Source organism: Schistocerca americana, chromosome 2, assembly GCF_021461395.2.
Source record: "Schistocerca americana isolate TAMUIC-IGC-003095 chromosome 2, iqSchAmer2.1, whole genome shotgun sequence".
Taxonomy (NCBI): domain Eukaryota; kingdom Metazoa; phylum Arthropoda; class Insecta; order Orthoptera; family Acrididae; genus Schistocerca; species Schistocerca americana.
In genome coordinates this window covers 868,588,462-868,660,550 of record NC_060120.1, presented here as the reverse complement: position 1 = coordinate 868,660,550, position 72,089 = coordinate 868,588,462, and the positions used below count along the sequence as shown (strand labels likewise).

General features: G+C 42.8%; 1 protein-coding gene across 1 annotated transcript; it reads left to right on the top strand.

The window, feature by feature from the left end:
* Positions 1 to 33,676: 33,676 nt before the first annotated feature.
* Positions 33,677 to 41,659, top strand: LOC124594496. The gene is made up of 2 exons (XM_047132872.1): positions 33,677 to 35,246; positions 41,649 to 41,659. Exons 1-2 carry the CDS (start codon positions 33,677 to 33,679, stop codon positions 41,657 to 41,659), a joined length of 1,581 nt encoding a protein of 526 aa, XP_046988828.1.
* Positions 41,660 to 72,089: the final 30,430 nt, after the last annotated feature.

Genomic DNA, 72,089 nt, shown 5'->3' with positions numbered 1-72,089 from the left:
TATCATACCACAAAGAAAGGCAAATATTTTCTATGAAGGGTTAGGAATGAAAATAAGGGAATTACCTTTTCAACTTATACGGCAGCTTCAAAGACATTTAAATCAAAACACCTTGTCATATTCTCGCTTTCTTTTACGAATTAACCCTACTTCCCCAGCTCTACAAGCTCTCTTAGCTGAAAGACGTTGGCACACCTGCATCTTGTAATTTATAGGCGAAAGTTGCTTGATCCTGTGCCGTTAACTTTTTCCCCGAGAGGACCATTTCTCCCCCAAACCCAATCCCTGTATTCATTTAACGACTCTCCCGTTTCAGGTTCCGAATCCTCACGATTTTTTCTAAGACACATTTGCATTGGAGTGCCTAAAGTCCATCACACTGTATCACTTCTGTTTTAATTGCCTAGTTCTTAATTGCCATGTGACGGGAGATTTGTTGCATGGTCGTTGCTGGTGTCTCCTTGATTATATTTACTAGCGTAGCTTTGATCAGAAATTCCGTTACGATCCTGTCCAAACTATCTCTGTCCAGCAAACCGAATGTGTTATTGAAGTTTACGAAAGAGATTACAATATTCCTGTTCATCATCGGTGTTGTTGTTGTCGTCTTCAGTCCAGAGAGTGTTTCGATGCAGATCTCCATGCTACTCTATCCTGTACAAGCCTCATCATCTCCCAGTACCTACTGCAGCCTACATCCTTCTGAATCTGCTGAGTGTATTCATCTCTTGGTCTCACTCTACGATTTTTACCCTCCTCGCTGCCCTCCAATACTAAATTGGTATTCTCTTAATTCCTCAGAATATGTCATACCAACCGACCCCTTCTTCTAGTCAAGTTGTGCCACAAATTTCTCTTCGCCCCAATTCTATTCAATACCCTCTCGTTAGTGTAAATAACAATTAAGTCTTTCTGTATCCCCCAAATTCAAAACATTAGTTTCTTCTTCTCTATGATCTTTGTTTAATTTACGTATGGACGTGAAGTTCAAAAGAACTTTGTCACGTATCTTTTCGAAGCTGATAGGGAACTATGTACCGTGGGAAAACCGGAACCGAAGAGAGTCAAAGGATTTGAGACGTGGTACTACAGAAGAATACTGAAAAGTATGTGGACTGATAAGGTAAGGAATGGGGAGGTTCTCCAAAGAACACACAAGGAAAGGAATGCATCGGAAACACTGACAGGAAGAAGGGACAGAATGACAGGATATGTGTTAAGATACCAGGGGATATCTCGAGGGAGCTGTAGAGGGTAAAACCTATACAGGAAGACAGAGACTGGAAAACATCCAGCAAAGAATTGAGGAAGTTGATTGTAAGTGTTACCCGGTGATGAAAAGGTTGGCACAGAAAGGGAAGACATGGCGGGTCGCATCAAAACAGTCCATAAGACTTTTGACTCAAAAATAAAGTGGGTGAATTATCGGAGATCAGGATTTTAATTAGGAGAGTAATTATACCAGTACATGCATTAACTATGAAGAAAACAAAGTTAGATGAACACGAGAATCAACCGAATTTTCGGATAGTGTTCCTACATGTCCAATATGGGGGAGATTATATCTGTCGGCTGCCTAAAGGGCACGAATGTTTTTTTGATAAAACCTTCTAGTGTAGCGCCTGGTAAAGGTTGTTGTGAATGGTGAATACTTTGCGGAGTTTCTATGGTACGCTTGGACTCTGCTGATATAAGAGAATTTCTCATGACAGCATAGTAACTTTACCGTCATTAGTTTTCCAAATTACAGCATAACTTAAGACGAAAATTTCTCCCCTGCTGTTCAGCCCGTATGTAGAAAAACCATTACGGAAATGGTAAAGTCATGAGTGGGGTAAAAAATTCGGAATGACAGAATATCAGTGCCTTCTGATGGCATAATTACAGAATTTGTCGAATGTAATGAATAATTAATGCATAACATGAATCACTAGCAAATCGAAGAAAGATAAAAGTAATGAGAAGTGGCAGAAATTATGTTGGAGACAGAATTAACCCTACAACTAAGGACTATTTAGTAGGGGAATGAAGGAATTGCCTGGAAGTGAAATGCTTAATCATAGGAGAAACAAGAATTTCAGAGGGAGACTGGCGCATGGAAAGTGGGCATTCTTTGCTAACAGAAGTCCACTAGCACAGCATGAAATGTATATCTTAATTTGAGGAAATAATTTTTGAGAATGCAGTAGTACGCCTGCAGCACAACTTTGTTGGGGAGGGGGGGACAGAAGAGAATCGAAGCGTTTGAGATGCGATGTTAAAGAAGCATGCTACAGTAAAAGTTAAGTGGATGATAAGATAACAAATAAGATGGTTCTCCGCAGAATAGGCGAGAAGGGAAATATGTGGAAGGCAGTCACCAAAAGAAGGGACGAGGTTATAGCATATATTTTAATACAGCAGGGAATAATGATATTCGGGAAGCTGTGGATAGTAGGGCAATACAAAAATTGAAATGCATAATTCAAATAATTAATGACGTTCAGTGCATTAGAAAAACTTATCAAAACAAAACGCTTCAAATCACTTTCAATTAAGAATATTGAGCCGCGTGTGGCTCACGTTGGTGCCGTTCATAGCTTGGCATCGTGTAATAGCGATAGTACCGTCTCGTTTTCTAAGTTTGTTCACTGGCGCCACTACGTTTGCTCGCCTTGTCTGTCCGTGAGTGGCAGCACCAGAACTTATCGATAGCGCGTACTGTGGTACCATCTTTGGAGCGGCCTCTAGTATTTCCGGGTCGTTGCGTGTCGAGCGAGCTGAGCTGGGACGGGGCAGCAGTGAGGTCCGAACAGCCACTACACGACCGACAGCTGGCGACACGCATGTACTGTCCGACGGAAGGATGAGGTCGCGAGAGTGCACGACCACGTCAAGGGCCGGATTAAGCGAGTTTTAGTTGAATGGACCGTGATATTCGAGTAGTGCAACCATTTCACCTGTGTGTGTGCATCCGCCTGTCGAAGTGCCCTCATGGCAATAAGTTGTCAGTTGACAATTTTGAACCGTGATTTATTTTCAAAGAATATTCTTAAGAATTTATTTTATTTACTAGCGATTCATCAAGAACATCAACACATTTAATCACACTATGTAAGCATGGAAGTAGTTGCCACGGAGTAACTGATGAAATCGTAACCAAATTCCTTTTAACAAATTGGAATTCTATTCACTTTAATAGTGCCTAAAAGAATTATTTAAAAGAAACAGATTTAAAATTATAATCAGAAAGCACCCTCTAATTATCAAAGTTACAGTTTATTCAGAGGCAGAAAGAAACAAGTTTCGACTGTATGAGCTTTCGGGCAGAGAACCTTGCCGCTCCCTTTTGACACGGCCGTAGTTACGACCGCTCACAACAGCCATTGAAAGACTACGCTAGTGCAAATCTGCAACACAACAGATAACTTTAAACTAAGAGTCTTTACAATTTAAACAAGCACACAAACGATGCACCCCCCTTAGGAGGGATGGAAATGATACAAAACTCTAACAATTAAAATATTAACCTTGCCGCCGAAGGTGCAACTTGACTGTAACTTCTAAGAAAAGTCTTACGGTGAAAGGGTGGCAACTTTATATACTAAAATAATCATTTAAATAAAATCCCATGAAATGCAATATTATATAAAATTCTACAAGGTTGGCCAAACAATAGTTAAGATGCTCTACAGTGCACAGATACCGCCTCAAGATCATAGGCAATAATATGAAAGATTCCATAGATCAAAATATATTTCAGGTATTAGGCCGTTACACTCCAAGCAATAAATTCGTTAACGCACAAAATCCGACAAACATGACAGAGGCAGCTACTAACGTACGGTAGAGTCATGGGGAGAGTACCGAACAACCCGAACCGCAGGTTACTCTAACCCGCCCCTACTCCACAAAGGTAAAACGGACCACCCAATTTATAGACAACCACCTTCCCGCGGGTGGGCAAACGGAGAAGAATGGTGGGACAATCTCAAAGCAAAACGGCTGGTGACCTCACCAAGAAAACAAGTAGAATTTAACAAGAGTAAATAAAACAACATACCAACAAACACTTAGCTTCTAATAAACTGCGATTTCTCGAGAAGGCCTGGCACAGCACCCCCAAATCGCTCTCCCGAACCGTCCGCTGCCAGCAGCTTCAACGGGCGCAGGAAGGCGCGCCGATTCCCGTCGCACGGCGTCGTAGCTCGCACCGGCAAGATTGATGTCGTGCTTTGACTCCTGTTGCTCTCGTGTCGACCGCGAAGTCACTACCCCTCGCTATACGCCGCGGCCCACTGGACTCACGTGGCGACCTCACATGCGCCGACGCTCAAGACGAACCAGTCATCTTATGTCTCAGTGCGCGACCGACCAACCGATCTATCCAACCACCAATGACCATTGCCTGAGCAAACTCGAGCAGACTGGCGGCCTAACGCGCAGACTCAGATGCAGGAACTAAGCCCAGACCTGGCGACTACTCGCTGAGTTCTCTTAATGGCGGAGTGGAAAGACTGTCATTTTGCCGGCTGTAAAGGTTGATCCGAACGACAGAGAGACAGACACTAACTGCCTAACAAATGCTGACGAGAGACAGACTAGCGAGCTGGGGACGAGAAACTGACCGACTGGTGAGCTCATAGCGCCCCTTAAATGCACGTGAACGGGCAACCTTTCCCCTTTCCCACCAGAGGGAGACACCAAAGCTGCGATTGCCACAGCGGCGCCACCGCCAGAAACGGAGGGCGACTGCTTCACACTACGCTCTGCGGCGCGCTCTTCAAAACAGCACTTTTACCACAGCTCAGATTTATACTGGGATCTTTCTCGTGTCTGACTTAAGTGGGGACGACACCATTGTAATTTTGAAGATAAGGTCTTACTGGTAATTTTCACTTTCTTCGTAATTTTTCGTATCCCTGCCTGTCATTCATTAGTTTTGGATGTATTGAACGAGGGCTGTTCGGAAAATAAGGTCCGATCGGTCGCGAAATGGAAACCATTTTTTTATTCATAACAGTTAGCCACCCCTTCCAGCTACCTCTCTAAATAGTCGCTGCTCCGACTCAGACATTTGTTGTGGTGTTGTAAAAACTTTCCAGTACCCTCATCACAGAAAGCAGCCGCCTGCTCTTTCCGACAATTCTCTGCGCTGATCTGCCATTCGTTGTTTGTACCAAAATGTTGCCTTTGTAGCCAGCGATTCATGTGATTATAGGTGAGCAGAGATGAACATCGGAGGCAACAAATGAAGGGCTGTGTTGTGGGTGATCAAATACTTCCCACCGAATACGCTGCAGGAGAGTCCTCATTGCCTCCGAGAATTGTCTTGAAGAAAGAAACGCATTACATTTATGGAATGTGGGCTGCCTAGCTTCAGGCGAAATCTCTCACCCGATCCACATACTTAGCGGGGGACACTGTTGTTTTAGGCATTTCTACATGATCAGTTTGCGCTCTGAATTGAAAAGAGCGACTTGAAGCGATCGGCAGATATACTAAAGACATTGTCCAACACATCTGTGCGAAGTTCCAAAAGACTTTCTCAGTGGTTTCCATCTCGGGCCTAATTGGACCTTACTTTCCGATTACGCCTCACAAGTGGGAACTCCTTGTTTAAATACCATGTTTGTTTTTCGAAGGAGGACAGTGTTACAAAATTGATTATCGTCTCATGAGTTTATTTGTAACAAGATATAGCTTCACTGAATCAGGGCTTGATGTTACTAATTTCGTAAATAGTCCAATCATGAAAAAAGTTATCCACTTACAATTTACCCTACGTCTATATTCATACTCCATTGTTTCTGAGTCAGTTACTCTAATGGAGTAGCAATATGAAGTATTCCATAATCTCTCCACCAATGCCCATTGGTCACTGTCTTTTTCTTGAACTGGCTGACTCTCTTGGTACCAAGTAAACAGCCGACCGGTGTGGCCGAGCGGTTCTAGGCGCTTCAGTCTGGAAGCGCGCAACCGCTACGATCGCAGGTTGGAATTCTGCCTGCCTCGGGCATGGATGTGTGTGATGTCCTTAGGTTACTTAGGTTTAAGTAGTTCTAAGTTCTAGGGGACTGATGACCCCAGATGTTAAGTCCCATAGTGCTCAGAACTATTTGAAATAAGTGAATAACACGTCATGTTTTAGGTTTACCATGTCCAAAATTTTCCTTCATTCAGTTAATTGCTGATGCTCTCTCGTCTTTAATCCAAACCTTTTTTCTTCTTTATCCTGCTATTGGCTCCGTGAACGTCGGAATAAATGTGTTGTATTGCACAAGTGTTTTCGTTAGCTTGTCTTGGACTATGGCGTTCGTTGCTTGTAGATTCTACTTTATGTCAATGAACTGGTTATCTTATGATTTATCGCTGGGGTTGTTAAAATATTCATGAAAGGTTCTCATCGAGAGTCTGACGTTATCAGTTGTTGAATTTGAGCAATCATTTTCGTCCAGATTTTCTTGAATCTGTCATCAAAGTTTTACACGTTTTTCAAAACACTAACATACAAGTACTGTACATATAAATATTAAAAATTATTATTGGAATTTAATGTTTATTTAACATTTTAGGTACTCATTGTAAGTATGTATAATATAATAAAGGTGCGGAGAACTCCAAGAGATGCATGTACAATGTATTTGTCAGAATTTGTGCACATGTCTGCACATATTACGCTGAAGGTATAGAAGTTTCACATACAGTGCAAACAAAATAAGCGTCAGTCATATTGAAGTTTTCTTATCGTTTGTGTGTCTGTCATAGCAAATGACTGCAGAAGTTTGTCTATCTATCCTTGCTGTTGGAAACGTCATTAAAAATTAATGCAGGTAAATGATGGTGGATCAGTGCGTAAATGCGTAAGGAAGGTGCGCAGTTGGAAAGCTGTTAGCCTGGGAAGACGTACGGCTCTTTTCGATCAATGGCAGGCAGTGGTTTTACAATCATGTGGGCGTATATGACTCTGCGGTAGTCTGGTGATATAAAATCATGTATCTCGCGGTAGATCAGATATATTTTAAACGAAACTGCAAATGAGCTCACTTCTTGCATGCATTTCTGCGCTTTCCTGTATACTGGATTTTGTGGACTGGCAAGACAGCCAATCCACTAGGACGGGAGGCCGAAGGGCACATGTTTAAGCTCACGCAGGATGGCGTGAGGTCTGGAACAGGACAAGGTCTTTATAGTAGCAAAAATAGTACGTAGCTTCTGGAATACTTAACTTTAATCCATAATTGGTGAACATCGCTCTGACGGTACATGCATCACAAGATAAATAGCAAATGATAATGGCGCCTTGCTAGGTCGTAGCAAATGACGTAGCTGAAGGCTATGCTAACTATCGTCTCGGCAATTGAGAGCTTAATTTGTCAGTGAACCATCGCTAGCAAAGTCGGCTGTACAACTGGGGCGAGTGCAAGGAAGTCTCTCTAGACCTGCCGTGTGGCGGCGCTCGGTCTGCAATCACTGACAGTGGCGACACGCGGGTCCGACGTATACTAACGGACCGCGGCCGATTTAAAAGGCTACCACCTAGCAAGTGTGGTGTCTGGCGGTGACACCACACTGGAAATACATCCACTACGTCACTTATTTTCATATTTCTCTGCTTCTCGCTGTAAGGTGTGTTTCACACTGCCTACGGTTTCTGCAGTACGGCAAATCGTCGGTTGTTCGATAACCAACACCCTACAGCGTTATATGTTTTTTTCCCACACACTGCGGCAAATAACCAGGAAACAGTAACAGCTGTCAAGTGTTTGCCTTGTCACTTCAGAGCGGCCGCTATACGTCAGAACTGCTGTGTCTGTCTGTCGTGTACTGAATCTATGAGTGCCCGGGTTCCCGGGTTCGATTCCCGGCGGGGTCAGGGATTTTCTCTGCCTCGTGATGGCTGGGTGTTGTGTGCTGTCCTTCGGTTAGTTAGGTTTAGGTAGTTCTAAGTTCTAGGGGACTGATGACCATAGATGTTAAGTCCCATAGTGCTCAGAGCCATTTGAACTGAACCTATGAGAGACAGCGGCGGTCTTCACACAATGTGGCGAAAGCTGAACGGCGAGCAGTTCTCGGACAAAAGCTGCGCTACTCCTCGAATTCATTATTGTGTGCAACGTGCTTTTATGGGTACATTAGATGCTGAAATGGACAGAGAGGAATTAATTCCTTCGGTGTAGGAAAGACCTGCGCTATGACGCAAGACCATAGACACACGTGGCCGGGGGGGGGGGGGGGGGGGGGGGGACGAAAATATGGAAAATCCACAAACAAAGCACATTACCGTGTCTAACAGTGTGTAGTAAGGCCGACGGCATTCAGAACTGCTTCCGTCTCGGAATGGATAAACACAGGCTTTGTATGGATTTCAGTGGAACTTTACACAATTCTTCGTGCAAATTAGTTGATAGCTATTAGTCACCCTTCTCTTCAAAGCAGACCACAAAGACACAGTAATACTGAGGTGGCCAGAAGAGATGCGACAGTTCATCATCGTGCTCACAAGACAGCTCTGGACAACGAGAACTGTGAGAACAGGGACTCTGGCGCCATGGGTCACATAATCATCACTGGGGATGGAACTAATGACCCAAAATGGTCACATAATTTTTGACGGTGACGCGACCTTGTAGAGTAACCATGAGCCCCATGAAATGCCACGAAATACCTGCCCAAATTATCGGCAAACGCACGCCGTGTTGGAAATTCGGCCAGAGGTTGGAAACATTGTTAAAAAACTCATCCAACCCAATGAAATTCTTTCATAGTCCAGGTTTTACGGCTTCGGCAGCATATTTTCCTATTAAGGCATGTGTATCACTGATTAGTAGTGTTGGAAATTCCCGCTAGGCCTCCAATTTCCTGCGTCTGGAGCTCCTTTTGTGTTGTTTTGGTGCTGTCAGGGTTCGCGAATGCGACATTCATTTCTGCAGTGGCTTTTACACCTGTTGTCCTCTTATTTCTCGTCACAATACTCTTCCATGAACGTCCGTCACGATTATTCAACGAAGACTTTTGTCTAAGTTGTGACGTAGCGGCTGACTTTTTTCCGGTTTCGCTGTATGCGGTATAAACTTACGGCTCTTCGGCTACCTTCGTTATAGAAGCGCGCACCATACGAGCAACAATAATTTACTCACGTTCGAATTTCTTTTACTCCGATATAATACAGTTTCAACTACACAGAACACCGCTCTGACCACGGCTAACACTTGCGACGTATTGATGATATTGCACATAGTGCCGTTCGTGGTCAATACAACGGCGCAACCACGACGCTTGGCTAGTATCTGCATTTATGTATAGCCACACATTTCCCGCGATGTTTCCATATTTTCGTCCAAACCCTGCATTCAGAAGTAACACAGCTACCATAGAATATCTGAAGAGAAGTGTCTACGACTGTCAACAACGAATTTGAGGTCCTAGGCAAAAGGGGGAAAAGTTACAAGTTTATTACCATCCTCTAGTCAGTAGGTGGAGTGTAAAATGTAAATCTCTGTCGTCTTTTCATCATTCAAATTACATATACGTCTGATACAAGCAGAAATTCTCCTGTGTGGCAGTACTGTTACGTACTGCTTTTCATCTGAAAGTTTGTTGACAACTTATAACATAGTTGCAGTGCCATTAAAAAAATGTATTCTTGCTTCTTAGTTCTTCAAACAGGAGCTTAAAAGCATCGAACGATGCTCTTTGTCGTGTTCCGTAAAAACTGAACTCTTAGAGGATCAATTTTATCCGTCTGTCTGTCCATCTGTGAAGACCCTTTCTTGTCAGTAGCGGGTAGAGATTTTATTTGAAATCATGTCGAATACAAAGTACTACATTCCCTTGATGGAGTAAATGCAATCAAAAGATACGGCTCACTCATCAAAGCCTATAGATGCCCTATCTATACACATGATTATGTTTGTACAGAACCTTTAGATAGTGAGTCCCAGGCGCTCTTGTCCAGTGGTTTTAGTAATCGGATGTATTCTCTGACGCTGTTGCCGTCGATCTCATAGACAAAGTATACAGACTGCATATATTCTTTAGGCGCTGGTCAACAGCATGTAAGAATTTTACAAAATGCATTACACTGTGCTGTTTGTGATAATATTTATCCTGCTACCGGTTTTGGTCTTAAACCATCTTCAACGGCAGTTATACAACATACAAAGTGACAAAGCAAAACAAAATAACATCAAAACAGACAAAGCCGTTGAATCAATGGAAATATTCCAAAAACTTATCGCAGATTTAACACATGTCACACATGCTTTAACATAAATTACTTATGAAAATCATAATTGCCAATGTAAATGGAATATCGTAACAATATAGCAGTACGATGGGCCATTCACAAAAGGACATCGTGTGATCTATAGCAATACAAGTCAGACAACTTCAACTCAGAATTGACAGTTTGTGATATATAGCAATATAAACCAAGGAAATTACAAAGTCAAGATGACAGTCTTGACCAAATTCAATAGACTTTGTCGTCGAATACTTCTCACAAACTTGAAATCTTAACAATTGTACAATGATTGATGTTACATAAAAACATAAACAAAATTCAGATATAATAAAAGAGTAACACGATCGATGGATGTAATAACATACAATACTTTACAATCCAATAAAAAATGTACACATGTAAAATACAAGCTACGAAGCACTCCATTACATTACAATCAGTCAAGCCATACCTGACGAAAATATACATTGCAGTAAATTAATATTAAGAAATAGAAATTTTTAGGAGTGAAGAAAGACAAAAGGAATGTCCAATATGTAGATTGGAAACATCTATAAGTAAATATCCTAAAATATATTGCAACCAAAACTGGTTGTGACCCTGAATTAGTACAGTAACTACATTAAAAAAAATCAAAGCTTAAGAGAAGTTAGGTAGACAAGAAATCACTTTGGAGAAGACAAAAGATAGGTCAAATTTGAGATTTGCTACAATTTCATATTGTGGAAACGTGTGTAATAAAATCAAATATTTATTTAAAAAGTAACAGTATAATTTCATTTCAAACTGAAGATAATTTAGGGCAGGAATTACACCACAGTATTCATTGAGGTACACGTGGTCTAGGGGTAGCATCTTTGATTCATAATCAAAACGTCTTTGGTCCCAGGTTCGATCCCCATCACTGCCTAAATTTCGATAAATAATTAGCATTGGCGGCCGAAGACTTCCGGCATAAGAAGTCAGCCTCATTCTGCCAACGGCCTTGTCAAAGAGGGTGGAGGAGCGGATAGAGGTTCAGGGCACTCTCTTGTCCTAGGGGTGGGAAATTGCCCCTAAAGGCGGAAGAATCAGCAGTGACCAAAACATGAGGATGCAGAAGGCAATGGAAACCACTGAATTAAAGACACGTAACGTGTATCCACAGGACATGTGGCCCGTAATTTAAGAAGTGTCATGATGATCTCTCCATTGGCAAAATATTCCGGAATAGTCCCCCATTCGGATCTCTGGGAGGGGACTGCCAAGGGGGAGATTACCATGAGAAAAATATTGAATAATCTACGAAAGGATAACGTTCTACGAGTCGGGGCGTGGAATGTCAGAAGCTTGAACGTGGTAGGGAAATTAGAAAATCTGAAAATAGAAATGCAAAGGCTCAATCTAGATATAGTAGGGGTCAGTGAAGTGAAGTGGAAGGAAGACAAGGATTTCTGGTCAGATGAGTATCGGGTAACATCAACAGCATCAGAAAATGGTATAACAGGTGTAGGATTCGTTATGAATAGGAAGGTAGTGCAGAGGGTGTGTTACTGTGAACAGTTCAGTGACCGGGTTGTTCTAATCAGAAACGACAGCAGACCAACACCGACAACAACACCGACAACGAGAGTTCAGGTATACATGCCGACGTCGCAAGCTGAAGACGAACAGATAGAGAAAGTGTATGAGGATATTGAAAGGGTAATGCAGTATGTAAAGGGGGACGAAAATCTAATAGTCATGGGCAACTGGAATGCAGTTGTAGGTGAAGGAGTAGAAGAAAAGGTTACAGGAGAATATGGGCTTGGGACGAGGAATGAAAGAGGAGAAAGACTAATTGAGTTCTGTAACAAGTTTCAGCTAGTAATAGCGAATACCCTGTTCAAGAATCACAAGAGGAGGAGGTATACTTGGAAAAGGCCGGGAGATACGGGAAGATTTCAATTAGATTACATCATGGTCAGACAGAGATTCCGAAATCAGATACTGGATTGTAAGGCGTACCCAGGAGCAGATATAGACTCAGATCACAATATAGTAGTGATGAAGAGTAGGCTGAAGTTCAAGGCATTAGTCAGGAAGAATCAATACGCAAAGAAGTGGGATACGGAGGTACTAAGGAATGACGAGATACGTTTGAAGTTCTCTAACGCTATAGATACAGCAATAAGGAATAGCGCAGTAGGCAGTACAGTTGAAGAGGAATGAACATCTCTAAAAAGGGCCATCACAAAAGTTGGGAAGGAAAGCATAGGTACAAAGAAGGTAGCTGCGAAGAAACCATGGGTAACAGAAGAAATACTTCAGTTGATTGATGAAAGGAGGAAGTACAAACATGTTCCGGGAAAATCAGGAATACAGAAATACAAGTCGCTGAGGAATGAAATAAATAGGAAGTGCAGGGAAGCTAAGACGGAATGGCTGCAGGAAAAATCTGAAGACATCCAAAAAGATATGATTGTCGGAAGGACAGACTCAGCATACAGGAAAGTCAAAACAACCTTTGGTGACATTAAAAGCAACGCTGGTAACATTAAGAGTGCAACGGGAATTCCACTATTAAATGCAGAGGAGAGAGCAGATAGGTGGAAAGAATACATTGAAAGCCTCTGTGAGTCTGAAGATTCGTCTGATTTGATAGAAGGAGAAACAGGAGTCGATTTAGAAGAGATAGGGGATCCAGTATTAGAATCGGAATTTAAAAGAACTTTGGAAGACTTACGGTCAAATAAGGCAGAAGGGATAGATAACATTCCATCAGAATTTCTAAAATCATTGGGAGAAGCGGCAACAAAACGACTATTCACGTTGGTGTGTAGAATATATGAGTCTGGCGACATACCATCTGACTTTCGGAAAAGCATCATCCACACAATTCCGAAGACGGTAAAAGCTGACAAGTGCGAGAATTATCGTACAATCAGCTTAACAGCTCATGCATCGAAGCTGCTTACAAGAATAATATACAGAAGAATGGAAAAGAAAATTTAGAATGCGCTAGGTGACGATCACTTTGGCTTTAGGAAAAGTAAAGGGACGAGAGAGGCAATTCTGACGTTACGGCTAACAATGGAAGCAAGGCTAAAGAAAAATCAAGACACTTTCATAGGATTTGTCGACCTGGAAAAAGCGTTCGACAATATAAAATGGTGCAAGCTGTTCGAGATTCTGAAAAAAGTAGGGGTAAGCTATATGGAGAGACGGGTAATATGCAATATGTACAACAACCAAGAGGGAATAATAAGAGTGGACGTTCAAGAACGAAGTACTCGTATTAAGAATGGTGTAAGACAAGGCTGCAGCCTTTCGCCCCTACTCTTCAATCTGTACATCGAGGAAGTAATGATGGAAATAAAAGAAAGGTTCAGGAGCAGAATTAAAATACAAGGTGAAAGGATATCAATGATACGATTCGCTGATGACATTGCTATCCTGAGTGAAAGTGAAGAAGAATTAAATGATCTGCTGAACGGAATGAACAGCCTAATGAGTACACAGTATGGTTTGAGAGTAAATCGGAAAAAGACGAAGGTAATGAGAAGTAGTAGAAATGAGAACAGCGAGAAACTCAACATCAGGATTGATGGTCACGAAGTCAATGAAGTTAAGGAATTCCGCTACCTAGGCAGTAAAATAACCAATGACGGACGGAGCAAGGAGGGCATCAAAAGTAGACTCGCTATGGCAAAAAAGGCATTTCTGGCCAAGAGAAGTCTACTAATATCAAATACCGGCCTTAATTTGAGGAAGAAATTTCTGAGGATGTACGTCTGGAGTACAGCACTGTATGGTAGTGAAACATGGACTGTGGGAAAACCGGAACAGAAGAGAATCGAAGCATTTGAGATGTGGTGCTATAGACGAATGTTGAAAATTAGGTGGACTGATAAGGTAAGGAATGAGGAGGTTCTACGCTGAATCGGAGAGGAAAGGAATATGTGAAAAACACTGATAAGGAGAAGGGACAGGATAATAGGACATCTACTAAGACATGAGGGAATGATTTCCATGGTATTAGAGAGAGCTGTAGAGGGCAAAAACTGTAGAGGAAGACAGAGATTGGAATACGTCAAGCAAATGATTGAGGACGTAGGTTGCAAGTGCTACTCTGAGATGAAGAGCTTAGCACAAGAAAGGAATTCGAGGCGGGCCGCATCAAACCAGTCAGTAGACTGAAGACCAAAAAAAAAAAAATCACTGAGAATCAGTTTACGATCAGTCAGTCATGTACAAAATTAGCTGTCTGCAATATGCTAAAATATATGTTGGCCATACTGGAAGGACGTTAAGAATTAGATTTAATGAACATTCTTATCCAAGTAGTAACTCTGCATTAAGTATGCATTAAAATCAGACAATCATATGCTAGATAGAATTGCTGGTGAGATGGAAATATTGTAAAGAGCTGAAAAAGGTGTGATTATGAGCTTTTTAAAAGAAACAGAGATTTTTGCAAATAGGATTATTCATCCAGTAAAATTTCTCAATGAGCAGGTGGAACTCAACCCCCACCCCCTTGACATTATTCACTGTCTTGTTTCTTGACCCACAGGACTTTTTTTTACATATATATAATTTATTTTGAGTGCGTAGCATATCATGTCTCTTTCATTAATTTTTACCTGTATCATAAATGAAATTTCAATTACATTTTATAATTCTATAGACATTAGATGTCATATATTTCTAACTGATGTTTAACATTTTAGATGTATTTTACTCATTTGGTTTACTTTGACTTTTGAATTTTTATCTGTATCATGAATGTACTTTCAAGTACAGTTTGTGACTGTGTAGACATTGGATGACATATTCTTCTAACTGATGTATAACATTTTAGATGTATCTCACACAATCTTTTCTTTTACCTTGGTATTTTTATCTGTATGATTAATATACTTTTCAATTACATTTTGTGATTTTATAGACATTTGATGATATATTCTTAGAAGAAATGTGTAACAGTCCAGATGTAAAAAGAGATATTAGATGTTTTAAGTGTATGTATCTTACATTCCTTTTGCTATCCTTCACTCCTAAAAATTTTTATTTCTTCATATTAATTTACTGTAATATGTATTTTGTAAGGTATGACTTGATTGATTGTAATTTTGTGGAGTGTTTGGTAGCTTGAATTTTACATGCTTACATTTTTAACTGGATTGTAAAATATTGTATGTTATTACATTCATCAATCCTGTTACTCTTCAACTTCAAACGTATATTATTTATGCTTTTATATAACATCTATCAGTCTACAATTGTTAATACTTCAATTTTGTAAGAAGTGTTCAGTGGCAACTTCTATTGAATTTGGTCAAGATTGCTGTCTTTGACTTTGTAATTTCTTTGACTTATACTGCTATATGTCACTAACTGTTGTCTTTGACTTTGAAGTTCTCTGGCTTGTATTGCTAAACATAACATGTAGTTCTTTTGTGTGTGAGGCATTGTACAGTAATCGTGCTACGGTTTTCCATTTATTTTGACAGTTATGGTTTTCAGAAGCAACACATGTCAAAACATGTATTATATGTGTTAAATTTGCGAGAGGTTTTGTGAGTATTTCCACTGATTCAGGGTTTTTTTCTGTTTTGATCTTATTTCGTTACGCTTTGTTGCTTTGTATGTTGTACACCTGCCGCTGAAGATGGTTTAAGTCCGAAACTGGTAGAATAATCAATATCATTATCACAGCTAGCACAGTGTAATGCATTTTGTAAAATAACATACAGAATGCAGTTAAAATGCCGCCGAGTAATTCAGCTACATAACTCACAACAGCAGGAGCCCATACTTCTTATGCAGTTGACTCTGCCCGCCAATGACCTACGGTAGAGCGTACTACTGGCGCCTTTACATCACATCCCATTACTCATGTGAAAAAAATCAAATACTTGTAACATATACTTCTGCCATGATAGAATGTGCAGCGTTGGGACATGAAAAACTATTTGAAATGGTAAATGGGTGGTTTCTTTTTGTAATATGAATGAGAGTGCATTTATTGTGTAAGTGTAAATAGGCTTGGTATACTCACATTTACATTAAAATGATTTTACAGCAACGAAATTGGACAGATCATCTCTAGCTGTGGGTCCCAGCACATAGCTGGAATGTAGTAAGTGTCAACAGTAGCCACGGCAGAATGCAGTTCGTCGTTTGCATTTTCTTCTCTTTCATTAAAATTGTGTTCAGCGACTACTATTACACTGATAATCAATATTGTTATTCAATCTAATTAACAGCTCACAGCTTTTTAACAATTGTACACAACACTGCATACACGTCACTAACTTCTTATTAAAGGTGGAATGGACAGTATTCAGTATTCAGGGATATGACAGGAACTATTACAAAAAGCGTAAGTCTCCTGAACATGGGTTCTAAAATGCATACCTAAAGAACTATGAGCAGTTGCTCAGTGGAAGAGATGTGTTTCACAGTAGCTTAAATGAGCAAGCGCTCATAGCGTTGTAGGTATGCATTTTAGAGCCTACGATTACTGGACAATTTTTTCTTGTTTTGATCCACACTACCATCTCTCAAAATATAAAAAGCAAAGAGCTCGCAGTAGTAGAGCATTTTTCATATTACCGAAGATTAAGTACTGCACATAGGTCCTAAGCCACGCATTTTAGAGCCCGTGTTCGCTAGACGTTTTTTGCTCCGAATGATCGTTGCTGACATATCCCTGAATACTGATAGATCTTCCCAGGACGTCCTGTATCTATTTATTTGAAGGAAATCGGTTTCAGCAAACCTGGAACTTCTGGAATCAAACAGCAGATTAAGTTATTGGCGTCCTCTACACCAAGTAAAGACAACGGGAATAATGTTTGATTGAAGTGGTGTGGGTATTTCTTAAAGCAGTCACGATTTTAGCTTAGGAGTGTGATGGTGGTTTTGAAACCCCTTAAAATATCGGTAGTCATTATACCAGTGGTGTACTGGCCAATGAAGGATATGTATTGGTGAGTAAGCTGTATTCAGGACCGGTTCTACAACATTTTTCCAAAAGGCGACTTTCATCCATGTCAGTTTTCGCTAATACAGTTGAGCCAGCGCAAGCTGACCCGTGACAGCTCCAGTCGGCTGGGCGCGACAGCTTCGCCAAATAATATCGTAATTCGATTTCAGAACCGTCTCTATGGCTACAGTGTTGCAGCAGCTCTGCAGACGCCTACTGTTTTCGCCTGTAGCAGTTAGCACTTTGCGGTTGAAAGCTTACAGCCCGGCTGGGAGTTCTCAGGGAACATCTGACGCCATTTTGACTGTAATTCTGATATCTACTGTACATAAATGTTGAACTTGGCAGATTGTGACGCTTGGGCTTAAACCGGCCTTGTCTGTATCCTTATCGACCCACATTTACCTGGCTGAAGCTGCACTTGTCTTTAGAAATTCTATACTTTCTGTGAATGCTAATGGCCACCTCAGCCAAAACATTTTCTTTTTACGCCTCCACAGATCGGCAAACAAACTTTTGTGAATGACTTCAGAGTCTTAATAACTACTTTATCCATCATAACAAAATTATGTGTGTCACATACGAGCATTACGCCTGACAGGTCGGCAGCAGTGCACACGGTGATGCGTCGCGTACATACATACCTCAAAGGCGTCGTCTTCCTGTACTTCGGCCGCCAGCGGGTGTCGTATCACAACCGATAGACCTCGGGGAAAGCGCAATCAGAGTTCCCCCTCGCTGGGTATCTGTTTATCTCCGCCGAGTCATGTGTGCGGAAGTAGATCGAGAACTGTATCTCCACACACCGGCTATTTATAGTGGCGTAGCTCCACTCGTCGGCATTTCTCCGCCGACACTCGGATTCAACTAATTTGCCGGCTAATATTAGCCCTTCTATCAAAGCCCGGTCGGAGCTACCGTAGCAGGACTTCGGACCTCTCCAACGTTGCCTCCGAGAAGTATCTTCGGCCAGCTGCTGCCGGGTACACTCTCCTCCCTTCCAGTGGGAAACTTCGTCGGACTGCTCTTTACTTTTCTTCATCTAATTAACTTGTCTGTTTTCCTAGAGAACGCCTGATCGATTTCTGTGCGACTTTGGTGTTAAGTTTGTAAGAAGCGTTTTGTTTGGATAACGTCCTGTTATGTTGTAATAAACCATTCTCTTGTCGATTTGGAATGTGTTGCCTCTCAGGTATCTCACTACGTGAGGTATGTGGTGAAATATTATCAAGCAGAAATCGCTGAAATCCAAATCTGAGGACAGGGTTTCCAATTAATTACAACTGAACGCACATACAGTCAGAATAGAGATGATTTTCTGGACGGAGGGTGCAGCTATTTATGCACAAGGAAGATTGCAGACTGCTTATATTTATGCAAACATCGAATATTCCACGATATACTTGGGGCTTTCAAAAGTGACTGGTCTACAATTTTTGTGTGACCACGGCAATTATTTACTAAAAAAACGAAAACAAGTTATACTACAGATGTTTCTCGCCAATGTGCCTGCATTTTTATCATCATTCTGGCATCTTCCGTATTTGCGTGGCAACCTATTCTTTGGGAGTATCCCTGGTGGACAACTACAAGAAGTTCGTCGTTGGTGGTGAACTTCGTGCCTCGGATTACCTCCTTCATTGCGTAGAATATGGCATTGTCGCTAGGAGGGAGCCAATCCTGATCGTAAACCACAGTCTGCATTTGTTTATGCACGAATAGTTTCGGCAATGACTGTTCGGGACGAGGGCTCCCTGTATGCTTTTACTCCACAGACTGGCGTTTCTTTTCTGGGGAATCCTGCAAGAACTATGATTGTTGACGTTGATCAGATGTTCAGGGGACTCCACTAGATCTGCACTGCACACTATATATATATATATATATATATATATAGGCCCAGGGGTAGCAATTTCGATTAATATTCAAATCGTCCTTGGTCCCTTGGTTCGTACCCAGCGCTGCTTGAATTCCGAACGACAAAGAGGGCGGAAGGCGGACAAAGCTTCAGGGCGCTCTCTTGTCCTTTGGGTGGGAAACTGCCCCTAAAGGCTGAAGAATTAGAAATAATCAACGATATGAGGGTTCAGAAGGCAATGGGAACCACGGCATTAAAGACACATAATGTGTATCCACAGGACATGTGGCCCGTAATTGAAAAAGTGTCACGATGATCTGTCTATTGGCAAAAGACTCATGACTAGTCCCCCATTCGGATCTCCAGGTGATGACTACCAAGGGGAAGGTGACTTGAGATAAGGATTGAATAACCAACGAAAGCATATAGTTCTTCGAGTAAGAGCCTCGAATGCCAGATGTTTGAACGCGGTAGGAAAGCTAGTAAATCTGGAGAGGGAACAGTTAAGCCTCAATCTAGATAAATCGGGCGTGGTAAAGTGAAATGGAAAGGAGATGAAGAGATAAGGAAAGCACATTAGGATATCGAATGGGTAATTTAGTACGTAAATGGTGATCAAAATCTAACAGTCATGGGAATTGGATGCAGTTGTAGGGAAAAGAGAAGAAAACTGGTATCGGGAGAATATGGGCTTGGCAGTAGGAATGAGAGAAGAGAAAGACTAACAGTTCCGAAATAAATTTCAGATGGTAATAGCAAATACTCTGTTTAAGAATCATAAGAAGCGGACGTGTACCTGTAAATGGCCAGAAGATATAAGAAGATTTCAGTTAGATTACTTCTAGGTCACGTACAGATTACGAGATCAGAAGCTTGTAATTAAAGTCCGTGGTTATGGAATATCGTCTCAGTTATGTGACTGGATTCATGATTTCCTGTCAGAGAGGTCAGAGTCCGTAGTAACTGACGGAAAGTCATTGACTAAAACAGGAATGATTTCTGGCGTTCTCTAAGATAACGTTATAGGCCCTCTGCTGTTCCTTATCTATATAAACGATTTAGGAGACAATCTCAGCAGCCGTATTAGGTTATTTGCTGATGATGTCGTTTATCATCTAGCAAAGTTATCAGAAGACCAAAACAAATTGCAAAATGACTTACAAAAGATATCTGTATGGTGCGAAAATTGCCCATTGACCTTAAAAAATGAAAAGTGTAAGGTCATCCAGATTAATGCTAGAAGGAATCCGTTAAACTTCAGTTACACGGTAAATCAATTAAATCTGAAGACCATAAATTGATGTAAATACCTAGGAATTACAATTACGAACAACTTAAATTGTAAAAAAACATACATGTTGTGGGAAAAGCGAACTAAATACTGGGTTTTATTGTCAGAACGCTTAGAAGATGCAACAGATGTACTAAACAGCTTGCCTACACTCCTACACAACGCTTACCAGCCCTCTTTTGGAGTACTGCTGCGCGATGTGGGATCATTACCAGATTGAATTAACAGAGTACATCGGGAAAGTCCGAAGAAGGCAACGCGTTTCGTATTATCGGGAAACATGGGAGAGAGCATCACGGACATGATATAGGATTTGACGTGGACATCATTAAAACAAATTTGTTTCTCGTTGCGATGGAATCTTATCACGAAATTCAAATGACCAACATTTTCCTCCGAAAGGGACGCCGAGCTACATAGGATGAAACGATCATCACAATAAAATAAGAGAAATTAGAGATCTCAGGGAATGGTGCAGGTGTTCGTATTTTCGGCGCGCTGTTAGAGAGCGGAATTGAAAATTACTGTGAAGGTGGTTCGATTAACCCTTTGCCAGACACTTAAGTGTGACTAGCGGAGTATCTACTTTTTTTCTTTTTAATCAGTCTTCTGACAGGTTTGATGCGGCGTAAGGCAGTTTGGATCTGGTCGTGAGTCGTGCTCGAATAGCAAAATGGTAAGGCACCGCTCGTGATAAGTGGTCAATCCAGGGTCAAGTCCCGGTCCGGCATGAATTTTCACTCTCATCGTTCCAATTACAGCTGATGGCGGTCCATATTCGTGCCTGCGAATATTTTTCACGGGGTTTCTTCTCATGTTAAAAATTGGTAATGACTGGCAGTAGGCTAAAGTTGAAAAGACTAGTCTGGGAGAATTAGTGCGCAAAGAAGTGAGACCGTGAAGTACTAAGAAATTAAGAGATAAGGTGAACTTCTCTGAGGCTATAGCTACTGAACCGTGAATTTACTTTCAAAACCTTTTCTTAAGAATTTACTATATTTGGAGAGCTGCATCAAGCCAGTCTCAGGACTGAAGACCACAACAACAACAACTAGCGATTCATCAAGAACATTAACACATTTAATCACACTATGTGGCCGTGGAAGTAGTTGCGAATGGTAACTGATGAAACAAATTAAATTTTTTTTAATAAATGGAAATTTTATTCCTAAAAGACCTTTTTTTGAACAGATTTAAAATTATCATCAGAAAGCACCCTGTAAATATCTTTTCTTTTTGTATGAGCTTCCGGGCTGAGAACCTTGCCGCTCCCTTTTAACACGACCGTAGTCGCGACCGCTCACAACAACCTCTGAAAGACTACACTGGTGCAAATCTGCAATACACCAGATTACTTTAAACTAAAAATTTTAACAACGCACACAAACACACAAACTATGTACCCCGTAAGAGGAATGGAAAAACACTCACATTAAAAATTGCTTGCCACCGAAAGTGCAACTTGTTTTTAAAAGAACTGTTACGGTGAAAGGGTGGCAACTTTATATACTAAAATGACCATTCAAACATAATCCATGATATGCAGTTTTACATAAAATGTACCAACATGCTTACATTACACATATACCACCTCGCAAGATGAAAGGCAAGATAAAAACATACACTCCTGGAAATGGAAAAAAGAACACATTGACACCGGTGTGTCAGACCCACCATACTTGCTCCGGACACTGCGAGAGGGCTGTACAAGCAATGATCACACGCACGGCACAGCGGACACACCAGGAACCGCGGTGTTGGCCGTCGAATGGCGCTAGCTGCGCAGCATTTGTGCACCGCCGCCGTCAGTGTCAGCCAGTTTGCCGTGGCATACGGAGCTCCATCGCAGCCTTTAACACTGGTAGCATGCCGCGACAGCGTGGACGTGAACCGTATGTGCAGTTGACGGACTTTGAGCGAGGGCGTATAGTGGGCATGCGGGAGGCCGGGTGGACGTACCGCCGAATTGCTCAACACGTGGGGCGTGAGGTCTCCACAGTACATCGATGTTGCCGCCAGTGGTCGGCGGAAGGTGCACGTGCCCGTCGACCTGGGACCGGACCGCAGCGACGCAAGGATGCACGCCAAGACCGTAGGATCCTACGCAGTGCCGTAGGGGACCGCACCGCCACTTCCCAGCAAATTAGGGACACTGTTGCTCCTGGGGTATCGGCGAGGACCATTCGCAACCGTCTCCATGAAGCTGGGCTACGGTCCCGCACACCGTTAGGCCGTCTTCCGCTCACGCCCCAACATCGTGCAGCCCGCCTCCAGTGGTGTCGCGACAGGCGTGAATGGAGGGACGAATGGAGACGTGTCGTCTTCAGAGATGAGAGTCGCTTCTGCCTTGGTGCCAATGATGGTCGTATGCGTGTTTGGCGCCGTGCAGGTGAGCGCCACAATCAGGACTGCATACGACCGAGGCACACAGGGCCAACACCCGGCATCATGGTGTGGGGAGCGATCTCCTACACTGGCCGTACACCACTGGTGATCGTCGAGGGGACACTAAATAGTGCACGGTACATCCAAACCGTCATCGAACCCATCGTTCTACCATTCCTAGACCGGCAAGGGAACTTGCTGTTCCAACAGGACAATGCACGTCCGCATGTATCCCGTGCCACCCAACGTGCTCTAGAAGGTGTAAGTCAACTACCCTGGCCAGCAATATCTCCGGATCTGTCCCCCATTGAGCATGTTTGGGACTGGAAGAAGCGTCGTCTCACGCGGTCTGCACGTCCAGCACCAACGCTGGTCCAACTGAGGCGCCAGGTGGAAATGGCATGGCACGCCGTTCCACAGGACTACATCCAGCATCTCTACGATCGTCTCCATGGGAGAATAGCAGCCTGCATTGCTGCGAAAGGTGGATATACACTGTACTAGTGCCGACATTGTGCATGCTCTGTTGCCTGTGTCTATGTGCCTGTGGTTCTGTCAGTGTGATCATGTGATGTATCTGACCCCAGGAATGTGTCAATAAAGTTTCCCCTTCCTGGGACAATGAATTCACGGTGTTCTTATTTCAATTTCCAGGAGTGTATTTCAGGAATTCGGCCTTCACACTTTAATTAATAAATTCGTTAACAACGAATCCGACAAACACGACAGAGGCAGCTATTAACGTATGGCAGATTGACAGGGGGATTACTGAACAACCCGAACTGCAGATTGCTCTAACCCGCCCGAACTCCACAAGGGAAAACGGACCACCCGATTCATAAATAACCACCTTCCCGCGGGTGGGCAAACGGAGAAGAATGGTGAGACGACCCCAAAACAAAACGGTTGGTGACCTCACCAAGAAAACAAGTAGAATTTAACAAGTAAATGAAACAACATATCTGCAATCACTTAACTTCTAATAAACCGCGATTTCTGGCGAAGACAGGGCGCAGCACCCCCAAACGCTCTCCCGAACCGTCCGCTGCCAGCAGCTTCAACGGACGCAGGAAGGCGCGCCGATCTCCCGTCTCACGGCGTCGCAGCTCGCCCCGGCCAGCCCGATGTCGTGCTTTGACTCCTGTTGCTCTCGTGTCGACCGCGAAGCCACTACCCCTTTCTGTACGGCGAGGCCAACTGGACTCACGTGCGGACCTCACATGCGCCGACGCTCAAGGCGGACCAGTCATCTTGTGTCTCAGTGCGCGACCGACCAACCGACCGACCCAACCGCCAATGACCGTTGCCCAAGCAACTCGAACAGACTGGCGGCCTAACGCGCAGACTCAGATGCAGGAACACAACCCCGGCCGGGCGACCACTAGCTGAGTTCTGTTACTGGCGGAGTGGCAAGACTCTCATTTTCTGGCTTTAAAGTGTGATGCAAATGACTGCCATACCAGCACTCCGACGACAGACAGACAGACAGACACTCACTGCCACACAAATGCGATCGAGAGACAGACCAGCAACTGGTGAAGCGAGACTGACCCAGCCTCACTCGGATTGACCAACTGCCGAGCTGATAGCGCCCCTTAAATGCACGTGAACATGCAACCTTTCCCCTTTCTCACCAGAGGGAGGCACCAAAGCTGCGATTGCCACAGCGGCGCCACCGCCAGAAACGGAGGGCGACTGCTTCACAGAACGCGCTGCGGCGCGCTCTTCAAAACAGCAATTCTTACCACAGCTCAGCTACTGCGATCATGAATAGCTTAGTCGGCATCTTTAAAAAGGGCAGTCACATACGTTTGAGAGAAAAGCGTATGTACAGAGGAAATAACTGCGAAGAAACCATGGGTAACAGAAGAATTACTTCAGTTGATCGATGAAAGGAGGAAGTACATAAATGTTCCGGGAAACTCAGGAATACAGAAATACAAGTCACTTGGGAGTGAAACAAAGACCAAGTACAGGGGCGCTAAAGCAAAATAGTTGCATGAAAACTGAAGAAATCGAAAAAGAAATAACGGTCGAAAGCAGTACTCAGCATATAGGAAAGTCAGAACAACCTTCATTGGTATTAAAAGCAAGGGCTGTAACATTGAAAGTACTATGGGAATTCCACTGTTAAATGCAGTGGGGAGAGCGTATAGGTGGAAAGAGTACACTGAGGACCTCTGTGGGGAGCAGGACGTATTCGGTGACGCGTTAAAGAAGAAACAGGAGTCGACAGGGAAGGGATAAGGATCCAGTTCTACAATCCGAATGTAGAAGAGCTTTGGACGACTTGAAAACATATAAGGCAGAAGGGGTGGATAACGTTAGTTAGGAATTTATTAAATAATTGGGGGAAGTGGCAAGAAAAAGGTTATTCACATCGGTTTGTGGACTGTATGAGACCTGCGAGGTATCATCAGATTTTCGGAAAAACGTCATCCACACATATCCCACGATTGGAAGGGCCGACCAGTGCGAGAATTATCGCACAGCCAGCTTAACAGCTCTTGCATCCAAGTTCCTGGCAAGAATACTATACAGAGGACTTGAAAAGAAAATTGATGATTTGTTAGATGACTATCGGTTTGGCTTCAGGAAAGGTAAGTGCACAAGAGAGGCAGTTATGACGTTGCGGTTGATAATAGAAGCAAGAATAAAGAAAACTCAAGACACATTCATAGGATTTTTCGATTTAGAAAAAGCATTCGACAACGTAAGATGGTGCAAGATGTTCGAAGTGCTGAGAACAATATGGTAAGCAATAGTGAAAGACGTGTAATGTACAATATGTACAGAAACCAAGTTGGAACAATAAGAGTGGGAGACCAAGAACGAAGTGGTCAGATTAAAAAGGGTGTAAGACAGAGGTGTAGTCTTTCACCCCTGCTGTTCAGTCTATAGTCGATGAAGCAATGACGGAAATAAAGAAAGGTGCAAGAGTGGGTTTAAAATTCAAGGTGCAAGGATATTAATGTTAAGATTCGGCGATAACATTGGTATCCTGAGTGAAAGTGAGGAAGAATTACAGGATCTGTTGAATGGAATGAACAGTCTAATGACTACAGAAAGGATTGAGAGTAAATTGAAGAAAGTCAAAAGTAATGAAAAGTAGCAGAAATGACCATAGCGAAAAACTTATCAAGGTTGGTGATCACGAAATAGAAATGTGAAGGAATTCAGCTACTTAGGCAGTAAAATAATCCTTGACGGATGGAGCGAGGACGACATTGGAAAGAAGTCTAGCAGTGGCAAAAAAGAGGTATTCCTGGCTACCAGAAGTCTACTAATATCAAACATAGGTCTTCGGTCTTCATTTGTGGAAGTAATTTCTGAGAATGTACGTTTGGAGCACAACATTGTATGGCAGTGAGACATGGACTGTGGGACAACCGTAACAGAAGAGAATCGAAGCATTTGAGCAGTAGTGATACAGAACAATGTTGAAAATTTGGTGGACTGGAAGGAGGTTGGGCAATCTGCAAGATAAATTATACATGGAAAACACTGACGAGAAGAAGAAGCAGGATGATAGGACATCCACTGAGACATCAGGGAACAATCTCCATGGTACTGGAAGGAGCTGTACAGGGTAAAAGCTGTAGAGGAACACAGAGACTGGAATACATCCAGAAAATAACTGAGGACGCAGGTTGAAAATGCTACTCTGAGATGAAAAGGTTGGCACAGGAAAGGCATGTGTGGTGGGCCGTATCAAAGTAGTCCGAAGAATGAAGACTCAAAAGAGAGAATGGGGCGCCCATTGTGCACACACTTTCTTCACCTTCAAAGGGTCATGGACGATAGTGTGGAGGGTTCCACATTATTCACCTCTAGTCTCCTGTAGTTTGTGAAACGTGATTCGCCTGTGGCTTAGTATCAATTCACTGATAAGTTGGACATTGTTTTGTTTGCATGCAGTTGTTGTATGCCCAGTGGGTTTGCCTTGTTCGTCACAGTCCCTGCCCTCTCTGAACTCTGATACGCAACGAAACACTGATCTGCGACTTGGTGCTGTTTACCCACATATGGATACTAATGTCTTGTCGATTTTGGAAGGAATCATTCTTTCCCTCCAGAGAAACCATACTGTACATTGTTGACACATAGTTGGCGTCTTCCACGTTGTCTCATCGGTGACTACCAGCGAACTCGCAAGCCGTAACAATTGCAGCTGCAATGCCCCACCTATGGGAATCAGCAACACCATGTGGTGACAGTAGACAGTACAACATATTCATGTATGCATCGAAATGCGTTTCAAACTGTTACTTTCTTGGCCTTATGGTGGGAATGCCAATCAGTAGAGAACGAGCTAAATACAGACACTACAAACATCAATATTTTATGAACTTTCTAGAAATAACTACTGAACAACAATTAATAATTGATGGTGGTCGGGTCTGAACTAGCAATGCGCACGACACCAGCCATTGGCGTTAACCGTTACGCTACCCTGCATGCTCTACAGCTCACAGAAATACTAAAATAGCTCCTGAAAGAGTTGACTGTTACATTCACATAAAATATTTATTTCTAGTAGTGATATTGCAATTTGTTAATCGTGTATGGCATTAACATTCATATTAAAGAACCGTATTTTGCCTTTATGAAGTAGTTAGCAGCAAAAGAGTTGGGTAAAATTACGAGAGCAACACGAGAATTGCATGACTGAACATGGATGCAGATGCTAGTCAAGCTTGAAGATTGCTCTATTGTATCTGACCTCGTACGGTGCCTGCGCAATGTCCTCAATACTTAGCAAGTGCCACTTGTGGTCTAAACAGTGGTATGTGTAGTTGTCATTGCATTGAAGTCGGAGTTAAGTGAATTCGCACGTTGAAATTGTTGTTGCTTCCGTGTACAACCTAACCGAAGTGTTTGGTGCTTCAAGAGGCACCGTACCGAAGATATGTACCGCATACAAGGAAAGCGGAAAACCATCATTCGCTAAGTCGCAACACGAAAAGAAATGTGTGAGGAGTGATCGTGACAGACGGTCATTCAAGAAGTTTGTGACGAAAAGCAAGAGGACGACAGCTGCAAAAGTCACTGCCGAACAGAGTATCGCACTCTCGAGCCATGTTAGCACCAAAACAATACTCCAGGAGAAGGGAATTGCCGTTTGAGCCGGAATTTCAGAACTGCTCATCTGTGATCAATTGCCCTCAACAGGAAAACGTTGTTACGAAGCCATAAACACGGACTATGGAGCAATGGAAAAACGTCATTTGACCGGTTGAGTTTTGTTCACACTGTTTCCAACTTCTGCCCGAGTTCACGACCCAAGAGAGAAACATGGAGGAGAATCGGTAGATGATTTGGGCAGCCATAACGTGGTATTGCACTAGATCCATGGCTACTCTACGAGATAGTGTGAACTCCAAGGAGTATATGACCATTTTGACTGATAAGGCCCATCCCTAATGATGAAGCTGTGTTCCAAGACGTTAGGGCCCCTGTTCACACACCTCGCATCGTCCAGGACTCATTTTGTGAACGTGAGGACGAACTATCATAAGTCCTCTGGCCACAACAGAGACCGATATTGGGATATTACTGAGTATTTGTGGTCTACTTTGGAGAGCAAGGTGTATGGTCGCTATCCATCTCCATCGTTGTTTCCTGAACTTGCCACTATTACGCAGGAAGCATGGTATAAGTTTGCCTTGAAAACCATACTGGTCATGTACTTATTCATTCTGAGAAAACTGGATACCGTTTAGTGTGCTAAAAGGTTTCCTTCCCCGCGTTAGTCATGGGAATTTTTTGTGGTTTTGGTGTTTCGTTATATTTGCCATCCCTCTATAGTTTATGTTATTTTTTGTTGTAAATCATTGAACACTCCCTCGTCAGCCTCTGTTATATTATATCAATTCATTTAATTGTTGCAGGTGAATAATACAAATGGTAGGTTGCAGTACCCGTATCCCTTGCACTTAGAAATTTTTATTGTAAGGCGGCGTTGGGACTACGATTAGCCTACGGCACATATTGCTTTGTAGTAAAGCTGTTAGGTGTCTACATTGCAAAAACGGACGGCTGCGATACAACTGCTCAACGTAATCGTGATCTCAGGGCTTCGTTGCTGCAAAGTTCCTACTTGAAGGGTGACAAGTCAGCTGACAGATGAATGCAAAACCAGTCGTCAAGACGTAGCGTTGACATTCTTCGAGGCACGTGAACGGGACGTGATGAATTTTGTGGTCATGTTAGCCCCAGGAGCTGCTCACCTGTGACGTCCAAGTTCAAGCTGAAAATCTCTGTCAAATAATGATGTGCCCTGTCTTACGGGACACAGTGTCCTCTTAATCGAGGTTTTAGTGTGAGAGAATGCCTTTAATGCTAATTCATATTGAAACGTCCCCTTAGAAAAATTGTACATGACTGTGTTTAAACTGACACACAATATTATTAGCGCAACGCAATCTGACTTTCAAAAATCCCTACAAAAGAATGGCCCTGACTAACATTAACCTATACCTTTCAAAAATCACTTACCTCACCAAAAATCTTCGTTACTCGAACTACTGCAATACAGCGAGCGCCACTACTGCCAGCTAAATAAAAGATTAAAACTACTGAAGGCACTAACTACTGATAGGCAAAGTTAGCAAATGAAAGATTTTAATAGAGGACAAACAATGTATTTATCTTAATAATCATAATATATATATATATATATCAGTTCATGCCATCCAGTCTTACAAATTTCAAATCTCCGCCATTTCTCTCCCCACATCCACCACTGCTGGCGGCTCACCTCCAACTGCGCAACGCTACGCGCTGTTCACATCCAGCTGCCCAACACTACAATGCCAGACAACAATGCAAACTAGCCACAGACTGCACACAGCACAGCCAGTGATTTTCATACAGAGCGCTACGTAACGTTGCCAATAAGAAAACATAAACAGCCTACTTACAATATAGCCAGACATTGTGATATCTGGGAAGGAAATTGGGAGGCGCTGCGTCTTTAGGCGACAATGCAAGACCCCATAAAGCCCACATCAAATGGAATTAATTGTTTCATTTTAGATGGGACATCTGACCATCCAGACTATAGCCCAGACTTCTGGCAATGCTGGTGAATGTAACACAGACATATAGTTTTGATACGTCACTATGCTAACTACCTTAGTAACGGTGGTGAATATGTTGAGAACTAGTCGCTGAACCTCTGTAAATCCTGGTTTTCTTTATCATCCTTTCCAGTAGTCAGACGCTGCCCGCTACGTGTTCTTCGCCTGTGACAACCTGTTCATCTCAGAGCAGCACGTACACACTTGATATATTACAACCTCTGTCTTCCTCTAGAGTTTTTGGCGTCTAAGGGTTCCTCTTGTATCATGGATGTTGTTCTTCTTCGAGTTGTTGTTTCCTTGTCGATTCTGTGGATGTCTTGCTCATTTCTTGTCTTCTTACTCAACTTGAATTCGATTTCTCTTCTGGGTTTGTCACTAAATTATTCACTTACACATACTGTAAGACATTCATAATGTGTAGACACAATGGCAGCTGCTAGCTGAATTACTTTTTCTCGCAACCAATTTTCGTCTTTCGAAGCATCTTCGTATACAAAAGCTTCACCCCAATATACACATGCTCATATTGTGGTTCAATTCGTGTTTATCTAGTCAGTCTGTGACGAAAATTTAGCCTCGTTCCTCAATAATAACCTAACACGAAACATCTTTAGTATGCGACATGAACTGCTCACATACATTTTGAGCGTATTCTTATGATTAGTATACATCGCCTGTTGAAGCCATCTAGAGTATGGATTTTGCTCGAATGGATTTATGGAAACTTTTGGTATTGTTAACTGACATTGTCAGGACGGAGAGAAGCGAAATCAAATATAAATTTAAATACGTTTTATAAATAATTTTAAAACTTGTAGTTATTTAAATCGCAGTTAGATAACTGTAATAACTAGTTTCTGTTGCAAAAAATCAACCAATTTCAGATCTGAAAACAATAAGCAAACAGATAACTGCTATAGGTGAAGGATTTATTACACTGATGCTATTACAGGGAAATTTTTTTCAGTATATTTAACTGTTTAACTTACGTGGAGGATCTAAATCTTCAAGCTCCACAACTTCCCAGGTGCTGAACACTTGTTTAAACACTACTGACGTCTTTATGCATCCTGCTGCACCTACCTATCACTGTCGTGGATAAGCTACTTCCGTATCTCGGTGAAAAAAATGTCTGGAGTAATAATGATACAACATTCGCCTCTTTTCGTGCTATCATTCGTAAAAAAACACGTTTCGGTATCTTGAACCGTTTATAAAATATGATGATTCTTAAGGTACATGATTCACGATGTACAGATAAGGAAATTAGCCTTTCTTGTGCAACGGTCCACTGGATATAAAATCAAGTAACTCGAGAACGAACTGAAGCATCGTTCAGCTTTGAATAAAAAAAAAATAGATGTCGTATGTACATTTCCTACATTGCGGTGTGTGAGCTAAAATCACCCAATGCATGTTTACCTTTGCAAACTCTTTAAAATTTCGTGCAATGTTTCACTTAATTTGATGCAATGCGATATCTGTGACGAATAACGAAAAGAAATTCAGTCCTTTATGGAGCGGAGGTATCAGACTTAAAGAGCAGCAAAAGTCAAATTTTTTAATCGAATATTGTTAAAATCTCATATTAAGTATCTCTCGGCACTAATAGCAGTATTTGGCTAGCAGTATAGTCACAACAAAGCCACGCTCAGCACGGAAAGCTGAGAGCGCGTCTGTAGGAGCAAAATGGTGTAAAGAGATAGTTCATACCAGATGTGTTGAGAAATGAGTGTAACAGTAGCTAAAGTGGATACGCTAAGCATTTCTGCCAGAGACTTTGAATATAAACATTTGTGTAGCTCAGTGGAGTCTCGTGAAAGAGATATGTTAATTAAAAGTAGAGCAACAAAGGGCTTCTTAACATATAACAGTAAGGAAATGTACGCAACGTAAGTCAGAACAAATAGAAATGTAAAATAAATACAAAAATAGCGTTATCTGAAATACATAAGTAGCTATAAATCGAAGCATATAATGAATGATGAAACGGCGGTGTAAGTTAAGAGTCTATGCACTGTATCATTAAGTGAAGCAACTTGTCAATTAACATACGTGCAATATACAGATGTGCAAGCAGGTCAGTGATCCTACTCGAAGGAACACAGCAGTACCTTCTTGAAAGCTAAATACGGAAGTTCCTAAATAAACAGACAGACGGATAGCACGCGAGTATACACAGTTAGAATATTTCAAGAACAATAAGGAACTGAAGCAGGAACGTGAGAATCGTGGAACATAAAAATCACATATATAACACAGTGCATGTAACAAGATATGCATAAAACCGTGAAACCATAAAATAACACATATAAAACAACCTACTCGATGGTGGAAATATCGTCACCGATCTTTCTCAGATGCTAGAGAGAAAGTGAGAGTCTGCGTAGTACGTGTAACCTCGTTTGTCATAGATGTATAATGCGATCCTGTTTCATTAAGGACTTATCAGCTTGCAGCGCCAGACTGCAAACTATTTAAAATAATCAACTATAGGAACATACTTTCAGGACAACATTTGTATATCGAAGACTGTCGTATGATAGTCAGGTTATTCTGGGTTATCTGTCCGATCATTTACAAGGACAAAGCTGTTGTGGACATGTGGACGTTACGGTTCTTCCTCTTATTACCTCTTCACAGTAGACCCTTCCGCTGGCGCTTTTGTCGGTGGAACGTCTGGCATTATCGTGCATCTTGTTCCTCTTAAGGAGGATCCTGAGTACTTCGGTGAAATTTCAAAAGGAAATGCTCGTCGCCCTCTAGACGTTGCCAGGTCATATACTTAACCTTCGCAACACTCTGAGTCCAGGTAAGAGGCACTTCTGGTGACGATGGAGCAATACGTTCTCATTACACCACCCGATCTTCTTAACTGTATTAGCGTTGCCGTTCTCCGCTACCGAAGCGGCTCGGCAACTTAACATCGATTCTCCTTCGCTGATAGGGCGAGCACAAGCCGGAACGTAACTGTGGGTAAAGATTTTAAGATCGGAAGCTTACAATCTCTGTGGATATCGTCTTCCTACTGAACCCTTGTCAACAGTGGTAAGTACTTCTCTCTATCCATTTTCCTTTAGTTTACGTAACGATTATTTACCTTAACTTACGTCCTGAAGTTAATATAAAAAGAATGCACTCATAGTGTGTAATTTTTGATTAAGATGCTTTATTTACAGACAAAGTGTGCCTCACAACGACCCGTCTTATATCCTATATCCTATAGATACTATTCCCTACCCTCTCCTCAGTTACCATTCCTTCTCCTTCTCTAATTACCTTAACACACCACTGCCTTGTGGTTGGTCTCGGGAGGAATGAAGGCTAAGGGAGAAAACCCTGAAAGGAAATCTGGAGTGGCGCCCCAAAGGCGGTTGGAAGGCGTACTACGTCCCCTTTCGGCAGCTCCTGCAACCGAAGTGATACCAGACGTATTGGCTTGCCTTTCCTCTGGATAGTATCATTTTGGTCGAGAGGGAGACCGTGATGATTGGGCAACTCACGTGTCTTCTTATTTATTGCTCAGGCTTGTAGCATCCTGGAGAGGACACTTCAGCGGCGTCCAAGGACTTCGGCACAACACGGGAAGAGGCAGTTACCGGTTATAAGCTCTGTCTGATTGGCGTAAGACTCGAGTGCCAGGGGCCACTTCCGACGGTGGGAGAGATCATTGCATCTTATTGGACAGCTACCGCCCACCTCAAGCTGGGCAGCCCCCAGCCAATAAGGTGCTATCCCGCCACTATCCGCCTGCTTCACGGGGTGTGTGAAGCTTAGAAGTAATCTTCGACAAGCGGGTTGATATAGTACACCTACCAACAACAAAAATGAAATAATAAAGAAATCACTATTTCGTATTGCCACCTGGAATGTTAGGACCATGTGTCCAAGGTACATTGACGATGTCCAAGAGGTTGATTTCATCCGTAAGACTGCCGTAATTGACAGAGAGCTCCATCGTTTGAATGTTGACATCGCGGGACTGCAGGAGACGCGGCTTCCAGATGCGGGCTCTATCAGGGAGGATAATTACACATTCTTCTGGCAGGGGAAGTCTCAAGACGAGCCAAGACTTCATGGCGTAGGATTTGCTGTTAAAAACGCCCTCCTGGACTGTACTGTGCCACCACCCGGTGGAACAGAGCGAATTATTGATTTGAAAATATGCTCCTCAAGTGGCACTGTCAACATCCTAAATGTGTACGCTCCTACCTTATCATCGAGCATGGAAGAGAAGGATCTGTTTTATGATTTACTCAGTGACAGAATAGCCAAGGTACCTAGCACCGAGACACTGTATATTCTAGGGGACTTTAATGCTAGAGCTGGATCAGATAACGACATATGGCCGAATTGCCTGGGACATCATGGGGTGGGAAAAATGAATGAAAATGGCCAGAGACTGCTTGAAGTTTGCTGCTTTTATGGACTCTGTATCACAAACACGTATTTCCAGTTTAAGGATCAGCACAAGGTGTCTTGGAGACACCCGCGCTCTCATCACTGGCATCAACTTGACTTAGTCATAGCTAGGCGTACTGGTCTCAAAAATGTGCTACTGACACGAAGTTATCATAGTGCTGATTGCAACACAGACCACGCCCTAGTGGCGTGCACATTGAGGCTCACTCCTAAGAAATGTCACCACGCTAAACCGAGAGGTCATCCCCGTATCAACACAGATCATGTTCATGACACACAAAGAAAGCAGGATTTTGCCAGTAATTTTGAGAGTGCTTTCCCAGGAAACGTGCAAGCAGAAAGGAATGTTGATAAGAAATGGGCAAAACTCTCGGGTGCAATCTACAACTCAGCAGTATTGGGCTATGGAATAAAAGGAAAAAGAAATAAGGACTGGTACGAGCAAAATTTGGAAGAAATGGAACCAGTCACTGAGGCTAAACGGAAAGCCCTGCTTGCTTACAAAAGAAACCCAAATGAAAGAACTCGAGATGACCTACGAAAAGCAAAGAACAGGGCACAGCAAACATCAAGGAGATGCGCAAATAACTACTGGCTGAATTTATGTGTAGGTATACAGAAAGCGGCCGACTCTGGGAATGCTAAGGCAATGTACGATGGTATTAAGAAAGCAATTGGACCAACTGTCAGGAAAACAGCTCCTCTGAAGTCCAAGACGGGTGAAGTCATTACTGATGAAGGCAAACAAATGGAACGCTGGGTTGAACACTACCTCGAGTTGTATGCAGTCGAGAATGAAGTTAGCGAGGATGCATGTGACGCCATCAAACAAATGCCAGTTATGGAAGAACTAGATGCAATGCCTACTATGGAAGAACTTAGTAGAAAAATAGATTCTCTTGCTAACGGAAAGGCCCCAGGTGAAGATGGGATCCCTGCAGAGGTTATTAAGTATAACAAGTCTGTTCTTCTCAAACATTTATATTCACTTATCACAACCATCTGGGAAGAAGGTTATGTCCCGATGAGTATGTGGAATTCGAGGATAGTTACTCTATATAAACAGAAAGGGAACAGAAGTGACTGTAACAATTACCGAGGCATTTCATTACTAAGTGTAGCCGGGAAAGCTTATACAAGAGTCATCCTAATGCGATTACAGATTTTAGCTTCCAGAATCTACCCAGACTCTCAGTGTGGCTTCAGGTCCGGCCGATCAACCGTAGATATGATCTTCTCCTTAAGACAGCTACAAGAGAAATGTCGTGACTAAGACTAAGATCATGGCGCAGAGCACTACCAACCTTCCATCCATTAGCATTGATGGCAATCCTCTCCAGATAGTTGATGACTTTACCTACTTGGGATCCACAATATATAGCAACTTGTCCATGGACACTGAACTTACTAACAGAATCGCAAAGACATCATCTGTCATGGCTAGATTGAAAAACAGAGTATGGAACAACGGACTGCTTACCACAAAAACTAAATTAAAAGTCTACAACGCTTGTGTTATAAGCACCCTTCTCTATAGCTGTGAGACATGGACAACTCTTTCTAGGCATGAATCTCGACTCAACAGCTTCCATCTCCGCTGTCTCCGGAAGGTCCTTCAGATCTCTTGGAGAGATAGAGTACCCAACACCGAAGTCTTTCATCGTGTAAGCACAACCAGCATCTTTGCACTTCTGAGTCATCGACGTCTAAGATGGTTGGGACATGTCAGGCGCATGGATCCTGAGCGGATACCGAAACAGCTGCTGTACGGCGAACTTCAGGAAGGTGTGAGGCCAGTGGGACGACCGCATCTTCGTTTCAAGGATGTCTGCAAGAGAGACCTGACCAAGACCAGAATCAATCCAAGTCGCTGGGAAAGCATTGCAGATGACCGTGTCAAGTGGCGAGTAACTGTGCGCAACGGCGTCAAGCTCTCAGAGGACGAACGCACACAGGAAAAAATCAGGAAGAGGACAAAGCGAAGAGACAGAGCGGCTTCTGTTCGAAGTCCCTGAAATTTCACATGTCCAAACTGCAGTAGGGACTGCCACTCTCGAGTGGGACTTTTTAGCCACAGCAGACGCTGCAGACTCTGAACCAAGCATGCTACACCATCATCCCTCAAGGATGGACGGATGCCATTATTTACGACTATTGGTCAGTTTTAAACGAACGGTCATTTTTAAGAGCGCCTAGCAACTACGGAAATGTTCAATACCTACATATAACCAGTACAATTTTGGTCCATTCATACGTCAGTGTATTCGAACCCTTGTCAGACTATGTTTCAGTGTGTAACGCCTGTCAACACTAGCACAAGTAAGTTGTAAAATCACAACCCTGTATTTGTGAATAATGTAAATATTAAGGTAACCTAAAAGTGCTGTCATGAAATGCAAATATCTCACGAAAACTATTTTTGTAGTCAGGGAAATACGCGTTCCAGTCAATGTTCGAGGTCAGCGTCGATTAACCACTCACAGCACTATCACTGGTAAGGGGGGGGGGGGGGGCAGGAGGAGGACACGGATGCAGTGTAGTCGTTGTTGTAACCCGGTAACCTTGAGAATTATCTAACGTCCAACAGCGTATGGCCACTGGCTTTCGGGTCATAGGCGGAAGCATTTACGAAACGGCTAAGTTTATAAACCGTTCGCGTGACATGCATGCCAAAATGGCGCCGATGTAACAGTGATGGACCATGGAACACAGATGAGAAGGGTGACGTATAGGGGGGAACAGAAGCGCAACTGTTGAGCAGTTGAGCTAAGGAGCTAAGGAGCTACAACCAGTCTCTCCTCAACGACCGCTCAGCGAACGTTGCCGCTTAAAGACCTTCGCAGAAGGCTCCTGTTTCATGCACCGTAACTGACAGCTGTTCATCATCAACCAAGGACGGAATCTGCAAGCCAGTACAGCACTTGGACGTCCGTTTAAGTGGCCTTTTTTATGCTCCACCGGAGAGGTGTCTGTAGACGGTACTGCGTGAAACATCTGAAAGCAAACCCCCTGCAAAGTCGTCGGAACGGTCCAGGCCGGAAGGCATTTCGTGGGTGACCTCGTCGTTCTGGAAGGCACAGTGCATCAAAACAAGTTGCACCACGTCGACACCTATGTAGTTTGTTTTTCCTCGGCACTAAGCCTCTGCCAGCAAGACAATGGAACGTGTCACAAACCTCACAGTGTTCGTGCGTGGTTCGAAGAGCGCCAGGATGTGTTCACCGTACTCCCACGGCCATCAAACTCACCGGATTTAAACCCAGTCGAGAATCGTGGGAACATCTCAATTGGGCTGTTTGTGCCATGAATTCTCAGTCGATCAACCAGCTGGCCATGGTATTGGAGTCGGCATGGCCCCACGTCCCTGTCGGTACCTTCCAGAGGTCCATTCTGCTAAAGGTGGTTATTCAGGCTTTTGACAGGTGGTCACATTAATGTCACTGGACGGAGTGATTATCTCTTGGTTTTCTCTGCAGAGCACTGAAGATGGTGGACGCAATTAAATGAAAATTCTGTTGCAAAAGATAAGGTGCAGTCATTCTTATCACCAAGGGAACATCATAACGGAAACAACTAGAGTATTATATTTCAATTAATTACTCTTTTTGAGAATTGCTTTTCTTGCTCTTGCCATTCTGTATTTCATATCATCTCTTCATCGTAAGATATTTTGAGACTCAAATACTACATTTCATTTACTAGTTTTATTGTCTCATTTCGTTATCAGATTATCCTAGCAGCGCCTGATTTGACACCACTACATTCCATTACCCTTGTTTTACTTTTTTTACGTATAAACGCTTTTCAAGATAGTATCCATTTCGGTCAAAAGGCTGCGCAAGTGCCTTGCCGTCTCTGACTTGCAAACCCATCGGCAAACCTTAGTTTTTATTTCTCTCCACTGAACTTTAGTTTCCTTTTCATATTGCTCCTTGCTTTCCTTCTGCGTTCACGTCCCGATTCTTTATTAAGGTAATATAAAAGATTTACCATGTAACGCTACATATCGCAAAAAATGTAAGATAAAAGACTGTTAGGTAAGTAATCAAGATCATAAAAATAATAAGCGGTATCTTTTCAGTATCTAGACACGAAGTCACATCCCCGAATTTAGCAGGAAATGTTCGTGTGAATAATTCAAGCCTATCTCACGAGCTGAACTTTCTATTGATTTCTCTCCCTCTCTTAGGAATTACCGAACTTGAAAAAAAGTCTTTTCACGTCTGATATTAGGTCCAGCCCGCAGTATGTACTGTCCGAAGTGTCACGTGAAAATGTACTTATCGTCTTTTAAACATTTCCTCTCCTGTTTTCGGATCCACCCCATACGTTCGTGGTGTCACAGTGATCATTACGGCCAGTCGAAATGAGATAACTGTGGTGAATACCATCTGGTTACAAACAGAATAGACTCTACAGCGCCAGAACTTATGATCATGTGGCGATTCATATGTTTGTTATATTCGAGGATTACTTTGAGGAAGAGTTCCATCACTTACGAGTCACTTTCATAAGCATCACTTCTGACGCAGAAACAAATAGGGTGCCACTACCTAAAAGATGTGGAGCTTGTAGAGGAAAAGCAGCCGAAGGGAAAGCTTTCATCCCTACGTTAAAGCAGACACAGGACGCATCAACAGGGCATATTGGCACAGGATACAAACAAACAAGAACTTGGCGTGAATATTTGCACATTGCGAAGAGCCTACACTCGCCTTTTGTTACAGTAGGAGTATACAAAATCTTTTTCACATGCGGTCAAGTATATACAGGACTGACACCCGGATTAAAGAATACAGTAGAAATTGTCGTGTGTGCAACACGGGTAGATCGACAATAGTAGATCACGAAATCGGATCTGGGAACACAAAATTCGTTTTTCCGATACTGTGGCTTTATTAAGGACTAATCATTACTATGCTAGGATATACGGAGAGGCCACAAACATTCAGAAACAGAGGCACAAAAACATTTCTAACGAAAATGAAGACGAAATGAAATTTGGCAAGTTTTGGGTCTTACAGTTAAATGAAGCAAACAATATAGGGCAAAAATCAAACAGTGCCCTTTCGCACTAGATTCTGCGATTGGCAGCTATGTGAGATCATCACAATCTGACCGTTTCGCGGCTACATATAAGGTGTTCGGTTCGCTGAGCTTGTACTTTCAAACTCGTATATGAGTCTTTAAAGGTTCTGACGATATTTCCGGCATTAGGAGCCAAACGTTAATCGAAGAAATCCCTTGGACTGCGGCATAACGACAATAAGACAGAACTCTCGAAGCATGCAAATATTGGTCGTGAAAACATGCGTTGTGTGGTCATATATCTGTACGTGAAAAGGTTCAATAATATCCAACGGTCTACCTGCGACATAAAAGCAGAGAGATAAGTACACGTAGATAAGATATACAGTATTACGAAATAACAAAATTCTGTTACCAGTATGTAGCATCATTATACATTGAGGTAACAAAAGTGAGGGGTACCTCCTAAAATGGTGTCGGACCTTCTTTTGCCCAGCGTAGTGTTGCAGCCCGATGTAGCGTGGACTCAAAAAATCGCTGGAAGTCACCTGCAGGAATAATGAGCCATGCTGCCTCTGCAACACTCCGAAATAAACGTTCGATGGAATTCATGTCGGGTAATCTTGACACCAGAATTATTCACTCGAATTGTCTAGAATGTTCTTCAAACCAATTGCGACCAATTGTGGCCAGGTAACATCTTTGGGAACATGCATTCCAAGAAGGGCTTCAAGTGGCCTACAGGCAGCCGAACATCATCATTTAGAGTCAATGACGGTTTCAGTTCAACATGAGGACCAAGTCCATTCCATGTGCCCAGAGCCCACACCATCACCGAGCGAGGTGGCGCAGTTCTTAGCACACTGGACTGGCATTCGGGAGGACGACGGTTCAATCCCGCGTCCGGCCATCCTGATTTCGGTTTTCCGTGATTTCCCTAAATCGCTCCAGGCAAATGCTGGGATGGTTCCATTCAAAGGGCACGGCCGCCTTCCTTCCCCGTCCTTCCCTAATCCGATGAGACCGATGACTTTACTGTTTGGTCTCTTCCCCAAAACAATCCAATCCAATCTCACACCATCATTGGGTCGCCAATCAGCTTGCACAGTGCACTGTGCATTGTTGACAACTTGGGTCCGTAGCTTCGTGGGGTCTGCACCATACTCGAAACTACCATCACCTCCCACCAACTGAAGTCCAGAGTCATTTGAATAGACCACGGTTTTACAGTCGACTAGGGTCCAACTGAAATCGTCACGAGTCTATGGGAGGCGCTGCAGGTGATGTCGTGCTGTTAGCAAGGGCACTCGCTCCCAAACGCCACTGCCCTCGGTCGTTACGTGAAGGTCGTGGGCTACTGCGTTGTTCGTGGTGAGAGATAATGCCTGAAATGTCGCATTCTATAAATACTCTTGACACTGTGGATCTCGCAATATTGTATCCCTAGTGATTTCCGGAATGGAATGTGCCATGCGTCTAGCTCCAAATACCATTCCTCATTCGAAGCCTGTTAATTCCCGTCGTGCGGTGATAATCACATCGGAAACCTTTTCACATATAAAACATGAGTACAAATGACAGCTCCGGAAACGTACTGCTCTTTTATACCTTGTGTACATGACACTACCACGATCTGTATATCTGCATATCGCTATTCCATGTCGTTTGTCACGTCAGTGTTTTACGGTTATTGAGAACCACCATTTTCATCTACTTCTGGTGTTCTGCTAGAAGTGGTTCAAAAAATGGCTCTATGGCTCAAATGGCACTGAGCAGTATGGGGCTTAACTTCTGAGGTCATCAGTCGCCTAGAACATAGACCTAATTAAACCTAACTAACCTAAGGACATCACACACATCCATGCCCGAGGCAGGATTCGAACCTGCGACCGTAGCGGTCGCTCGGTTCCAGACTGTAGCACCTAGAACCGCACGGCTACTCCAGCCGGCAGAAGTGGTTCAAATGGTGTTCTGAGCACTATGGGACAACATCTGAGGTCATCAGTCCCCTAGAACTTAGAACTACTTAAACCCAGCTAACCTAAGGACATCACACATATCCATGCCCGAGGCAGGATTCGAACCTACGACCGTAGCGGTCGCGCGATCCCAGACTGTAGCGCCTATAACCACTCGGCCACCCTGGCCGGCGCTAGAAGTTGTATTTCAGTACAAAGTTCACTAGAGTCTTCTGATATTGGTATTAAAATGATATTGAAGTGAATCTTTTTTGTTGTATAATACCAACTGGAAAAAATTAAGTTACTGGTAATATATGGTCCTCGATGAGACTGAAACTTCCTTGTTGGACAATTATATGAGAATTTCGTTGGTTGACAATATCACGTGTATTTAATTCTCGTATAAAGTTATACATAAAGTTTTTTTCTTTTTTTTTTAAGATCTGAAATGACTCTTTCATATAAAAATAACAACGTGATTCTATCAGGAGATAAAAAGTCAAATATACCCTGACCATCATCGTACAATGTATGCCAATGAGGTCTCATGTCACTAAAATTGTTTCATGTGAGCTAAGGCAATTTTAAGAGGTAAGTTTTACGCTGAAGTTGATTTATACCTTAATCGTAGAATGTGTATGATGAGCATCGTAAATCATAACTTACAGAAAGAACATTAACTTCTTTATTTCTTCTTTCGCCTCTGAAAAGAACATTTTGACTAATGATGTGGTGTCCTACGTGTTCTACCGCATAGAATTTACAATCTCGCCACCAGTTGTCCCCATGTACATTTCGGATCGGTTTATTGTATGTAACAAATATAAAGTATTATATTTTATTTATTACGTATTCGCCACACTTCTTATGTCGCAACTCTGCTAGAGAGAAAAAGCTAACTTCTTGATGAATCAGTATAAAGTAATAATATCAGTTGGGGTACATTTCCACCTTACACAATGGACTTCATCGTTCTAGAGTGGAGCGCCGGGACAGAAATCTGCAACGTACTGTCCAGTGGGAGTAGTGACTTGCGCCCAGATATCAAACAATGCTACCCAGGAGAAGCAGTTTCGCTTCACTTCAGGAGCAGACATAATGAAAGGACTAACTTAATTTTTCGCGTTATACCAGAAGTTTTAAATTTGATTTAGGACTTTCAAGTGAAAGCTGCCGAAGTTATAAAGGTGCAAGGTAACTTAAAGATAATGTCGTTACGTACCTCGGTAAAGGTAACCGCATTACTCTCATAGCAGCAGAGACTTCCCAGGAAGTGACTGAGAAGGGACGGAATATCCGGAAATGAAATTTTCTTGCTCTGATAACACAACACTAGTTTCTTCGTATCATCAAAACGGGATGGTCTCCAGTATCCAAATTAACACTACAATCATCTGTCTACAAATGGATATCGGTGACTGACTAACCTGTATCGTTTATAGATGTTTCACAGAACATTCAAGTGTGAAATTCTGTAGTACACAGTTCAAGTGGAACGTGGATGAACTGTACACTATTTGGTCTGAACCAATCATTGTAGAAAGTTCATCGTGTTTATATCTTAGTAATCGGAAAGAGAGAAGTTTAATTTACTGTTATTTCGTTCTTACTCTTCTAACACTAAGCCAACTTTAGGTACTTACCACATCAAAAACTCGAATTTGCTATACCTGAAACAAAGGAAAAAAGTAACTTTATAACATTAACCGCATTTTTCGTCTGTGTTTGACATAACTTGATGACAATATCGAAACGAAGCGCTTTTCCTGATGTTATGCGAAATACTACTTATTTGTTTTGCCGTAAAACATGGTAGAAAGACACATAATGAATGGATAGCTCTCCTCTGGCACGACTAAAACACTCTTGGATAGACAATACTGCTTGAGACAGCTCACTGGGGTGACCATTGAGTTTTGCCTTACATAAAAAACTAGTGGCCTGAATGTGAAGGTTATCGTCGAATGCGTTTAGCTGTTAGAGATGCTGTTACGTAATCTAAATGAAAATCACGCTTCACAGTTGCAGCTGAGAAAGAAGAAGAGATGTTGCTATCTTATCAGCTACACTCGACACGCTGTGGGTAAGGGACGAGCCATCATCTGCGCCAGGGAGATCTCTACCAGCAACTTCATGGACAGGCAACTTAGGGCGGCTGCAAGACAAACTTTAAATGTCGATGCATAAATTAAATTTTACCCCAGGATTCTATCGTCGTTCACGTCGAACATAGAGTTTTGTATTACAGGATGAATTCTTCGGAACAGGCTGTACTGCAGGAAAAAAGATTTAATGAATATTTTACCAACGGAGTATATAGTGGAAAGACGATTTTGAGTGCTGTGATTTCCTTTTGACACACACCGAAAGTTTAGGGAGAAATAGACTTCAGATGCATGATACAGAGTCAAAAGTAATAGCGCAGGCAATATCTGCGTATGACGACGAAACCATCAATTTTAAGTTCATTATTTTGCGTCGAACTTGTCGCTCGTTAAGCTTGCCTAAGTGGTGGGAAGTGAGAGGAATGCAACGAAACATCCAACACATCGACGACGGGCCAATTATACTGCTTCTCTTTGGATCAATCTATGCCATCTACACACTAGTGTACTTCCGAGGCAATATTGTATATGTAAAACACTGTCGCCAGAAAACAACCTAGAATAATACAGGTGGAAAGCGTACCACATGAAATCATTTCCTAGAGAAGCTAGTACAACGAGACCTTTTTGTAAGCACAACTGACCAGTCCAAGCGACAGATACAGTTACGGAATTGAGTCAACATTATTCGTCGCTGTTCATTGATTAGATCTACCATGGTATCAATAAAATGTTTCAAAACGTCCGAGTGACGAGTAAAGATATAATGGAGGAAAATCATTGTAGTAGCTTGTAAGACATCCGTTTATCTTTCTGCAGATATGCACTGATCAGCCAGAACATTATGACAGTCTCCCTAATAGCCGGCCGGCCGCGGTGGCCGTGCGGTTCTGGCGCTGCAGTCCGGAACCGCGGGACTGCTACGGTCGCAGGTTCGAATCCTGCCTCGGGCATGGGTGGGTGTGATGTCCTTAGGTTAGTTAGGTTTAAGTAGTTCTAAGTTCTAGGGGACTTATGACCTAAGATGTTGAGTCCCATAGCGCTCAGAGCCTAATAGCCGGTATGTTCACCTTCGGCAGGCTGTCAGCGGCGACGTGTCGTAGAAAGGAAGAAATAAGGCATTCGTAGGTCGCTGGACGTACTTGGCACCACATATGCACACACAAGTCACCTAATTCGATCAATTTCGGCCCCTGATACGCCTTCCTACCACAAAAAACGGATCACTGAATGTTGCTCCTCTTTGGTGCAAATGACGGCGGAGCAGCCTTGATTAACAGCACGGCAGCGATAACGAAACTAACCTAGCAGCTTGAAAATTGCAAAGATATAACAAAAAATAAACAAAGCTTGCGTCATCAACATAAAACGAAGGTACTACCAAAATAAACAAAAATATAACTAAATTGCGGATAATAATTGACTTACCCTCGCAATAGCAGCTAGATTTGAGCAAGATTGTGTGGGACCCAAACCAGGAACCATCGAAGTTTACTGTCAAAGGGAAGCTACCTTTCTTAAATGTTTGATTCTTAAGACTGTATTGTCTTATTGCCCGCTTCCTTAAGTATTCAGGAGTTCTGTTGTAAATATTGGTTCTACTGCCATTAAGGTGTATTTCAGAAATACTGTGGTTTTTGAGCATGACGTAAATAAATGGAAATTTGTATGACTTAGCTGCTTTGGACCTTGAAATAATTCAGTAGCTAAGCTTGAAATCTGTGACCGGACTGTGATACAAATCTGGATTCTCCGCTTCTCGTGACTGGTCGCCTTGAGCGCCTCTACTATCTGGTCAAGGTGCTGCTCACCACTGATGTGCCGGCCGCGGTGGTCTCGCGGTTCTAGGCGCGCAGTCCGGAACCGTGCGACTGCTACGGTCGCAGGTTCGAATCCTGCCTCGGGCAGGGATGTGTGTGATGTCCTTAGGTTAGTTAGGTTTAAGTAGTTCTAAATTATAAGGGACTGATGACCACAGCTGTTAAGTCCCATAGTGCTCAGAGCCATTTGAACCATTTTGAACCACTGATGATGTGACACTGTTCACCCCCCTTTGCTCGCAGCCTCACTGTATTCCCACAAGGGATCGAACGATGACATGCATCCGCACTGAAATAATCGTAGCCGGCCGGGCTGGCCGAGCGGTTCTAGGCACTACAGTCTGGAACCCCGCGACCGCTACGGTCGTAGGTTCGAATCCTGCCTCGGGCATGGATGTGTGTGATGTCCTTAGGTTAGTTAGGGTTAAGTAGTTCTAAGTTGTAGGGGACTGATGACCTCAGAAGTTAAGTCCCATAGTGCTCAGAGCCATTTTTTGAAATAATCGTATTGTCTGTCGAGGCGAATCTCTACAGTTCTATGTTTGATGTCTGTTATATCGGAGATGTCTGGAAGAACAGACACCATACATACAATTGCATATAACTGTGTTTACATTGCTACTTGACACTGTCAAACATTGAGACAGATGATCTGTTGCGTTACAAAAAAAAAAAAAAAAAAAAAAAAAAAAAAAAAAAAAAAAAAAAAAAAAAGTGGATAGAAAATATTATCGCAAAAATTTCTTTACTGATAACTGCTTTCAGCTCGTTGAGGAGTCACCTTGCTGATACACACTGCATTAAGTAATAACATTTATTCATCTGACGATGGCTCGTCAATGAGTTGAAACTAATTATCGGTAAAGGAATTTTTACCTAGTTGACTTGGGATTTTTGTACACACATTTAACTCTTCAAGCTGTTAGTTACTTGAGCTCAAGCTAAATTTCTAGACGGAAAAGTGTTTTTCTGAGATGCTCTAAGGAGCGATCTGTTGAAGGTAATGTGATTTCTGTATTTCAAAAGTTGCTATTTAAATATGAGTACAAATTTTTGCAATTTGTACCTAAGCTCAGCCAATTGGTCGAAGCCTTCCAGCTGCCTGTCTAGATACATTATGCTAATTAGGAGAAAATTTCCTACTGATATCAGTAGCGGCACATAATAAAACCATGGCAGTACCTCATGAACGGTTCGAATGTGGATCTGCGTATACTGGAAGATGTATGCACTTACTATCACACACATTCAAACATACGTTTTCATTCCTATTAATCCTGATAAATTGAGTAGAATTATTGTTAACTGCGTACAGATGTCTCATTTGTGAAGAAAATAAATGAATTGTGGAATATGTATAAACTGCACTCTTGGAAATTGAAATAAGAACACCGTGAATTCATTGTCCCAGGAAGGGGAAACTTATTGACACACTCCTGGGGTCAGATACATCACATGATCACACTGACAGAACCACAGGCACATAGACACAGGCAACAGAGCATGCACAATGTCGGCACTAGTACAGTGTATATCCACCTTTCGCAGCAATGCAGGCTGCTATTCTCCCATGGAGACGATCGTAGAGATGCTGGATGTAGTCCTGTGGAACGGCTTGCCATGCCATTTCCACCTGGCGCCTCAGTTGGACCAGCGTTCGTGCTGGACGTGCAGACCGCGTGAGACGACGCTTCATCCAGTCCCAAACATGCTCAATTGGGGACAGATCCGGAGATCTTGCTGGCCAGGGTAGTTGACTTACACCTTCTAGAGCACGTTGGGTGGCACGGGATACATGCGGACGTGCATTGTCCTGTTGGAACAGCAAGTTCCCTTGCCGGTCTAGGAATGGTAGAACGATGGGTTCGATGACGGTTTGGATGTACCGTGCACTATTCAGTGTCCCCTCGACGATCACCAGTGGTGTACGGCCAGTGTAGGAGATCGCTCCCCATACCATGATGCCGGGTGTTGGCCCTGTGTGCCTCGGTCGTATGCAGTCCTGATTGTGGCGCTCACCTGCACGGCGCCAAACACGCATACGATCATCATTGGCACCAAGGCAGAAGCGACTCTCATCGCTGAAGACGACACGTCTCCATTCGTCCCTCCATTCACGCCTGTCGCGACACCACTGGAGGCGGGCTGCACGATGCTGGGGCGTGAGCGGAAGACGGCCTAACGGTGTGCGGGACCGTAGCCCAGCTTCATGGAGACGGTTGCGAATGGTCCTCGCCGATACCCCAGGAGCAACAGTGTCCCTAATTTGCTGGGAAGTGGCGGTGCGGTCCCCTACGGCACTGCGTTGGATCCTACGGTCTTGGCGTGCATCCTTGCGTCGCTGCGGTCCGGTCCCAGGTCGACGGGCACGTGCACCTTCCGCCGACCACTGGCGGCAACATCGATGTACTGTGGAGACCTCACGCCCCACGTGTTGAGCAATTCGGCGGTACGTCCACCCGGCCTCCCGCATACCCACTATACGCCCTCGCTCAAAGTCCGTCAACTGCACATACGGTTCACGTCCACGCTGTCGCGGCATGCTACCAGTGTTAAAGACTGCGATGGAGCTCCGTATGCCACGGCAAACTGGCTGACACTGACGGCGGCGGTGCACAAATGCTGCGCAGCTAGCGCCATTCGACGGCCAACACCGCGGTTCCTGGTGTGTCCGCTGTGCCGTGCGTGTGATCATTGCTTGTACAGCCCTCTCGCAGTGTCCGGAGCAAGTACGGTGGGTCTGACACACCGGTGTCAATGTGTTCTTTTTTCCATTTCCAGGAGTGTATATTTATAACCCCTCTTAGGAACGAAAAATATAAAGTACTGAAAAATCTAGGGATAATGTTGTATACAATTTGGCGTAGACTGTGAAATGTTTCTTGCCGAGAAGAGCCATGCTGTTAGACATACATGCAGGGTGTACCACCTAACTTTGCCACCTCATATATTACCGAAATGAAACAAACTGTGTAAAATGCAGTTGGTCAGAGATCACCTATCTCATTGGCTCTCACAATGGGCACGAATGCACAGCCCGCAGAAGTAAGCGAACATCACTTTCAACACAAAGTTAAATTTCTTTTTAAATGACATATATACGTTTTCTGAATAGAAATGAAAACTTGAAGTACAATTAGTGATGACAGACTTTGTTTCGCTGCTCTACCCTTGTACTTTCTGGAATACTTAGACTTTAAATAATGAGACTGGTGCCACAGTTTCTGCCGTAATCCCGTAGTGCGAATTGCCTGCACTCCCCTGAACCTACTTGGGGTAGCCCTTGCTCTGCGCATTGTGGCAGAAACTGTGGCACCGTTGCCGCCCTGTATAATCTACGTATTTCAGAAGGTATGAGGTTTAGAAGAGTGACAACAAGTCTGCCGTCTGTAATCGTACGTCTAGATTTCCGTAGAAAATCCCTACATATGGCACTTAAAAACGCAACTTTGTGTTGAAAGTAAAGTTTGCTTGCATTTATAGAGTATGCGTTCCTGCCGATTGCCTGAGATCCTGGCTTAGGTACATCCCTGGCTAATTCCATTTTTCACATCTTATTTCGTTCCGGAAATACATGAGGTGGCAGAGTTAGCTAGGACACCCTGTATATCCGCGGTTTTCCAAACATCACTCATCACTCATCAAACTTATTATATAAAACAGCAGAATTCATGTCAGATTCAGCCCTGCTACATTTCACACGGTTATTGACCGTCCTGCGTGAGGACTAGCTTCAGTGTTTACTTGACGAACAACCGGCCAGCAAAATTTTACGTCAAAGCTATCACAGTCCCTCGAACAATAATGTTATCACCATAACTCGATTGAGAATGTCCGTGAACGGCACTGCCTGAAACCAACAGTGAATGTCACCGGATATCAATTTTTCGAGAGTTATAAGTTCATTCAGCGTCCATCGTTCTAAATTAGCTGACACGACCGATACGACACGCTGAATGCTAGCGGCTACGCAGAGGGAATCAATGCACGTAATTAAGCGGTTACTGACACATCGAAACTAGGCAGTAAATCGTTGCTTTAATACTGAGTGGTACTCCATTCATACAGATCGTCAGTTTACACCATACCAATGCATTATTTTAAACCACTGAATCATCTGTGGACGATGGTGAGTGACAGATGACTGCTTTAGCAAGTAAATATGATCTAAAGACGAAAGACGCATTTCCCATAAAAGAGAATAAAAAATTAAAAAAAAGTGTCTTTGAAGAGTAAAACATTCACGAGCGATGTTAACTGTAAAACTCTTTTTTGTAAACATAGTTATTGGTAGCTGAGCGCATACCGATGCTAAATTGCAGTTACGAATATCGCTAGCAGCAAAAATTTATTTTTAATTTAATTTGAATTCCGTGATTATGAACAAATAGAAATGCTAATTGATCAATATTAAATCATAATTTTAATGATATTAACATTTTAATTGCTTCTAGTATTAAAATAATTTAATGTTTTATGCAGGTATGGGAAAGAGCTTATTATTAAATGGAACAAATATACATCAATAATGTTGCTTAATCTCTTGAAATGAAAGAAAAATGTCTTACTTTCTGTTTGATATTTTGTATTATTGGATAAAATTGTAATTTGTTGCCAATACTGGCTTTTTCATGCGATTAGTAAGTAAAATAAAAACCTACTAGTACGGCGCAGCGCGATCCGCACTAGCTTCCGAGACGGGGAATTCAGCTAGACCGTGAAGGAATACGTGAGGCAGTTTAACGACCATGTATGAAGCACGAGTACGGTTTTTAGGCCGTTTCCCACGCCCGTTTGGGCAAATTATAGGCCGATCACCTATTTCCGTCTCAAAAAATATTATACACGAGCAATTAATATAACATCACACACGGAACGAAACTTACACACTTCGATGATCGGTGTCGCACTCGACTTCCCTCTGTTACGTAACTAAAGACTGCATAAATAGAAAGGACACCCCGTCGACAAGTTACGAAAAATAAATTTGCCAAATGCTGAGTACAGTGGAGTCCGTAACTAGATGGGGTAAGCGCTAACGAAAAGAAGAAAAACTAATTGTAAATGAAAAGATGTTCTTAGTGAAAGGTTTTGAATCAGTGTTTATTAATTAGTATTGATGTTTCTTAGTAAGCATCGAATTTAAATTTTGTTACTTTGACATTTAAATCAGCGATTAGCGACCATACGACCACAGTTCTCCTACACTACACACTGATCTACCAATAACAGTTGTAAATTACAAATGTTTTAAAGTTAACAGCGCTCGGAAATCTTCTAGTCTTCAACCGCAAGTTTTTAAAATTTAAATTCCTTCCATCCTTCCCTTCCCCCCCCCCTCCCCCCCCTCTCTCTCTCTGTCTCTGTCTGTCTGTCTGTCTCTCACTCTCTCACTCACTCTCTCTGTCTTTCCTCTCTTCATGACCTAAGAGGTCTGGACCAAATAGTAAGCGTCTGTTGCAAATTTGTAGAAGTATTCCTAATGTCAGCCGCACCGAATACGAGGTAGGCGTTTTTAAGTTTTCGCACACGACCGCTACAAGACGCTACTGAGGTGTGGCGTTAATATTCTTTTCATACTCGATTGTCGCTCTTGTTGCAACTACGGAAACTCAGAAGTGGTCGAGCAGTACATTTACAGAGCGTGTTTAAGGAAACAATGTTGTGAAGAAATGAAATTTTCGTGCGCACATTTTCTGTGAATGATTTTTCACAATTTATGTAAACACCTGAGTAGACGTCAATGCCTCTAATAATTTCCTTCAATTTTAGATAACTAACCGCCTATGTAGGAGACTGTTTGCACTTGGTTTGCAGAATTTTGTCGTGATGGTGCTTTCGTCACCGATGGACAGCGTGAAGGTCAACAAAAATCCGTTGCTATTCAAACCAACACAGGTGCATGTGACGTACTATGAGAGAGAGGTAGCATTAGGAAGATTCAGTTGAGGGGGCAGTACATTCGATTCCGCGTTGGCGTTCAGTTGTGAAAAAGATCTGCTTCCGATGGGCGCTGCATAATTTGCAAGAGAAGGAATTCGAATATATTCGTAAGAACTGGAAAATAAGCATCAGTCAGCTGTCTGGGTATTCAGAGATTACAATACCCAACAAAAGAATACAAGACCAATATTTTTGCTATGAGTTGAAGAACGTCTTTCAGTTGTGTGTTCGAAGAACTAATTTTCTCATTTTTGTTTCTGGACACCGTCGTCCACGGGTAGCAACTTTGAATTCTAGGAGTACTATTCTGAGACGCGGGTTGTATCCGCCAGCCGTTGTGGCCGAGCGGTTCTAACCGCTTCAATCCGGAACCGCACTGCTGCTACGGTCGCAGGTTCGAATCTGCCTCGGGCATGGATTTGTGTGATGTCCTTAGGTTGGTTAGTTTTAAGTAGTTCTAAGTCTACGGGACTGATGACCTCAGATGTTAAGTCCCATAGTGCTCAGAGCCATTTGAACCATTTTTGGGTTGTATCCCAGCCGGTACTTAGATTCTATCGTGTGTGACAATGGTGACAGAAGACATCCCATGTAAAGAGTTACATTCATTGTGCCGACGACCCCGTCAAAAAATGTCTGAGGAGTGGATGCAGCACCCTCTTCCTCTTCGGTTACAAAAACCTTCCCTAAGGGCAGTAGAAATGGCAAAGGGAATTCAATGGGCAATGGACCCGAGAAACATAGCCTGTAAATGAAAACTGGTTGTGGTGCTAGCTCAATTGGCTACAGATTCGGATTTAGACCCGATTCGGATATCTTGGAAGGGACTGCACAGTCGGAGCTGACCAAGAGGATTCAGTGACATCAGTGAAAGGGTTACATTCAACAAGTCGGAGTGAGGAGCGCAGGAAGCTTGAATGAGGTAGGAAAGCTGCAAAAGCTAAAGGGTAAACACAGAGGCTGCTTATACATTTATCACTGAAGTGCATTGAAAGAATATTTCTCGTTAGACATATATACAGTTATATCAACAGCAGCAGAAAACAGTCTAAACAGATATAACATTCATTATGAACAAGAAATTAAGGCAAACAGTGAGTTACTGTCAAGAGTGCAATTCCAGGATTATTCTCACTTGAGTCGACAGCAAACCAAAACCAGCATCAGTAGTATATGATTACATGTCGACATGCACAAGATGAAACGGTAGAGATAGTATATTGAGTGCACTGAACGAGCAACTCAGTATGTAAAGGGACTGAAACGGTATAGAAGCAGAAGCAATTGAATATAAATTTACTGGAGAACCACAGCTCGATATTTCGAATGAAAAAGGACATAGTCTCCTTGAATTCTGCCATAAATTTTAGGTAGTAATAGCAAATGCACTGTTGAAGAATCACAAAAGAAGGGTGTACACTCGGAATAGGCCTCGAGGCATCGGAAGATACCAATTGGATTACACCATGATTAGACAAAGATTCGAAAATCAGATATTAGGTTTAAGGCTAACCCAGAAACAAACATACAATCCACAATTCAATAATCATGAAGAGTAGGTCAGATTTTAAGAGAAATTTAAGGAAGATCAACTTATACAGACGTCGGTACTAAAGTACAGTGGATGATGAAGTGCATCAACAGTTAATGAATACCATGATAGATAGTTGAGAATGGTCATTCTTAAGAAGGTCTGTGGAATTTTAAAGTCAAGGTGTCAACATCGACAGTGAAATAGGAATTTCATTCTTAGAAAACGTAGAAGGGAGGTTGGAGGCCTCTGTGAGAGAGAGGACTTGTCTGCTGACTATTCAGAAAAAGGAATCTGTTTCTGTTTCGAGAGAATAGAGTATCTAGTATTAGAGCCATAGTCTGACACAGCATTACACTACTTGGAATCAAACAAGACTAATTGTTCTGCAGAACTTTTAAAATCACTGGCGAAAAATAACACGATTATTCGTATTAGAGCAAAGACGCTATGGTACAGAAGATACCGTTGGACTTTAGGAAGAATACTAGTCACACAATCATGAAGATTCTAAAGGCAGATAAATGAAAAAAGTCCTGCACAATCAGGTTGTCAGCCGGCCGGGGTGACCGAGCGGTTCTAGTCGCTACAATCTGGAACCGCGCAACTGCTACGGTCGCAGGTTCGAATCCTGCCTCGGGCATGGATGTGCGTTAGGTTTAAGTAGTTCTAAGTTCTAGGGGACTGATGACCTCAGAAGTTAAGTCCCATAGTGTTCAGAGCCCAGGGCTCTATTAATTATGATACTCCCTGCAGAGAGTATGATAATGTGAGCAACCGTCATGAAATCCAAAACGCCATTTGCAAAGCATGTAATAATTGAGAAGTTGGTTTATTATTCTAGAGTCCCTCATTTTCTCAGATATTGAAAGAAATGATGTCAGCAGTGAAACAGTTCGTTAAATATTTACATCACTCCCGTCACCCATCTTACATAGAACTTTACTGTAATATGACATTTGTCGTTACTGTCAGGTACACATGAGATTTTATTATTAAGATTCACCCACGCAATGCATCTGGAAATAGCAACAGGCCGAAACTGGTGTCTACGGCTTTTCTTTTTTTTTCCATTCAGAAGTTACGTCGACTCTGTGGACCCACCCTTGAAGAGGTTAAGAGATTTAATAGACAGTTTATTTTCTTCTGAATTTTGCTTGAGGCAGCGATGGAGAAAACCATTCCACTAATTTTCATCTATTTTCTCAATGTAATATCTTGAATTTTCTGCTGAAAACTTTGACACTATTTTCGTTCCAATACTTAATAAATGATTATTAAAATGCCTGCTATGTGAAAAGCAATAAAGATGTCATTATCTTGTACGACCTAATAATTGTCTTTAGTTTTGCGGTGATCCATGTAGATTTAACTCTTTCGAATTATTAAGTTCAGTCATAATGTGCGTACTCTTAAACTTTTCTTAATAGTATGGAGTAATTTTTATAGTATTCAGCTAAGTCAGAATCTTTATTTGCTCTTCTTGACACACAAATTTAACGTTCCTGTTTACAAAATAATCCAACCGTATTACTGATCTGTGGTTATTTACATAACTGTTTATGTCCTTTTTAATTAGATTACCACTAAAGCTGTTTTCAAATAATGACGCAAACTAACTTTTATCATGGCATATGTTATAGCATTGTTTCCCAATATATTAAACTCCTGTGCACCTCGATCAAGTTATCTGATGCGCTGCAGTCATTAATTATCCTACCTGTTTGGCACAGTGGGGCCTCGATACTATACAGAAATATGTTTATAGTAGCTACTTGCGTATTATGATCTGAAAGGACATTAAATACTGAGAGGAGTCTTTTATTTGCTTAATTTGGGCTCCGTCTCGAAAAGACATCAGTCAGCGTCTTACTACGCTGATCTAAACCTATACAGGAAGGTTAATTACTGAAATAAGCATATATGATTCAAATAATGTTTCTCGGTAATTCTTCATATCAGAATTCCAATCATCATACATCTCAATCACTATACCTATGTATTGCTTCTTCTTCGTGATAGATAGCAGATTATAGATAAAGGTGTTTAATAAAGAGTTAAGGATTTCGCAATTGGGGAGGGGGGGGGGGTGGCTCAAATGGCTCTAAGCACTGTGGGACTTAACATCCGAGGCCATCAGTCCCATGGACTTACAACTACTTAAAACTAACTTACCTAAGGACATCACACAAATCCATGCCCGAGGCAGGATTCGAACCTGCGACCGTAACAGTGGAGCGGTTCCGGCCTGAAGCGTCTAGAACCGCTCCGTCACAAGGGCCGGGGGGGGGGGGGGGGGTTTGCGTAGTTATAAAAACACAAGCATAGAATTCGGTGTCCCGACAACTTGAAAATTTATTTATACGTAGGATTTTTGAAACTAGTAAATACATTCAACGTTGTAAAGAGTTGCAAGCGTAAATCAGCAGAATAACACGGAAAGACAGAGGTACTGGCAGAAGTAAAGCTGTGAGTACCGGGCAAGAGTCGTGCTTCGGTAGCTCAGTTGGTAGAGCTCTTGAACGCGAAAGGCAAAGGTCCCGAGTTCGAGTCTCGGTCGGGCACACAGTTTTAAACTGCCAGGAAGTTTCATATCAGCGCACACTCCACTGCAGAGTGAAAATCTCATTCTGGAAACATCCCCCAGGCTGTGGCTAAGCCATGTCCCCGCAATATCCTTTCTTTCAGGAGTGCTAGTTCTGCAAGGTCCGCAGGAGAGCTTCTGTAAAGTTTGGAAGGTAGGAGACGAGGTACTGGCAGAAGTAAAGCTGTGAGTACCGGGCGAGAGTCGTGCTTCGGTAGCTCAGTTGGTAGAGCACTTGCCCGCGAAAGGTAAAGGTCCCGTGTTCGAGTCTCGGTCGGGCACACAGTTTTAATCTGCCAGAAAGTTTCATATCAGCGCACACTCCGCTGCAGAGTAAAAATCTCATTCTGGAAACATCCCCCAGGCTGTGGCTAAGCCATGTCTCCGCAATATCGTTTCTTTCAGGAGTGCTAGTTCTGCAAGGTTCGCAGGAGAGCTTCTGTAAAGTTTGGAAGGTAGGAGACGACGTACTGGCAGAAGTAAAGCTGTGAGTACCGGGCGAGAGTTGTGCTTCGGTAGCTCATTTGGTAGAGCACTTGCCCGCGAAAGGTAAAGGTCCCGTGTTCGAGTCTCGGTCGGGCACACAGTTTTAATCTGCCAGGAAGTTTCATATCAGCGCACACTCCGCTGCAGAGTAAAAATCTCATTCTGGAAACATCCCCCAGGCTGTGGCTAAGCCATGTCTCCGCAATATCCTCTCTTTCAGGAGTGCTAGTTCTGCAAGGTTCGCAGGAGAGCTTCTGTAAAGTTTGGAAGGTAGGAGACGACGTACTGGCAGAAGTAAAGCTGTGAGTACCGGGCGAGAGTCGTGCTTCGGTAGCTCAGTTGGTAGAGCACTTGCTCGCGAAAGGCAAAGGTCCCGAGTTCGAGTCTCGGTCGGGCACACAGTTTTAATCTGCCAGGACGTTTCATATCAGCGCACACTCCGCTGCAGAGCGAAAATCTCATTCTCGTCCCAGTATGTTCATAGAAGACTATTCTAAACTTACGGTCCATAAATCCGGTCGCTTTCTATAGTTTGTAGACCGAGTAATAACCACTTCCATGAAAACCACGCCAGTCTGTTTCATTTAAAATTACGTTGACGTTTTGGCATTTACATGTCTGGACCACACTGCCCATTCATATTCTGCCAAAGAGAAGCGCAGTGACGTGGCTGTGCTTTGTTCTAACGTTCTCAGAATATTATTTCTTGCTGCGATTTCATGACAGGTCCTCTATCAGATACGTCTGTACGTCAACGGCTAGTCCTGTACGGCACGCAACAAAATCTGTTTATCTGTGTGTTCCAGAGTCCACTTCCGTAGTAGGCCAGAACGTGGAACTGTGTGTCCCAGGGTAATGCAATTACAGGTTACGTTGAGATTTCTTTTTGCTTCTTTTGGGCGAAGATGATAGGTGTTGACTAGCATTTTAGAAAGATTTGGTTTAAGAGAGTTTTCCTGGTAGTATTACAAAGTGGTCCTTAGAGCGGGTTCCAGGGTTTGGTCTTTCTCAAAACTCTTTGATCTGCGATGTCCAGATTGTCGGTGTGCAGGAAGTGGGTCTCTTAATTTTGTGTTCGTTGGTTCTTGGTACACGGGTTGATAGTAGAAGGGGGAGGGGTAGAAGCTGACTTGGGGTTCGTTTAATTTGCTGTCGTTGCCATAGGCACTCGCTACCCGACAGTATGATGTAACAAGATATCCCACGAAGAGTGGTGAATGTTCAGGACTGTGATATGTGCTAAGATTCGATGAAAAGAATTGTAATAACCCTGGGCTTAAGAGCTATGAGCACGTCTTCATCTTCGATACTGCGAAACAAATCATTACTGCAGCAATCTTTTTGACTTCCGCACTGCGAGAGTGACAGTATGAACAAACCAAGAAAAAATGTCAAGCATCCATGGGCTCTGAAGTGCACGCCTCAAGAGCTACGAGAATTTGTTCATCTTCGCTACTGTGAAAGATATCTCTGCTATTGAAAAAAGTGCTCATAGCTCTTAAGATAAGCAGCTAAGAGCCAAGTTTACTAGACAATTTCTTCTTGTTTTGGTACATATTACCTCCTCCAAAAATATGTAAAGCAAAGAGCTTGCAGAAGAAGATATTTGTTTCACAGTACCGGAGATGGAGTGCTCATAGATCTTAAGGTATAGATTTTAGAATCCTTATCTACTATAGTTTTTTGCTTTGAATGATCATTCCCATTATATCCCTGAACATTGACCATTCTTCCTGGCAAATCCAGCAGAACATCGTTTTTGTGGTAGTGATTAAGTTTTAGAGGCGGTTAGTCTTCAAATGTGAGATTTTTGTAATGACCGACCTATTGTTCCGTGTGTCGTATGCATGGCTTAGGTCAGCCACTTGTTCGTTTTGATATTCTTACACCCAAACCTCCAGATGTCCGACGGTTAGGTCGGCTCCAAATGTATAACGACAGAGTATCAATCAAAACTATGATACATTTGCTGCTCTGTGCTGTCATCCAGGAGAACGTGCGTAAACAGTAAGTAACAAGGAATACATGACCTACGAAGTAGAGGGAAAGCGTAATTCCGAGCGTCTGTCGTGTGGAGCTCCCGTGGAGAACTTGGTAGAGGTTTAGTTTGCAGTAAATAATATCTCCACTTCGATCACTGGTCATGCCAGTTTTTGCACTGTAGCATGTGTGAATCTGTTATATGGAACAACATATTCATGAAACGTAAAAGAACTGTTCGGAGTTTATAGCAATCTTCTAGATGCAGTCCGCGTTCCCTTCTTTTATTTGAATGTAGCAAACCTCTAGAGTACATTTGTAGTTTGATAGAATGAAGGTAAACAATCGGAGCAGAAGAATAAAGAAACTATTGCATCACACGTTTGGGAATATTAACAGTAATAATAACAGTTATTACTGTTATTGTTATTATATTATTATTACTATTAGTATTTCCGTACTTGTGAAGCAAACTGTTTTTTTTTTTTCGATTCTTCTGTTCAGGGTGGTTTATGTTTATTCTATCAAACTACAGATGTTTTTTTTTTTTTTTTGCTCTCTTCAGTAAAAGAAGCGAGGACTGCCAACATAACATTGCTATAAACTCCGAACAGTCGTTATACGTGTCAGGAATAAGTTGTGCCGTATAACAGTTTCATACGTACTACAGTACAAAACTGGCATGACCAGGCCTCGAATTCGGGACTCTCGGTGCAACCAACTTATGCTCTATGAACCTTCCCACGGGAGCTCTAGACAACAGACGCTCACAGTTATGTTTTTCCTGTGTTCCATAGGTCAAGTGTTACCTATTACTTAGCGTTTACGCATGTTCTCCTGGAGGACAGCACTAGCAGAAAATATATATTCTTCGTCTATATACAACGTCTAAGGCCGATTTAACTGACATTTGGAGGTTTGGATGTTATTCTATCGCTGGTGTCCCACAATTTCTATTACAAGCTTTTAAGGGTTATAGAGTGGACTCAGTAATAAAGTCTTGACAAGAAACGCACATCCAGAAACACACCGTTTTGACATGAAATATGTTTGAACATCGGATCATGTTCAAATTTTCTTCATCAGGGCACAGTACATAAATGTAGAGCTGCACAATGCATGTATCTAGAACATTCTCCAGGCGGCCCTGTCGATCACATACTATTTTCGCCCGACTACAACAACAACGGTTGACAGAAACAGGTATGTTCGCAGTTAGGATGGTTGAACTGTAATTCTCCACGGGCGTGTACTATGGTCTGTGGACCATGTGTATGAAAACATGCGTCGCAAGTACACCTTGTGTAATGAGCACTATGACAGGCTCGCGGGGAGGCTTCTCTGGAGCACACATTGTCTGTGCCGTGGGCGTCCGGTGAAAGCGGGAGACTTGAAAGTAATCCAGCCTCCACAGTTACTTTAATTGGTTCGTTTGCGGACATGAGTTAACAGAACTTTGTCTAGAAAGTTCCCTCTACAACCCACAGAAGACTGTAACAGGAAATGTGGAACGCCTTGTACGTTCGGATGACAGACTGAAATAATTTGGAAGAACGTTAAGGAAATGTAACTCATCTATGAAGGAAATGGCTTACAAGAAGCTTGTGCGTCCGATTCCTGAGTGTTTTTCATCAATCTCAGACACTTACAGGTGGGATTGACAAAGGAAATAGAGAAAATACAAAGAAGAGCGGAACGTTTCGTCACGGATTCGATTAGTGTGCGCGAGATCGTTGCAGACATTCTCAACAAACTCCATCGGCAGATGTTACAAGGGAGGCGTTGTGTATCACAGAGAGGTTGACTATTTAAGTTCCGAGAGAGAACTTCCCGGGAAGAGCAGGACAACGTACACTGAAATGACAAAAAGTCATGCGTTAGCGATAAGCGCATATGCATATGGCAGTATGTTTGGCATACAGAAGTTATACAAGGGCATTACACTGGTGGAGCTGTCATTTGTACTCATGTGATTCATGTTTTCATACATGATTATGGACGCACAATGGGAATTAACAGAATCTGAACTTCAAATGGTTGTTGGAGCTAGACGCATGTGACATTCCATTTCGGAAACCGTTGGAGAATTCAATATTCCGAGATCCACGGTGTCAAGAGTGTGCCGAGAGTACCGGATTTCAGGCGTTACCTCTCACCTTGGACAACGCAATGGCCGACGGCATTCACTTAACACCAAGAGCAGCAGCGTCTGCGTAGAGTTGTCAGTGCTAACAGACAAACAAGCCTACGCGAAATAACCGCATAAGTCAATGTGGGAGTCCGGCAAACGCGTCCATTAAGAAAGTGCGGAGAAATATGGCGTTAATGGGGTATGGCAGCAGACGACTGACGCAAATGCCTTCGCTAACACTACGACATCGCCTCTCCCCTCGCTCGTGACCATATCAGTTGGAATCTAGAAGACGGGAAAATCGTGGCCTGGTCAGATAAGTCCAGATTTCACTTGGCAACAGCTGATGTGCACTAAGTCCTGCATCGGCAACACCTTCACAATTATGAACGGCTATAGAAACAGCAAGGCTCAGTATTTCTGCAGAGGACTTCTAACAACATGTTGAGTAAATGCCATGTCGAGATGCTGCACTACGCCGGACAAATGGAGATCCGACACGGTACTGGGAAGTATCCTATTACTTGTCACCACCGTCTATTACTTCCTCTAATTTACATCTTACAGAATGACCACGACGAGAAAAGTCGAGAGATTAGAGCCACTACAGAACCATGGACCATGGACCATGGACCTTGCCGTTGGTGGGGAGACTTGCATGCCTCAGCGATAGAGATGGCCGTATCGTAGGTGCAACCACAACTGAGGGGTATCTGTTGAGCGGCCACACAAACGTGTGGTTCCTGAAGAGGGGCAGCAGCCTTTACAGTAGTTGCAGGGGCAACAGTGTGGATATTGACTGATCTGGCCTTGTAACACTAACCAAACCGGCCTGGCTGTGCTGGTACTGCAAACGGTTGAAAGCAAGGGGCATCTACAGTCGTGATTTTTTCCGAGGGCATACAGCTTTACTGTATGGTTAAATGATGATGGCGTCCTCTTGGGTAAAATATTCTGGAGGTAAAATAGTCCCCCATTCGGATCTCCGGGCAGGGACTACTCAAGAGGACGTCGTTATCAGGAGAAAGAAAACTGGCGTTCTACGGATCGGAGCGTGGAATGGCAGATCCCTCAATCGGGAAGGTATGCTAGAAAATTTCAAAAGGGAAATAGATAGGGTAAAGTTAGATATAGTGGGAATTAGTGTAGTTCGGTGGCAGGAGGAACAAGACTTTTGGTCAGGTGACTACAGGGTTATAAATACAGAATCAAATAGAGGTAATGCAGGAGTAGGTTTAATAATGAATTAAAAATAGGAGTGCGGGTAAGTTACTACAAACAGCATAGTGAACGCATTATTGTGGCCAAGATAGACACGAAGCCCACGCTTACAATAGCAGTACAAGTTTATATGCCAACTAGCTCTGCAGATGATGAAGAAATTGATGAAATGCATGATGAGATAAAAGAAAATATTTAGGTAGTGAAGGGAGACGAAAATTTAATAGTCATGGTAGTAGGAAAAGGGAGAGAAGGAAACAGTAGGTGAATATCTATTGGCCGGCCACGGTGGCCGAATGGTTCTAGGCGCTTCAGTCCGGAACCGCGCGACTGCTACGGCCGCAGGTTCGAATTCTGCTTCGGGCATGGATGTGTGTCATGTCCTTAGGTTAGTTAGGTTTAAGTAGTTCTAAGTTCTAGGGGACTGAGATGTTAAGTCCCATAGTGGTCAGAGCCATTTTAACCAATATGGACTGGGGATAATAAATGAAAGATGAAGCCGTCTGGTAGAATTTTGCACACAGCATAACTGAATCATAGCTATCACTTGGTTCAAAAATCATAAAAGAAGGTTGTGTACATGGAAGAATCCTGGCGATACTAGAAGGTGATAGAATATACTCTTATAGACGTAATCGCAACGAAACAGACTGACAAAGTAAGAGATGTTGGTCAAACATCGGCCCCTGGCCTCTCAGCACATGATGTAATATTCCTGGCCTACTCTGTGCAGCCCCCAAGGATCAAATCGCGTTACATAACTTGTAGGAACATGAAACGTATTGACCTTGACGCTCTAACAGCCGATTGCTCAGAAATCTCATGGCATCAAATAATCAGAAAACCCACAATCGACGGCAAAATTAATGAACTTGGTGATAAACTCACTGCCCTCTATGACAAACATGCACCTGTGCGCACAATCCGTGTAAGAAAATCTCCTGCTCCATGGCTGACAGCTGAATTACGTCAAATGATGACTAATAGGGATGCTGCCCACAGGCGTTTCAAGGCAGATCCGAAACCCGAGCGTTTCGAAGAATATAGAAAGCTACGGAACAGAGTGAAACAATGCATTCGCAATGCTAAAATCAGGCACGCTCGCTCCCTTATATGCAGCGATCTGACGCCCACGACTCTATGGAAGAATCTCCGTAGCTTGGGGGTCGGAAAGGCAAAATCGGAAACTACTTTTCATGTGTCTGCTAACGAATTAAATGAATTCTTCTCTGCACCTCTGAATACCAGCACAGCTGATAATTACCGTCCACAAGAACCCCAAACAGGATAACTAACAACGATACCTTCCATCTAAAACATGTAACAACAAATACGGCAAGAAAAGCAATAATGAGAATCTCTTCTGATGCAATAGGCAACGACAGTATCGGTATAACCATGATTAAGAATGTTGTCGATATCTTAGTACCTGTCTTAACTGACATATTTAATTTTTCCCTCGTGAACGGAATATATCCTACTGCATGGAAAAGAAGCCTAATTCGACCCATCCCTAAGATCGAAAACCCGCAACTGCCTAGTGATTACCGACCAATTAGCATACTGCCTGCTGTTTCCAAAGCACTTGAATATATTGTTCATGACCAAATCACCGAACACTTGCATGAATTCAGCCTATACGACAAATTTCAATCCGGTTTCCGTAAACATCACAGCACAAACACTGCTCTAATTAAAGTAACTGATGACCTGAAATATGCCATCGACAATCGAAAGGCAACAATATTGACGCTACTGGACTTCAACAAAGCTTTCGACACTGTTAACTTTGACATATTGCTCAGAAAAATGCAACAGCTTAATTTCTCTGATAGTGCAATGAGATGGTTTGAAAGCTACTTAAAAGACAGACAGCAATGTGTTGTCTGCGTAAATGAAAAATCTTCCTGGAAACATGTTTCCTCGGGAGTGCCACAAGGATCAGTCTTAGGACCACTTTTGTTTTCTTTATATGTCAACGATATTTCGTCGGTTCTGTCCTCCTGTAAATATCATTTCTATGCCGACGACCTCCAGCTCTACCTAAGCGTCAGACCTGAAGATGAAAACACTGCAATCGCTCAGATGAATGATGATCTGTCTTCAGTAGTGAGATGGGCGAAAAACCTGGGGCTTAAACTAAATGCAAAAAAGACGCAAGTAATCTTAATAGCCCATCAGAAATTAATAAGTTCAGATTTCCGCAAACGGCTACCTCCTATTCTGCTCGACGGTACTCCAATACCATATCAGAAAACAGTGAAGAACTTGGGTGTAACTTTGGATGAGCATCTCAACTGGGCGGAGAATACAGTCGCACTGTGCCGAAAGACGTCTGCTTGTCTCTATGCTCTCAAAAAGTTTCGGAACATATTTCCACAGGACTTGAAACGCCAGCTCGTGCAAGCACTCGTCCTACCGAACCTCCACTATTGTGATGTGATTCAACAAGGCATGAGTAGTGAAAACAAAAGACGGCTAGAGCTAACCATGAATGCCTGTGTGCGTTACACCTGCAACATTCGCCGATATGATCATGTTAGTGCTTCATACTCCGAGCTAGGGTGGCTGCGGCCGGACAAATTGCGTGACTACCACACTCTATGTCTACTCCACCGACTCCTCATCGCGCAAGCACCCCAGTACCTTGCTTCAGAGATTAAAAACCTGTCATGTCATCATAATCGAAACACGAGGTCACTCTTATTTGGTATCCTAACTGTGCCCACTCACAAAACAAAAACTTTTGCAAACTCCTTCTCAGTTGCCGCTGTCCGCCTCTGGAACAAACTGCCCCTTACCTTGCGCAAAATTCGATCTCCTGCTGCTTTTAAGAAGAAGTTGAAGCATTTCCTACTATCATCCTCACAAAGTTCTCCACAAAATTAATGTACAAGGACAATCCCCTCATCTGTCAAATAGCAAAGCTAGCGTCTCCTATCTTTCTCCTGAGATGCCTTCCTCTTCATCTTTCTCTATTAGCCACGCAATCTTCTTTTCCTTTATATTTCCTTAATTATGTTTCATCATGTCTCTATTCTTCTCCTCCCTTCACCATGAGTCTCCCTCATACTCCCTGCTGCCGGCACTCCTATCTAAAATCTGTCTCTTCAATAATGTCTAATTATAACAGTACTTGTGACCTAAGAATAGAAACTCTATTAGTATGTATTTTTCTAGGTGTACCTTTCAAATTGTTTATTTCACTTTTTGTACTAGATGTAGTTTAACATGCCCACTAAAACATATGAATGTAAAATAAGTAGAATGCCTGGTTAGATGTAAGAGAGGGCCTGATGGCCCTAATCTTGCCAGGTTAAATAAATAAATAAATATATAATGGTAAGACAGATTTAGGAACCAGGTTTTAAATTGTAAGACATTTACAGGGGCATATGTGGACTCTGACCACAATCTATTGGTTATTAACTGTAGATTATAATTGAAGAGACTGCAAAAAGGTGGGAATTTCAGGAGATGGGACCTGGATAAACTGAAAGAACCAGAGGTTGTACTGAGCTTCAGGGAGAGCATAAGGGAACAATTGACAGGAATGGGGAAAAGAAATTCAGTAGAAGAAGAATGAGTAGCTCTGAGGGATGAAGTAATGAAGGCAGCAGAGGATCAAGTAGGTAAAAAGACGAGAGCTAGTAGAAATCCTTGGGTAACAGAAGAAATACTGAATTTAATTGATGAAAGGAGAAAATATAAAAATGCAGTAAATGAAGCAGATAAAAAGGAATACAAATGTCTCAAAAATGAGATCGACAGGAAGTGCAAAATGGCTAAGCAGGGATGGCTAGATGACAAATATAAGGATGTAGAGGCTTATCTTACTAGGGGTAAGATAGATACCGCCTACAGGAAAATTAAAGAGACCTTTGGAGAAAAGAAAGTAACCTGTATGAATATCAGATCTCAGATGAAAACCAAGTTCAAAGCAATGAAGGGAAAGCAGAAAGGTGGATGTAGTATATAGGGTCTGTTCAAGGGCGATGCACTTGAGGACAATATTATGGAAAAGGAAGAGGATGTAGATGAAGGTGAAATGGGACATATGATACTGCGTGAAGAGTTTGACAGAGCACTGAAAGACCTGAGTCGAAACAAGGCCCGGGAGTAGACGACATTCCATTAGAACTACTGACGGCCTTGGGAGAGCAAGTCCTGACAAAACTCTACCATCTGGTGAGCAAGATGTACGAGACAGGCGAAATACCCTCAGACATCAAGAAGAATATAATAATTCCAGTCCCAAAGAAAGCAGGTGTTGAAAGATGTGAAAATTACCGAACTATCAGTATACTAAGCCTTGGCTGCAAAATACTAACGCGAATTCTTTAAAGACGAATGGAAAAATTGGTAGAAGCCGACCTCGGGGAAGATCAGTTGGGATTCCGTAGAAATGTTGGAACACGTGAGGCAATACTGACCTTACGACTTATCTTAGAAGAAAGATTAAGGAAAGGCAAACCTACGTTTCTAGCACTTTTAGACTTAGAGAAAGCTTTTGACAAAGTTGACTGCAATAATCTCTTTCAAATTCTAAAGGTGGCAGGGGTAGAATACAGGGAGCGAAAGGCTATTTACAATTTGTACAGAAACCAGATGGCAGATATAAGAGTCGAGGGGCATGAAAGGGAAGCAGTGGTTGGGAAGGGAGTGAGACAGGGTTGTAGCCTCTCTCCGATGTTATTCAATCTGTATATTGAGCACACAGTAAAGGAAACAAAAGAAAAATTCGGAGTAGGTATTAAAATCCATGGAGAAGAAATAAAAACTTTGAGGTTCGCCGATGACATTGTAATTCTGTCAGAGACAGCAATGGACTTGGAATAGCAGTTGAACGGAATCGATAGTGTTTTGAAAGGAGGATGTAAGACGAACATCAACAACAGCAAAACGAGGATAGTGGAATGTAGTGGAAAACATCGAATGTAGAGTTAAGCGTCAGGAAGTCGTTTCTGAAAGTATTTGTATGGAGTGTAGCCATGTATGGAAGTGAAACACGAACGATGAATAGTTTGGACAAGAAGAGAATGGAAGCTTTCGAAATGTGGTGCTGCAGAAGAATGCTGAAAATTAGATGGGTAGATCACATAAATAATGATGAGGTATTGAATAGAATTGGGGATAAGAGGAGTTTGTGGCACAAGTTGACAAGAAGAAGGGACCGGTTGGTAGGACATATTCTCGGGCATCAAGGGATCACAAATTTAGCATTGGAGGGCAGCGTGGAGGGTATAAATTGTAGAGGGAGACCAAGAGATGAATACACTAAGCAGATTCAGAAGGATGTAGGTTGCAGTAAGTACTGGGAGATGAAGAATCTTGCACAGGATAGAGTAGCATGGAGAGCTGCATCAAACCAGTCTCAGGACTGAAGACCACAACAACAACAACAACAACAACAACAACAGTCTTAGCAATAATCATTCTCCCTATGCGCAGTTCGAGAGTGGAATAGGGAAGGGGATCAGTTAGTGGTACCGAAAGTACCCTCCGCTTGCGAAATATGAAGTATTGTAAAGGACAAGGAAAGATGGTATGAGACTGCTGCAATATGCACCCTCTTAGGCACGCCGTACGGTAACTTGCATAGTTAAAATGAAGCTACAGGTGGTATCTGAAAACGTACTGCAATACCGGAGATCTTTATTACGAATGCCAATGTACAGCCTGATCCGGAAGCGGTCTCTGGGTTTCGAGAAGTACCTTTCTGTTGGACTGGTTCTTCTCTCCGAACTTCGCCTACAGTAAGTCCTCTCACAGCAAAAATCACCGTAGGTACACACGCATACTCCCACACGTGCACACACATACGCGCGCGTACACGCACGCGCACACACACACACTCACACGCACACGCACGCTCGCTCGAACGCATACGTACACAAGTCACGCACACTTTCTCGGTAAACGACACCGTGGTATTGCAGCAGTGAAAGCTGGGCTCATGCGAAAGTACCGCAGGTAACCGTAAAACCGAGAGCGGTGTGTGGCCATTGTATGGCCCGCAGCTGGTAGTTCTGCACCCTGCCCGCGCTCTGGTCTCTGGGTCGAGCGATTTACGGCGACCGGACGATAACAGGCGCCTGGAACTGCCTGCTGGAAATTTTCCAGGTGGCTCTCGCGGCGCATTTCGGATGCGGCCGGCTTTATGGGCTGCGAGCTGACGCTGCTTGCCACGTGCAGTCTGCTGGCGGTCGCACGTGACCCACGTGCTCAGAAAGTCATTGCACCACACTGCGAATTCCGTAGCAGTAAAACACACACACACACTCAACTTTAGTTTTGTCTACATTACAATACAGTGTGGTTCAAATGGCTCAGCACTATGGGACTTAACATCTGTGAGGTCATCAGTCCCCTAGAACTTAGAACTACTTCAAACTAACTAACCTAAGGACGTCACAGACCTACATGCCCGCGGCAGGATTCGAACCTCCGACCGTAGCAGTCACGCGGTTCCGGACTGAAGCGCCTAGAACCGCTCGGCATAGCGACCGGCACAAGTCCGACCAAGATTTTCGGAGATTTCCCCCCGGTCATCATACCTGAAATAGAATTCGACTTACAAACGTTCCCAATTGACAGCCTCTCTGCCCCACACCTAGCCTGTAGGAATATTTGGCGGTGAAAGACAGTCCTGCAACATCCCGCCTGCTCTATAGAGCTGGTAACAAAAGCAGTAGTATCATCTGCATTACTGGACGGGAAAATTGGTGCACTGTCCACATTGCTGGTTGTCTAGTAAGTCAACTATTTGAATTTGAAACTGTGTATATGTCCTACGGTAGTGTATCTCACGACGCGTAAATTACCCGGACTACAAACGACTCCGAGAGTGAGTCAGTAAATAAGTCGCAAACGCCAGAATACCGCATATTGTTTTAAATTTCGCGCCTATACATACCTAGAAGGTTGCAACACACGTCGCGTGGAAGGTAGCCGATACACAGTATTCCGCGGGAGATGCTTAATGATCTGCTGTCAGACACCATAGCAGGAGTGTTGTAAGCGTTTACCCGACTACATCAGTGAGATCTTTGTGAGACGAGGAAGCGTTTGCAGAACACGTCCGTAACGAAATTCCTCTCATGTATGGTTAAAACTTTATTTAGTGGAATTTGTTCAATGGGATACAGTAACTCAGTAAAATACAAGAATAAATCACAATCAATAAGTGTCCTGAGGGCGCTGGTTATCCCGTGATAGCACAGTTTTACAGTACAGGGGTATTTCGGCATCCCCACGACACATCTGTCTTATAGGTTGCAGCAATTTAAGGGACCTAATAGACTTGCCATACCCCGAGATGTCACTCATATGCGAGCTCTGGCACAGGAATTCTATGCCGCTGGCTTTTAATATGCTGTCGAATGGTAGGATAAGTGCCTAAGTTTACAATGGGGGTTTATCAAAAAATAAAATGAATCTCAGGGCTACTACACGCGCTTCTGATGCTTCTATCCTAGCTTGCTACTTATTTCTTGACTCACCCTCGTAATACTTGGAAATGACAGCAAAAGCTTCCAAGAAACTTTACACCAGTCGAAACTTTTCCTCGCTGTTTTGTACAAGAGATTTCGATTCTTTAAAATATGAAGATTGGGTGATTACGGGTGTAATACTACGGAACTAACTTACTTTTTCCTTCGATGCACCAGTGTCTGGTTTAAGGCGACATTGATGTTGGTCATATTTCCGGGTAATGTGTTAAGATCTTTAAAAGTCGTGCTGTGCGGGTTTGTAGAAAAATGTTTTCTGACCCCGGTTACGAGCAAAATATTAGCTGCGCTTGCTCCATGCTTCGTTAAAAAGGAACTAATACCCCCCGCAGTAAAATATCAGCGCCACTGTTAGAACAACTACACGCAGCATTCCTACACAAGCGTATCACGAACCGCTTACTTCGTTGCAGTTGCTCAGAAGTGAGGATATTTTATCCAGTCGTAGCAATTTTAAACGTGCGAACGTTAGAAATATGATAGTGCAGGATCGGACGAGAGTGCTCAGTGTACCAGAATAAGACTGCACACAACACTTTTACCTACCGACTAAACACTCCACCTGCCTTTTTTGCTAAATAAGCATAAAGGTCAGGTTCTGTTAAAAAATTCCAGGTTAGAAAGGCTGTGTTCGATGCAAGAAACTATTCACTAACGTTTCGTCTCGGTCTCAGGGAGATACCCGTATTCACAGGGGAATCATGAGCTATATCGGGACCCTACCATTCGCCCCATGATACCAAATGTAAATGTGTCTCTTAGGTGGCACCAATCAAGATTGGTACTAATCCATAATTAGAATTAGTATCTTTGTGCAAAGTCGGCTTCCATACTTCTCTTTATTTCACTCCTCCTTCTTGTTTTTTACAGTTATTACTGTGTTTACAAATTTCTAATGCCTTTCTATACAAGTTTGCGTTATAATATGTGTGCTAAGATTCAGCTGGATATGCCATTTTATCGAATTTACAGCCGAAATCGTCGATTTCGAAATCTCTGGACTTGCAACTAGGATAATGTTGCCATTCTTCTATTCACGATATTTCCGTGATTAAGTATAGTAACGAACACAGATTTCATTAACCACGTTTAGGGCTCCAGGCAGTGTGTTTGCAGTCCTAAGGATGATCTACGATATCTGCATTCGTCACCTGAGAAAGATGTCAGGGAAATCGTCGAAATGGAAGTTACAGCATAGCTCAGCTGCAAACAGTAGAAAGCCTTCCGTTAGGTGCGCTGGAGCAAATGTTCGTTATTCTTTCTGGCGGTATTCCTTTTTTTTGTAGTTTTCTTCCTTGTTTTTGGCTAGTACTTCTAGTGACATGTTTTCTAATTCTTATGAGAACTTCCTAATTGTACTAAGGGCTTATTAGAGTATGCCTGACATACATTGTGGAGGCTCTATCCTTCAGCCTGAATCTGACTGCCAATGATAAAGACTGTAAAATGACTAAAGTATCCTTCCCATGCAGATCGGAATGTTAGTATGGAAAACTGTTTCTACTAATGCGCGATCCCCATGAGTTCTGGTGTCATGTTTGAATTTCCCCAGTGAATGGGGAATTTTCGCATCTAAATTCCCCAATATGTTGATGTATGAGTTACTATTGTTTGCAAGCTTATAGCACTACTCAGTGAGTTTTTTTGCCCCCCCCCCCCAATACAGGATGAGCATGTAGGTCTATAGACTTGCATGATTTCCATCCTACTTGCAGTCTATTTATAAAACAGGTCTCGCTATTCTGCATGATTTTCCTTCAGTATCTCTATCATTATTCTTAATTTTATGTTTCGAAGTAAAGCCAGTACCTAAATCTCATTCTTGCCTTCTTTCTTCATCTATACTCTGGAATGCACCTTAAGATGTACTTCCGTGTTCCATTCGCGCTTGGTACGTGGAAATAAGTGCTCGGATTGATCCTCCGAGCTAGCCAAAATGACTCCGATCTTCTCGTCGTGGTCATATCTAACATGAATGGGGATGGAAGAAATAAGTTACCTGCATTAACTTGAAACATGCCCTCTCGGAATTTTAATAGTGAACCTACTGAGACTCATAAGCACTGCTATAAGGTATGCCACTGGAATTTATGATCGTTTCTGTAACGCTCTCGCGCTTCCGAAAAAAACCCGTGACGAAACTTCTGGCTCTTCTTTGAATCATGTTACTCCCTCTGTTACCTGCCTGTGACAAGCAGTACACAAGAATATGGCTAACGAGTTTGTACTTATTTCTTTGGAATTATTGACATGAATCCTGCCCTGGTAACTGAACAAAAACTAACCAGTCTGTAGTGTAATATCGAAAAAAAGTTCATTACCATGTATTGTGTAAACATCTTTGAAATTATAAAACAGTCTTACAAAGAAATATCCATAATGTATAAATGTGGAAGTACATTATTCCAGACGGTTTCCGTATGCTGGGTGCATCTGCTTAGCAGGTCCACAACGCGATTTTGTAAACGTCTCTATGTCTACGGTTTTTCACAGGTCTATAGACGGCTGTTGTTCTCGCCTACAACCCTTTGCGTTTCGCAACTGAAAGCTGTCAAAAGCGGTTAGGTATCAGGGATTTCCGTAAGTTGACAAGACTGTAGCAGTGTCTTGGTACTACGAAATACGTAAATGCATTAAAACTTCATGCAAGATGCGGCATTTTTTCCATGGATCACAGTGTTTATGACGTCATATCTCATGAACTATGATCTTTCCAGTGATTTACTGCTAACAGCTAACCGATCTCTTCGGCTGTTTACGTGGAATAAATTTCACGTATTTACATTGAAATCCCAACGGCCTTGTCGCAGTGGTAACACAAGTTCCCGTCACATCACCGAAGTTAAGCGTTGTCGGGCTTGGCTAGCTCTTGGATTGGTGACCGTTCGGATCAGCCTGGCGCGGTTGGCAAGCAGCGTTCACTCAGACCTTGTGCAGCCAACTGAGGAGCTACTTGACAGAAAAGTAGCAGCTCCGGTCGCGAAAACTGACAACGCCCGGTAGAGCGGTGTGCTGACCACATGTCCCTCCTCTATATTTGCATCAGATGACGGCTATCAGCTGAGGATGACACGACGGTCGGTTTCGTATCTTTAGGCTTTGTATGCCTGTTCGAACGGAGTTTAGTTATTTATTTTCGATGATGGGCAGCTGTCAGTGTCCGTTCCAAGAGCCGTTTCTCTGCAGTTTGCCTCTGTATCGCTACAATTTTCTGGCGTTTCAACTTTCCTATACACAACAGCATCGTCCACGAACAGCAGCTCGGAGTGTACGAAGTTATTCATTGGACTATTTATATACATTGTCTGTATTTATGACCCTAAAACATTCCCTTGGGGTTATCGCGAAGTTACATTTACATGTGATACTGTCTCGCTAAAATTGATGAATAGAGTAATATTTACTAGCCCGTCACTAAATTGGTCTGATACTCGGCGAGCTACTAGTTTTTAAACAAATGGCTATCTCCAGTGCCTTCCAGAAGTCCAGGAACATAGTCAAAGCTCTGATACCATGCTGTTATCAACTAACGGTACAGCACTTGTTTGTAGAGAAAACGAATTAGGTCCG

Coding starts and splice junctions, on each gene's coding strand:
- LOC124594496 (XM_047132872.1), top strand. CDS start 33,677: ATGTGTCCAAGGTACATTGACGATGTCCAAGAGGTTGATTTCATCCGT.